This window comes from Mustela erminea, chromosome 5, assembly GCF_009829155.1.
Source record: "Mustela erminea isolate mMusErm1 chromosome 5, mMusErm1.Pri, whole genome shotgun sequence".
Lineage (NCBI taxonomy): Eukaryota > Metazoa > Chordata > Mammalia > Carnivora > Mustelidae > Mustela > Mustela erminea.
Genome location: NC_045618.1, coordinates 124,847,732 through 124,919,820, shown reverse-complemented (window position 1 = coordinate 124,919,820; position 72,089 = coordinate 124,847,732). Strand labels below are relative to the sequence as shown.

General features: G+C 37.6%; 1 long non-coding RNA gene across 1 annotated transcript; it reads right to left on the bottom strand.

The window, feature by feature from the left end:
• Window positions 1-30,758: 30,758 nt before the first annotated feature.
• Window positions 30,759-53,699, bottom strand: LOC116590031. Its single transcript, XR_004285500.1, has 3 exons — window positions 53,634-53,699; window positions 47,320-47,433; window positions 30,759-31,121 (listed from the first exon to the last, which is right to left on the bottom strand). It is a non-coding gene; the product is annotated as an uncharacterized LOC116590031 (long non-coding RNA).
• Window positions 53,700-72,089: the final 18,390 nt, after the last annotated feature.

Genomic DNA, 72,089 nt, shown 5'->3' with positions numbered 1-72,089 from the left:
CTTCCAGCCAAAGTGGGGGGAGCAATTCCTAAGTCCTTGTCCAAGAGCTCTTCTTTCATCAGCAAACCCTCTTCATGCTGGCCTTGAAAGGTCACCATTAGTCACTTTGGATATGGAAAGGGTTGGAAAGGGAGAGATGGGTAATTATTATCTCCATTGTTAAAATTTAGCCTCACGCCCAATTAAGGACTCTAGTCACTGCTCATGAGTCTCATACTTTCCAAGATGAGGCCAAGGGAAATGCTAGAAGCACAAAGTAGATCTACCAAACCCATTCCATTGCATTTTGATGCCATCATTAATAGTAAGTAGCATGTCATTACAAAATGAAATTTTTGCAATGCATGCTAAGTAAGGGGGAACATTAAGACAACATTTTCACAGACCTGTACCCCTGGGGATAGAGTATTATGCCTCCATCAGAAAGGATGAATACCCAACTTTTGTAGCAACATGGACGGGACTGGAAGAGATTATGCTGAGTGAAATAAGTCAAGCAGAGAGAGTCAATTATCATATGGTTTCACTTATTTGTGGAGCATAACAAATAGCATGGAGGACATGGGAACTTAGAGTGGAGAAGGGAGTTGGGGGAAATTGGAAGGGGAGGTGAACCATGAGAGACTATGGACTCTGAAAAACAATCTGAGGGTTTTGAAGGGACGGGGGGTGGGAGGTTGGGGTACCAGGTGGTGGGTATTATAGAGGGCACGGATTACATGGAGCACGGGGTGTGGTGCAAAAATAATGAATACTGTTATGCTGGAAATAAAAAAAAAAAAAAAGACAACATTTTCTTGGAAAAAACAAATCCGTTCCCTTGTCCTAACATGCCTTCTGACTGTTCATTTTATAACTTTCTTTTTTTTTTTTTTAAAGATTTTATTTATTTATTTAATTGACAGAGATCACAAGGAGGCAGAGAGGCAGTCAGAGAGAGGAGGAAGCAGGGTCCCTGCTGAGCAGAGAGCCCGATGTGGGGCTCAATCCCAGGACCCTGGGATCATGACCTGAGCCAAAGGCAGATGCTTAACCCACTGAGCCACCCAGGCGCCCCATTTTATAACTTTCTTGAAGAAATTACTTCAAATGCAAGGCCTGCCTTGACTGCCTCATGTATAATTGTGCCCCTGTCTCTACACACCAAACACACCTGCAATTCTTCATGCCCCATTCCATTCTAGTTTCTTTAACAGCAGTGTGTCCTCCCCACATACATAATTTACTAATTTATTATGTTTTTGTTTGTCTAGCTTTCCAAAATTGAATGTGAATTTCTCAAAATCAGGGACTTTTTGATGTTTTGTTCCTTAATGTGTTCAAAATATTTAGAATATGCCTGATTTATATAATAAGCCCTAATAAATTTTTGGTTAACAACTAAATAGTACTAATAATCAATTATATATATATATATATATATATATATATATATATATATATATAAAACATTTTTTTAATTTATTTGACAGACAGAGATCACAAGTAGGCAGAGAGGCAGGCAGAGAGAGGAGGAAGCAGGATCAGGACCTGAGCCAAAGGCAGATCCTTAACCCACTGAGCCACCCAGGCACCCCTGTCAATTATATTTTTTGAGGAGAGGTTCATATCACTGTCTCAAGAACTTTTAATAAATTCACTTTTCAGTTCTTATCATAACTCTTCAGAAGTAGAAACTCTTATTATCTTTAGTTTACCAATTAGGAAACCCAAATACAGTGAGGTTCAATAAATTGTCACATTGCTAGTAAGTGGCAGAGTAGGATTTCCACCTCACAATCTCACTCCAGGGCATGTGTTCTCAACTTTATGGCATCCTTTAAGTTAAATAAAAATTTTAGTTGACAATTTTTCAAATTAGAAGTTTAAAGGAAAAGTTATAAAACAATTCAGAAAGAAAAACAAAATTAAGAGACATAAAATACGAGTCAAAGCAAGATATAAAAGATAAAGGTAGGGTCCAATAACTATAACATTTCTTAAAATAACATCAAAGGGCATGTGGGTGTCTCACTCCATTGAGCATCCGACTCTTGTTTTCAGCTCAGGTTGTAATCTCAGGATTGTAAATTCAAGCCCCACATCAGGCTCTGTACTCAGCCCAGAATCTGCTTGGGTCTCTCTCCATCTGTGCCTCTCTCACTCGTGTGCTCTCTCTCTAAAATGTACAAATAAATAAAATCTTTAAAAGAACATCAAAAAATCATAACAAAGAAAACAAGGAAAGGGATCATGGAATAAAGTCTGAAGAGCAGACGGCCTTAATCTTCAGGAAAAAACAGATTTTTGAATTTCTAACAAATGAATGAAAAGATTCCATACTTAAACATATCACTGAACTATTTCATCAAATGAAAAGATGAGACAAGTTTTTGAGAAAGGAAATATATCTAAAGGCCCAGGAGTCCACCTAGCATTGGACTGAGCAATTGAAAATTTCTCCATTGCTTTAAGCATCTGAAGCTTGAAGAAACATATTTCCCATTTGGAATATTGCATCAAGCAAAATTGTAAACCCCAGTGTGACACAATAAAGACATCTTCAGAATAATAAGGATTCAGTATATTTACTTCTCATCTAAATCTTTAAAGGAAGTTACTTAATTATACACTCTAGGCAAAAGAAGTTTAGTTGGGACAGATAAAGATTGGGTTAGGAAAACAGTAGATCCAACCTAGGGTAGAAATTAAGGGAAGGTTTCAAGTGTCTGTTTGGAATAGGGCTAAAAGACAGTGCAGGAATGAAAGTGGAAGGAATAAAAATTAAGGAGCTAAAGATATGCTATTTATGAATAAAGCCAGACAATTAGGATTTGAGAAGTAGAGCCATGGAAGAAATCCATAGATGAAAGAAAATGTTATCATCAGTGATGAATATTTACATAGTTAAGATCCCTTTGTGGTTTTTTGGCTAAGATCAAGTGTACATAGTAAGGTAGGGTTATTGATTTCAAGATTAATTATAGTCACAGAAGAGCCTGTAAATGTTACCAGCTTTGAAAATAGAAAAAATACAGATGACACAATTTGGAAAATGAAAATTGTCAGGGAGTGGAGTGGAACTTGGAGACAAGGATAAGAACTGCTCATAGCCCTATTTTTCAAATGGAGAATCAAGAAATACTGTCTTTAGTTACTGAAGGAAGAAAGAAAGATGTATTTTTAAACTTCTTTTTTAAAGTACGATTATAAGGGGCACCTGGGTAGCTCAGTGGGTTGAAGCTTCTGCCTTCAGCTCAGGTCATGATCTTAGGGTCCTGGGATCCAGCCCCACATAGGGTTCTCTGCTCAGCAGGGAGCCTACTTCCTTCTCTTTCTGCCTGCCTCTCTGCCTACTTGTGATCTCTGTCTGTCAAATAAATAAATAAAATCTTTTAAAAAAATAAAAATATGATTATAAAAGGTGTATCAAGAAATTATCTAACAGGGGAAAGGCAGTGGGAACAGAAAAAGTACACTAAACTTCATCTAATGCAGCAATAAGTCAAGGGTTAATAGTCTAAAATTGTTACATTCTGCAGTAATGGCTTAAGAATGTCACTTAGTAAGAAAGTGTTGAAGTGAGAAAGAAAAAGTTAAGGATGAGTTTTCCTGGAGTTGGGGATTCGTAACAATGTCAGTAGCAATGTCCTATTTGATACATTTCAAAATAGTAGAAAAATATTAAAACAATTTTAATAACAAGAAAAAAGATGTTAGGTAATGAAATCAAAACAAAGGAAGTTAGTCGAGTCATATGTTTAATTATATTATATTTGTCTCTGTCACTATGGGGATGATTATTACCTTTAGGGTCCCTACTATTGGGTCCCTATCTATGCCTTGTTATTGATCCCTTCCTTCACCCACGCCTGCTCACTTGCCTCCTTGAGCTCCTTGAGCTCAGCTGGCCGAGTCTCACCCCAGATCCTTTCTACACAACGTATTCTCAGTCTGCATGTTCTTCCTCCAGATATTTGCAGGGCTCATTCACTGACCTTCCTCAGCCCTTGCACAAATTTCCCATTCTCCATGAATACCTCCCTGATTAGGATAAAACTGATTCTTCCTGTAGTTTATCCATTCCTTTCCCCTGCTTGATTTTCCTCCATAGCACTCATCACCATCTGACATGTTATATACATATTATATGCACTTCATTGTTTGACTACCTCCATCAGAAGAAAAATACCATGAACACAGAAAATGCTGCCCAGGGTGTTCACTGCTGTATCTCTAAAATCACGAATGGTAGGTGACACATAGTAAATGTACAGCAAATATTTATTGAATAAATATAATTCCAGATGCCTTTGTGAAGGGGACAGGATTACTAGTAGTCACTTGGCAAACACTTCTCTCTGTTGGCCAGTATCTGAAGGAGCCTTGCCCCTGTTTGCCGTGATTTTGCTTTCATGGACAACCAAGCCCAAATTCTTCCCTTATTGCTACCATAATTTACCAAGTATTTTAGATAGTTTCTGATCACTCACATATTTTATCTAATAATTCTAGCAGTTCTGGAAAAGATATATTATAATACCCATTCTACAGAAGAAAACCCTCAGACAATGAGATTATAAGTCACTCACTTAAAGCTACTTGGCTAATAAGTGACAGAATACATATATTCTTTTTTTTTTTTTTTAGATTTTATTTATTTATTTGACAGAGTTGACAGAGATCACAAGTAGTCAGAGAGGCAGGCAGAGAGAGAGGAGGAAACAAGCTCCCTGCTGAGCAGAGAGCCCGATGCGGGGCTCCATCCCAGGATCCTGAGATCATGACCTGAGCCTAAGGCAGAGGCTTTAACCCACTGAGCCACCCAGGCATCCCAGATTCCATATATTCTGTCAAACCATAGTGAGGCTTTATAGGCCTAGGGGACATTTAAAAATTTTCAAATGACTTTGCATGGAGAGTGTATCAGTTAAACGTTTTTATATGCAGATTTCACAAACTAAACTCCAACTGGCTTAAATCAAAAAGCTACATATTGTTCCACATAATTAAAAAATATGGCAAAACTCCAGAGAAGGGTTTATTCCTGCAGTTTATGACATCTTCAGGACTATAGCTGTATTTCTCTACAGTTCCTTTAGCTCTATCTTATTCTCTGTGTCTGCTTTTTCTTAGGATCAAAAAATGGGCACCACCAAACCCTCAGCTTCGTTTCTTCTTTACAGGTTTTTTCCCCTTTACTACTCCACTAAATTTTAAGTTTCCCTCTGATTCAAATGCTTGAGAACCAATATTTGGGTTGCCTAAAAAAATTGAGACCCCCCTATCAATGGGTTTATGGAAGATGGGTTGATTCATTCAGACTACCCAGTGGCGGCCTGTGTGGTGCAGATTGTGTAGGCAACCCCAATGTCCAATACTGAGTATAGTTTTCCCCCAAATTTCCTATTTCATTTAAAAATCTTACCTGGAAGTCCCATGTATCATGACAACATGATATAAAATGGAAGACCCATTGTTCATAAGCATTGCTATGTTAATTAATAATATCCCGAGGAAATGGAAGAAAGAAGACAGCAAAGGACATAAAAGGGAAAACAGTAGAGAAAGAAGAAAAGAAAGTTTCTTTAGAGGAAAGGCTACAGAAAGGGGAAACCAACTTCCGCAGAAGATATAAAAATATTCAAGACAAACCTTGCTTTGGTAATTTTATGTAGATGCCCGTCTTAAGGTGATTTTATCCTTTATTTGGTGGTGAAACACAGTGTAAAATGTTTAACACAAAGGAAACAGAGCATTCTAGTTTTTGTCAAATGTAACCAAAGCAGAAATCTGTAGCTACCTAGCATTAACAGTGACACTACAACTGAGGTAGCATCCACAATCTGAATGGCGTCCATTGAGCATAACGTTCCCATTTATTCAGACAAAGAATCCATGCCTTGGAAACAGACTGTTTTTCAGATGAATTCAGCAGGAGTGAAAGGCAATTGACAGCTCCAGAGATAGAATCCCTCCATTAGTTCACAGAACAGGTATCTCATATGCGTTAGTCTGCTTACAATATTGTCTCAAGCAGTTGATGCAACAGTGAGCTTAGCAATTTACATTAAATGACAGAAAATACTTTTCTTATTCTGGCTCTTTAGAATCCAGGAGGGCTTCCAGATGCACACATACACATTCTCATTCATACCCTGCCGCAGCAAGTGAGGAAACTTGGTGTGCGTGTGTGTGTGTATGTGTGTGTGTTGTGTGTACAATGTTTACTAATTTAGCAATTATAGTGTTTGACTATTTATCATTTTTTAAAGAGATTTTATTTATTTATTTGACAGACAGAGATCACAAGCAGGCAGAGAGGCAGGCAGAGAGAGAGGAAGGAAGCAGGCTCCCCACTGAGCAGATGCCCCATGCAGGGCTCCATCCCAGGATCCTGAGATCATGACCTGAGCCGAAGCAGAGGCTTTAACCCACTGAGCCACCCAGGTGCCCTGACTATTTATCATTTTAAAAGTATGGCAAACATACTTAAAAATTTTTGATTTCTGATTTTGCTTGAAAAAATGAGAAGATTTGAGAACACTGAGTGAACGCACACACGTGATAACAGACAGGCAGCCTGTCTCTTTCAGTGAGCATCTTCTCCCGTTCTCCATTTACACTAGGAATGGAATAACATGCACCTTCCTTATAAGCTTTACTCATTCACTGCTCCCTATGAAGCCAATATGCCCTATTGAAATAGCAGAGAGAAACATGGTTAAACATAGTGAGACGGATTTCACTCGGACTGTGGCAGAAGGAGAGGGAGACTCCAGTTAAACTGAGCCCAACGGCAACTAAGGTAGAAGTAACTGAGGTTTTTAAAGGGAGAAGAGAGAGGGGACAAAAAAGGGCCAGAGGGAAGTGAAAAAGCTGGAACAAAAAGGGGCTCAGGAAGCTGTGGGGAAAATGGAAAGTCGTGGAAAGGGAGCGGGAGTGGGTGGAGAATGTTTCAGCACTGTGAGTTTGGGCAAGGTGTGTTTGGTGGTTTGTCACCAGTGTGTTTGCTTTCGCAAAGACTCAGCCACCTGTAGGGGTACTCAAGGGACTTCAGACACCTTTGAGTCACAGCCTAGGACAGGCAGAAGATAGGTTAAAATTTGGCCAAGTGCCCTAGTACGTAGTTTCTGGTGCGATGGCTAATTTTACATGTCAACTTGACTGAGTTAAGGGATGCCCACATAGCTAACAAAACATTATTCCTGGGTGTGTCTGTAGAGTGTTTCAGGAAGAGATGAGCATTTGTTTGGTGAACCGAGTAAAGCAGATGGCCTTCCCCAGTGTGGGTGAGTACCATCTAATCTACTAAGGGACCAAATATAACAAAAATGTAACAAAAAGAAGAATTGCAAATTCACCCTCTCTGCTTGAGCTGGGAACATTCATCTTCTGCCTTTAGTCATTGGTACTCCAGATTCTTGGGCTTTGAGACTCAGATCAGTATTTACACTGCCAGACCTCTAATTCCTGGGCCCTTTGACTCAGAGTCGAACTGCACCCCTAGCTTTCCTGTTCTCCACTGTGCGGACAGCAATTTCTGAGACTTCTCAACCTCCATAAGGGCATGAGCCAAGTCCTATAACACATCGCCTCTTATATATATCTGTATATGTCCTGTTGATTCTGTTTCTTTATAGAACCCTAACTAATACATCTGGCAAGTCTTTTTCATCACATGGGAGTTCACAGTTCACACCTACAACTCCTGCTTTAACATTAAGACACAGAGGAGTTGAGCATCGGGGAGGCAAGCAGAGGAGAAGGGAAGTGAGGAGGGGTGACAAGGATCTGTGACCCAGTTTGTAAATCTTCTGCATGAAATTGCTCTTCTGAGTGCCCACATCCACTGCGGGGAGGGGTAGACAGGGAGGTGTTGCCAAGAGGTGCTGGAAACCACAGGATAAACAAGGCCAGTGAGTGGCCCTTGAGTCATACTTTTACTGAGTAAGCAGATTGTTTCTGAACATTTTTTTTTTTTAAGATTTTATTTATTTATTTGACAGACAAAGAGCACAAGCAGGCAGAGAGAGGAGGAAGCAGGCTCCTTGCTGAGCAGAGAGCCTGATGCGGGGCTCGATCCCAGGACCCTGGGATCATGACCTGAGCCAAAGGCAGAGGCTTGAACCCACTGAGCCACCCAGGCACCCCCTGAACATATTTTAAATACCTGCTGGTCTGTTTGCTCCATGATAGCACGGGATCTGTCTGTCTTGCTCACTGTTATATACACTAGATTGTCCTGTCCTGTTGAATTGTTTCTCCTCCTCCTCTTCCTCCTCCTATCTCTCTTCCTCCTTTATTTCTTCTTTTTCTCTTTTTTCTTCTTTGACTGTTACAGTAGTTTATATCAAAAGACATTCAAGGGGAGCCTGGGTGGCTCAATTAAGCATCTGCCTTCCGCTCAGGCTGTGATCCCGGGGTCCCAGAATTGAGCCCCCACATCAGGCTCCCTGCTTGGTGGGGAGCTAGCTTCTCCCTCTCCCACTCCTCCTGTGTGTGCTTTCTCTCTTTTTCTCTGTAAAAAAAAAAAAAAAAAAAAAAGACATCCAGGATGTTGGAAGTAAAGATATGGTCTATATTTCCGGACTACTAAGAATGTAAATTCTTTCAAGTCCTTATTTTCAGCAATAGATTACCTACATACATATACATAGATACATATATAGGGGTGTGTGTGTCTCTGTGTGTGTGTGTGTGTGTGTGTGTGTGTGTGTGTGAAGTCTCAGGTATGTATATGTGGTTTTATACATGTTTGTGTGTGTATGTATTTCTGTGTGTGTACACGGTGAAGTAGAGTGTGAAAGAGAAGTTATCCTGAAGTCAAAATAGTTTAAGCGATTATAATTCCTGTGTGTAAATTACCCATTTTGAGATTTCTCATGTGGGCTCAATCTTTTGGTCTGTTTCTTTTCTTTTTGAAAAAAGTATTAATGATCTAATTTTAATGTAGCAAAATTCAGTAATTAAAAAGAACAGTGCTGAATGTTGTTAACACACAAAAGTCAAGATATCGGGACGCCTGGGTGGCTCAGTTGGTTGGACGACTGCCTTCGGCTCTGGTCATGATCCCGGAGTCCCAGAATTGAGTCCCGCATCGGGCTCCCAGCTCCACGGGGAGTCTGCTTCTCTCTCTGACCTTCTCCTCGCTCATGCTCTCTCTCACTGTCTCTCTCTCAAATAAATAAATAAAATCTTTAAAAAAAAGTCAAGATATCAAATAGTCATTTGGGAACATTAAAAGAAATTGGGGAGAAAAAAAAAAAAGAAATTGGGTTCAGCTTAAATCACCAAGGTGTTTGGTGTAGACTTCATAATTTATTCAGATTTTTCCAGTCTCCCAAATTTAGCTTGAAAACATGCTGGAAGGGATATAATTTTCCCCCCTAACTTTCCATTCCCATTTGGAATGCAAATGATTCCAGAGCAGTATCTTACACAAAACTGTAATTCCTTCACTTCTGCCTGCTGAACTGCAGAGAATAGGACACCCTGTCACTAATATTTGTTACCTTTTCCCAGTGTTTGGGATGAAGTGGATTTTGAGAGGACCAGTGCAAAACTGAACCACAAGAATGGCTGTCTGGGTTTCTGTTTCTTGAGATTGCTTCCTGATCCCAGAATTGTTATTACTTGTCTTTCTTCTTGACGGAGGGACTGCGTGACTGACAGGCTTGCATCAGATGGATGTCTCATAATTTACAAGCTGTCATTTCTTTTTTTTCTGAGTAGCACCTTTTGTTAGGGATGATAAAACAAATCCCTCTGAGATTTTTTTTTTTTTTTTAATTCAACACTGGGGGAGTGAAGGGTTCCCATAGTTACAGCTATTGTTATCATTTTTTTTTTTTAATGCCAGTCTTGATATGGTAAAGTCTTTATTCCCTCGGAGGATAGTTTAGAGGTCAGTAACACAATCTGTTACTGTGCAGCAACCCCAGCCTGTTCTTTATGAAAAATCAAAAAGGCTTTTCTTTCCTGCCTGTCGAATTGCTTTAAGAGAGCCCTGCATATTTTTCAGCTCATTCTGGTAGGATAACCTCTTTACTCTTCAACTAACTATCCAGTGTTCAGAGACCCTAAGAAGGAGAGATCCTCACTGGTGATAAGAACCACATTTATTGAGACTGTTGGTTTTGATGATATAGATGAAAAGATCGTGATTACCTAAAGGGGTGAATTTACTTTCACTTCACATTTATGAAAAGGAAAGCTAAAGCACACTGTTATTCCCGATAAATCCTTACTGAGCACCACCTATAACCATTATCTATGCTAAGGGTGGAGGACAAGTAAATATATCTCATCTTCCATCTTCAGTGAGTTGCAACTTGGGTTGGGAAGTACAAGAGGAAAACATGCAAATACTAAGTCTAAAAAAAAGAATTGCATGCAATTAAAAATGTATAGGTAAAGATGAATGGGGATGCAGATGAGGGTGAATCTAATTCTTCCTGGGCTTTGTGTTGAGAAAAATCTGGAGCCAGAAAAGTAAATAAATGGGTTGGGGCTTGAAGGGTATGTAAAAGTTCCTCCAGACCCACAAGAGACAAAGAGCATAATGAGGAAGGGAGGGAGATAGTGAATGCTGGGTAGTGGTCCTAATAGCACAGCCTAAGGCACAGGGGAGCCTAACACAGCGCCTTGTTAAAGAAGCCTGCGTTCCCCATACCAGGATGGATAAGCAGACATGGTGAGACAGAAGATTGGTCAGGAAACTTTTCCAAAGGGGTGTGTCCTAAAAGGGCCCAGCAGAGCATAAGCTGATTTTTGAAAAAGGTGTGACATGGAGAAGAGGCAAGAAGGCTTTCCGCAACTCTGTAAGAACAAGACATTTGTGTCTTTTCAGAAAAAGAAAAACCCACCAGGCTGCATTTGAACGGAGGCCTTCTCAAAACAGCAGGGAAAATAAAGATCAGTATGTGTCGAATGTTATGATTAAGGACTATGAACTTTATCTTGCAGGGGGCAACACAGCGGTAGTTGTAAGGCATTAACACAGAGGGAGGACTCATGCAAAGCTCTCTTGTAGGGAGATTAATCTGGCAGAGTATGAGGGTGTGGACAGAAAAGTGGGAAGAGGCCAGTGGCTTGGATCAAGTCATCAGTTCAAAGCTGAAGCGATAAGGGCGTCCGATGCGGGTGGTGGGAGGGACGATGGGACCAGGGGCCATCTCGCATGCCCTGACCGATGGGCTGTGGTTTCCTTCTCTTCATCTCCTTCACTAACCCGAGTAATTCCCGCCAGTTCCGTGAGAACCAGGCCAGGATGGATCTCTGACACCGTGGGCAGTCACTCTGTAGATGAGTACCACCCTATCTGTAGGTCCTCTTTCCAGTACAGATTTCCACCCATCTTCCGTTCCTGGAGAATAAACTAGAAGAGACCAGGAGAAGCAGCATATTCAACCTACAGTAGTCACGCAGGAGATGGTGAACATTTTCGTGTTCCTGTACTTCGGCAGTGGGGATTCTTCCTCCTGTTCCTTTGCTCCACGAGAGAGCACTAAAGACAAGGCATTAAAGACATGTCGGCCCTCCTGTCCTGACACTCTGCCCCAGAAAAATGGAGTCCTCTTCCTGCGCGGCCTCCGCTTTCTCTGCTCTGTTCAGATGTAGTACTGAGAAGGGGGAAAACACCAGGGGGTGGAGGGGAAGAGCAAGGCTGATATTCAGAGCACCGTGGGGGAGAATACTGCTGAATAATTCACTGATAATGCAAACAGGCTCCAACTGGCAAACGATTCCCTTTCATCCAAATGATTTATCTGAAAATTAAAGAGTCTAACTGAAATCAAAATAGTAGTATTAATTTACAGAACTCAGAGTGTGAATTAGAGGAAAACATTTAATATGTATACCAGGAGAGCATGATGGGAATGGAACTAAAATAGTACAATTTAAACTTTTTTTTAAAAATCATGGGCAACTGTCATTTACATTCAATTCAACCTGGAAATTAGATTGCAGTGATAAATAGAGGTTATTAAGGTATAGATAGTAGGGCTATATTCTGATCCCCAAGAGCTGCTAATTGAGTTGTTTCTATGATAATGGATAAATGTTGAATGACTTTGCACAGAAAGAAAGAAAAAATGTATTTCCTGTGATCCATTTTATACTCAACCCGAAGTATTGGACAAAGCCAACTAAAAGACATTTTAGCATTTATTCAGTCTCTTTAAGTCCCTGTCCTAAAGGTAACATTTCAGCCGCTTTTCTAAATGATGATAAATACACAAAGCCAGAGTATCCAAAAGATGCAATTATTTTATCAAAGATTTTCCTCACAGAATCACCACCTTAAAGTTTTCTGTCAAAAGTGAATGGACAAGGCAGAATTGAATTATGTTACCTAGACAAGAGAAGGAGGAGAGAAGATAATGTGTAGAAGATTTGATGCTGTCTCTAATAGGTGCTTCCTTTCCATCACAGCTGGTTTATCTGTTTTCTAGAAATCAGTCAGAGAAGTGTGTGTGAAGGAGAAGGAAACCTCATGCATATATGCTGCGTGCATAAAGTGCCCTAAAATCGCTTAAGATCTTTTAATTTGGATAATTAGAATTTCTATGAAGTCTAGTTGCATTCTTGGTTCAGCATGGGACTGAGAGAAATAAGTAAATATGTATTATAAGAGAGCGCAAATTCATAGGATATGTGTGTAGCAATAAAATAAATTCAAATAAATGGCTTCAAGGTTTCATTTGAGCACCCATATGAAAATTCAATAGCTTTCCTGAAACCTTTCCCATGCATTTCTGAATGCAAAATTGGATCTAGAATTCTCATGCGAAACAAACTCCCAAGTGATATTCTTGGCACTTACACGTTTAGCACCTAATGGTATCCAAAAGTGAGATAGCATATGAAAATGAGAACGTATGGTAAAATGGGTTCAAGTAATGGCCACATAAATGAAAATCGCAAAAGCTGAGAATTATCCTGAGAATAAGGATTGGGAGAAATACTTGTCTGTTTTATGGAAAAGATTATGATTTTTTTTGACTGAAATAATTTTCCTTTTCTCTTCCCTTCATATCTCTCATCATCAGACTATTCCAACAAATTATGTCCTTCTTGGGGTTATCTATGGACCCTGGTGTCATGACCTTCGTTTATATGCATGGTAAGGTCAGAGCAGCATTGAAAAAGTCTGTTGTGTTATCCCCAATTGTCTAAGTAACTCTGATTCATTCCTCCTTTTCTTCTTTACTCAAATGTCACTTTTACAGTCTTTGAGCAACAAATTGTCATTCCCACCCATTGGCCAGAACCCATAGACTGGTCTATTTTCCACTAGCATTATCTAATAATATATTTTTTAGTCATTATTTTATATTTATTCTCTGATTCCTCCCATCCCAACTGTAATCTTTATTTTTATTTTTAATTTTTTAAAGATGTTATTTATTTATTTGAGAGAGAGAGAGGAGTCAGATAGCATAAGCATGAGGAGTGACAGAGGGAGAAGGAGAAGCAGGCTCCCCGCAGAGCAGGGATCCCAATGTGGGGCTCATCCCAGGACTCTGGGATCATGACCTGAGCTGAAGGCAGTGGCTTAACCAACTGAGCCACCCAGGTTCCCCCAACTATATTCTTTATAAGAGATAGTATTTAGAATTGCTTCTTGCACATAGTAGGTACTAAATAAACACTTATTATGTGAACTAGTTTTCTTAGAGCTGACTTCAGGAAGTCTTCATAATCGTTGTTCATGACTGGCAAAAACATCAGTTCTAGCTGCTAAAGATTCTGAGAATTATGTACAACAAATAAGTTAGAAGGGAGGAATAAAAAGTTGAATTTTCTCCCTATCTAAAGTCTCTGGTTCTATAGTAAAAAAAAAAAAAAAAGGCAAAGCACATAGTTCACTATAATTTAAATTTTGAGGGACCTTACAGACTTCTGTGGCATCAGTTAGGAATCTGTTGTCTTCATTTTGATGGGGACTATATTATAGATATATTTCAAGGCCCGCCTAAGAAACTGAAAGAAATGAAGGAATGTGTAATGTTTTTAATATTGCTCTTATTTAAACCTATGACTTTGCAAGAAAGAAGAATATTTGTAATCACTCTGTGGATGGTGTCCTCATCTGTGAGTTATAGACCATGATTTTGGTACACTAGGACAAAGTACTCCTAACTAGATGAAAGTGATTATACCATCTTAAAGTTGTTCATGGCCGAGGAATACTGGCAGTAATATGGTAAGGCACAGGCATATTTTCTCTTTCTCAAGACACATACATACATGTACTCACACATACAGAGCCTTAAATAAGCCCATAGATGAGCAATCAGGATGGTACAATATAGGAGTAAAACTTGAGAGGTGAGATGTGAATTAAAGGATTTTTAACTGTTCTGAAACATTTTCAAGACTATTGAGCTGCTACAAGGAGGGTTACTTCCTGTTTCACTTGTTCAATAAACATGTGTGTTTGTTCTGTCCACTCCTAGGACAGGTACCAGATGATGTAGCTGAAAAATGCACAAGACAGACACAGCCTCTGCCCACATGAAACCTACATTTTTATGGGAAGCAGTAGGAGCAAATGGATTGAAATAGAGCTAGTGTATAAAATTATGGGGAAGAATGATTTAGCTTAATGGAGGAATGTGATCTTCAGAGCTGAAATATATTTCTTGGGAAGTATGGAGTTGTTGATTGATAGAAATAGTTGAGTAGAAGCTCATCAGTGACTTTAAAGGCATTCTGTGGAAAAGCTTCCTATATCAGAGGGAGGACATATTTGACAACTCCTAAGGTACATTCCAAATCATAAATTCTGTGATTCAGCCTTCAGGGGGCTCACTGTCTATGGTAGGAGTATTCGGCTTATTAAGTATGTGATGTAGCAGTGGGAGAAATTTACAATCAAATTAATTGCCTAAGTACTACCTAGAAACTCTGCCACCCAGTCTCTCTCCCATCATTACCACAGAATTTATAATATAATCTGCAAATTGGCAGGTCTGATTTTGATTGGCTTTGTAGCAATTTAATCAGCAATTTACATCTCATCACAATTGTTCACACAATTGTAAATGCCCCTAACTCTGTGATTGTTCACCCCTCAAAAAAAAAAAAAAAGAAAATCAAGAAAGTTTTCCATTGGGTTCTTAAAAATATTAGAATTAAGTGGTTTGTGGCAGGCATCCAGGACTGTGGCTTTGGAGTATTTTTTGTAGTACAGAATTTTAATTGGAGCCTATTGGAGATCTCTGATTTACATTGTGCTTGTACATCCAGTTACTTGAGGCCCCTGACAAATGACACCCAGCTTTATTTGTGACAATAGCCAGAGGGATCGCCTGCGTGATGCAGTTTGATAACTCTTAATAAGTGATAAATGTGTTGTTGCGTTGAGTTTACATAGCACACCTGCTACAGCAAACCCACACAGCTGTTAACAGGTGTGAACACTTGTTTACCAGCATCACTGGCGTTTGCTCATTGCAGTCAACCTCCTAGGTTTACTGCGGCTGCTAAATGAGTGAAACTTATCTTAATAGCAGTATTGCCAGTGTCTGTGCTTCCCAGCTCTGCTTACAGCGGAATTGGAAAGTGACTTTCTTGCAGCCCATCTCGACTGACCTTCCCAGCACTGGGAACTTGGTTTCCCCGGGCACAGGATCTGTTTACTTTGGGGTTTCTGCCAAAGAAGAGTCTGCCATCCTGGCAACACATTTACAATGATCAGCCCTAGCTGGAGGGAAGTATTCATGAATTGGAAAACTGCCTGAATTTATCCAGGAAGACAGTTCAGAAAGTGGAAACAAAGGGGACTCTTCCCTGGAGCATTTTAGAGCATGTTACGTGTTAGATTGATCCGGCAAGGTTCGAAATCGATCCTCTCTCCTGGGTGAGTCTTGTCTTCGCAACATTACTCTCCCACTTCACCTTGGAGGATCAGGGTTTCATGTTGGTTATAGGAGTTAAACTTTACGAAAGCTTTTAGGGAAAAAATATACTCAAAGTGCCTTTGATACCAATTCCTGGAACCATGTTATAAAGGTTGTAGGCACTGAGACGATTTGACAGGATTTGGGTTTTCTTGGACAACTGACACAGCCAGTACACGCTTCGCTTCTATTACCGAGGAGCGTTTCCCGGACTTGAATGTGAACTGCAGCTGGGCCGGGTATCGGTGGAGTGGAATGCTGATGCTAAATCAATTGTCCTCATTCAGGAGGAGGGTACACAGCAGGCTCGAGTGGAATTGGGTCCATGATGTTGTAAGGGAAGAAAGGATGAGGAAATAGGGGACAGGGTCCCTAGGAAGGCATAATTGAGGAGCAAAGAGTCGTGTAGAGTGAGAACACGTGGCTAAGAAAAAGCCCTCTCTGCTTGTGACAATCTTCAGTGTAAGACATTCAATCACGTAGGTTTCACCAAGAGCAAAAGAACTCTTCCGCCTGCCAAGCAAATAAATAAATAAATAAATAAACATTAAAAAATTGTATCCATACTATTAAAGATAATTGTTATGAATAATTAAGCCAGGCAATGATTTGGCAAACCGGAGCTGTCTTCTACTGCAAAAAGCACAAAAAGGTTGAATATATGAGGAGGGAGGCCCTAAGAGGGAACCAGGTTTCTTAACCAGATGTAATTTTATTATCTCTGGGCCAGTTCTTTCTTAGCAATGTTTACTAATCCTTTATGCAGTGTTATTTTTCCAGTGTTATTACAATCACCATAGATGATTAAGAAGATCAAATGTTAGAACTGATTTTTAAAAGAACAGTCATTTGCTTTTGTTCTCCAGCCAAATTTAGCATCCTTTTATTTTCTTTATAATTAGTATCTTGGCTCAGATTATAGCCTCGCCTCCCCTGAATGTGTCAGATGCTGGTGTCACTGTGAAAGAGACAGGCAGGCCTTAGCTTGAACAAAGTATACTTGGCAATGGCAAGGTTCTAGTAAGAAGTGACATCATATGTTGACTCTTAATTGCAAAATTCCTTACTGAAGTTATTTCTCCTTTGTCTTTCAGTTAATGTTGGAGTGTATAAACAAAGCTCACCTATTATATTGGCAGCAGATTACCCTTTCTCCTTCTGGAAATGACTGTAGTCTCAGCAAGTAGTTGAGCAATTTACCAACACCTCAGCAAGGCTTTTCCAGGTACTAATTAATCCCTTCTGGAAGGTAACAGGCAGAAAGATCCCATGGGAGTAGGTTGAGATTCTGTTGAGCTGAGCAAGTGAAAATCAGATTGGCTTGTAGAAATAAGGAAATTTTAAGCCATAGAACATCTGTAGATTGCACAATATGGGTGTTTGTTGTTAATTTGCCAATACAATCTTTCTGACTTTTGCACTGGAATGTTTCTTCCTTTCATATTATTAAAGGAAGGAAAAATAATGGTAAAGTGTAAGCGTATTTCTCTTGCTTTACTTAGAATTTGGGGGCCACAAATAGACGGTATATTTAAATACACAAAATATACAAAAGAAAAGCTTTTCATGTTAAGGAAAATAATAAATATATATACATATGTTTTCTCTGATTTCATAAAGAGAGATTATTTGTATTAAAGTAAAATGCAGAGTTAGATAACGTCTTTCTACCAAGAAATGAGAAGGGACTGTCACTATGACACTTACCTTTCCGTACGAGTTCTTCTCCCTTTCAATCATGCTTGGTTCTCCTTACTTCTGTTTAAACACCAACCCAATTATCTTTACCTATTATCTTTGCTTTAATCATCTGAGAAAGGCCAACATTTTAGCAGAGTCCTCATTTGTTGTCACTTCATGAGGTTTCCCATCCTTAGGCTTCCTATTTATTATGCTTTTGCTTCCTGGTAACAGACCACTAACCATTCTAGTTACAGTGACAAACAGTGCAAGGAAACCTTTTCCAGTTTTAGTGTGCATTTGGTCCCCCCAGTTCTGGATCAGTTTCCAGCTGAGGATTAAGACTCGTCTATGTCATATTAAGAATAGTGAAAATGAATAAATCTCTTGAGCGGACATAAGTGGCCCCTAAAAATAGGAAAGTTACTTTATTAAAGAACTCTTTCATTGATGCACTACTTCAACTAAAAAAATAATCATAAAGAAATTATGTAAATGTCCCAAAATAGTATCATGCATGCAACATTCAACCAGTCCCAACTCACTTTGAAGAGAACAGGAAATCAGACTCTGTGGGAAAACAAACACGAGCAAAGACATTTAGAATTAACATACAAGAACTTGACCGATTTACACAATTTATGAGTGCAGTAAGTAAACCCAATCTTAGTCGGCTTCAAATTAGATCGTTTCTTAGGGGAAGACTTGGCTGAATTGTCTGTGTCAGGGTGAATAATTTGCCAGTACAAAATATGTTTCTGGCATGTGACTTATTTTAGGCTGATTATTTTTATGAAACAGAAGGCTCTCTCTAACTGCCCAAAATAATTTAGATAGAGGACCTACTCCAGGAAGGGAGCTATCACCATAGATAAATATACATAATCTGAACTAGATGTAACAGGGAAGAGACTGGTGAAGTCTGTTTGTGAAAACTTCTTTCTATGTCCCATTGTTTCTGTACGGTCCGCCAAACATTTGTTTACCAAACATTTATTCTTTTCCTTTTTCCTATGAATTGTCTTCCTTCTCTCTTAAGTCCCACACCTCTAACCCCCTTCTTCTCAGCTGTGGAAGGCATATTAACCTTAATTGCTTGACTGCCTAGGCCTCATAATTTTTTATGGAACCACAATACATACATAACTAAATTTGATTTTCTTCTGTTAATCTGTCTCATGTCAATTTAATTCTTAAACCAGCCAAAAAAAAGGGAAAGGGTCAGAGAAAAATGTAGCCTCCCCAACACCTCGTAGAGCATGAACAATTTTGAGAATATATATTCTTTTACCTACAAAAAAGTCATTCTTATTTATTAAAAAATTTCTCATTTATTTGCATTATCTTAATTTTACTTACACAATAACCTTATGAGACAGATCTATTATTATTTTAATTTTGACAGATCAAGAAACTTAATTACAAGAAGGTAAGGTAATGTGTCAGGTTATGAACCTGTTCAGAGCATATGTTTAAACTACTATGCTATACAAGTTAGATTTTCATATTAAGTTAGATTTTCATATTAAGACGAAGAGATGTTTCAGGCATTAATTTGCCATATTACACAAATTTCTACAAATTACACAAAGCTGAACCTGGCATGTTAATACCTTGCCTATGATTGTATAAATAGCAATGCCAGGTACCACCTGGGTGGCTCAGTCAGTTTAGCGTCTGCCTTTGGCTCAGGTGATGATCCCAGGGCCCTGGGATTGAGTCCTGCATCAGGCTCCCTGCTCAGCAGGCAGTTTGCCTTTCTCTCTCCCTCTGTCCCTCCCCCGTGCTCATGATTATCCTCTCTTTCTTTCTCTATCTTTAACAAACAAAACAAATCAAAAACAACAACATCTATGCCTCCTGGCTCCTAGCCCAAAGTAACAGCTTTAGCTACATGATCTCACTCAGTTACTCTGTACTGAGACATATATACTCTCTCTGCTCCCAAAGTAAAGTTTCTAATGGTATTTTCTGTGCACATTTTTAGAAAAGATAATTCTGTGACTAACCATCTTTTTTTTTTTTTCTAATTTGAACACATTGAACCTCATTATGTGAGTGAGTCATATTTTGCAGAGACTAACACTATTTGAAACTCTGTCTCCTGTTTGTCTTGAAATCTTTGTGTAGAGGAGTAAGACCTTATCTACAGCTTATATTAAGCAGGCCCTTCTCCTCATTTTACCCTGATAAATCCCGTAGCACTTGAACCTTTTTCTTCCCAATTTCTGTAGGTTTCAGATAGGCCTGACTTAGAAGTGGCTTATAATCAGATAGAATAGGAAATGTCATTAACTGAAGAATAAAAAGTTCCATAATATCATGTCACCCTTTCCACCTCTAAAGTTAAAAGTTAATAGTATTTATCCTCTTGGGTTAAAAAGAAGAAAACAAATGCTTGAGCAAATACTCTCAAAAAATTAATATTGATATGATTCAATGGCATCTGTATATTTTATTCTGTTCTTCCACTAAGAAATCTCAGAGCCTCCAATAAATTTTTATGTGAGACGTGTGATATCATCTGTTGACAATTATGAGAATTATGTGTCCTTCTTATTATAACATAGACTCACCAATGAAATTAATCATATACCCATTTAGTCACTAAATAATTCTTTTTTTTTTTTTCTTTTTCTTTCTCATGGGACTCTCTATTAGTCAGGAAAGGTTGGATTTTGCCAAAGTAACAAATTACCCTCCAAATCTCAGTATATTCTTACCACAAATCTAAAGCACATTTTGGAAGTGTAGGGTGGCTTTGTTCCTCGTTAGACACCCAGAAAGTGGGCATTTGGAGGTTCTGCCACCTTAGAATACTGCCAACATGTGCTTTCCAGATTGGCTGCCGCAGGAGGAAAAAAAAATGAGAAAAATACATGCCCACCCCACCCTCAATTACCTTAGACTGAAAATAGCATGCAACAGTTCTGCTCACATCCCGTCGCTAGATGACTCACGAGGCCCTGACTAACAGCAAGGAGAACTGAAGACTAGTGGGAAATTCATGACCTACTTGGCACCCAGTAGCATTGTTTCCATTGGCATTTGACTCATGGCTAAAGCATAGACTTTAGAGCCTAACAAATTTAGTGACATTGATCTCGGGATCTGCTGTTTACTTACTTGGGTAAACATCATAATCTCTGTTTAATCTTCTAGAAATGGAGATCATGATTTTATGTACTTCACAGAGTTTTTGTGATCTTTAATGGAATGATGCACATAAAAGTGCATAGCTTAATATCTGTTATAGAATAAGAACTCAGTAATATTCTCCAATTTAAAAAAATCATCTAACAAATATTTATGATCACCCACTTGAGAGGTAAGGACTAGAGGAAGGAGACAGAAGAGATGTAGGAGACAAAGCCAAGTCACCTGCCTTCTTGGAAATCTTGGTAAATCAGAGAAGAAAGACATTCTTACAGATTTAAAACTTGTTTCTGAAGGCTTATTTTGCTCCAATAGATTTGGAAGGTTTCCTATCCAAGGAGTAAAAAGAAATGTTAACTTGCTTCAAAAGGAGAAAGTAACAAAAACAAAAATCTCCTTAAGCGTGTTTAAGAAGAACAACAGGCTCTGAAACAAGACTTGTCGTGCTCAAAAAAAAAAAACCCAGAAGTTCATAAAAGTGAAGAGATGAAAGGGGCTCCTTTTCTGTAAATGACTCCCTCACCCGGGAATGTGAGGAGTAGGTGGCATTTATTGGCGTGCTGGAAAAATATGAGTGATTTCATTTGCAAAAGTGTCAGGTAAGTTTGTCTCACATGCTGATGAATTGTATAGTTATTAATAATAAAATTTAGTGTTGTCAGAGATCTGCTTGTGATGATGGGGATTTTTTTGAATCTCATCGTAATTCACAACTGGATTGTTGACCCTAAACTTAGTTCTCCCATTCTAAAAAGAAAACCCAAACCAAAAATAATAATAAGTAAAACTAGAGTGGGACAAGAATGACAGATCTAGAACTGTGATGTTTTCTAGGGCTATAGATTGAGTCACACAAACTTGATAATTAGCCTGTAGAAGAAAATCCAGGTCAAAATGTAGTCCAGTTAACCTCTCAAGCGTCTTGTTAATCAAAACCTGCTTAAGGTGATTTCCTTATTCTAAGAACCTTGTGATGTGAAATACTCAATATTTATAAACCCCACTGTTCACTTTAACAGTGTCATAGCAGTAGGTTTGTGTTTGTTTCTGTCTTTGTTTCATTTTATTTGGTTGATTTTGGCTTTGCGTATCTCTTTGCTATATCTTTCAGGATGTTTATGAAGAGAGAATTACCTACCCATTTCATGGTGTATACCTTTCTGCTTACTAGCCCACTGCTTTAGGAAATATGAGATACATACAAAAAGGGAAGTTAGTTTAAATTTAAAATGTGTAAGTCATGGTAGACAAGCAGCTCAGAGATTGTATCAATGCTATTACAGTCACTGACAGATTTGGAGAAAGAAAAAAAGAAAAAGAATCAGATCAGGACAGTTGAAATCTCCTGCCTCCATTCTGCCCTAACATATATTCAGTTAGATATGACAGAAACAGTAATTGCAGAAGTTTCTCAATCTGTCCATCACTTTCCTCAACAGTAGCCACAGAGATAAAAATGACTCATCTATAGGTCATGATAATTTTGAAGGAAAATGTGTTATGGTGCATTGTGGGTAAAATATGCAAATTATCAAGACAGCAGAGATAATTAAATTTTCTCAAATCAGAACAAAATGACCTTCTTTGATTAAACCCCTTTTTCGAGGGAGACACCAACTCACTGCATTCATTGTTATAAGAGCTTGCCTTGTAATAAAGTCAAGCTTGACAGATGAGGAGATTAGGAAGCCTAAGGATTTATAATAGGAAAAAAAAAAAAGAACAAATAAATTGAGGCAGAGAAGATGCTAGGTTCATGATGTATGCCACTTTTCCTGTATATTATTTCAGTTGTTTTGATAATTCACAGATGCTGTTAATTAAATCTAGCAGAGAACAGTATAAAAGTAAGCAAAGTTAGGTCAGAAGAAGTGATAATGCTTATTGACCAGATGCAGACTGTGATAATATTTACACTTTTAATGAAAATAGGTGTGCTTTTTTTTTTAAATTTTAATTTACGTTTTCACTCTGACCTGACATGTACTAAAATATTTAGAAATTGAGAAGGATTTTGTGAGTATTTGTTGGAACAGTGACTAAATAAAAGGATAAAATAAGACATTATAGTAAATTGTTTTAATTTCCCATTCCAGACACAATGTAAAATGCCTGTGCAATGTTAGTTAACCCAATGCCACCCAACTTGTTATTTTTGTTTAAACTAGATAGATTTGTCAGTAATGTATAGGGCTTGGATGAATTAAAATAAAGATATGAAATCTTATTTGACTTCATTTTTTATCCTAAATATTTTAAAATCAGTCATCTGCCTGTGTTGTCTACTGCGCTGCTTCTCTCTGTTTTAAGTTATAATTGGAGGTGATATGTTTGCACATGTGCGAGTGTGCGGGTACATGGATATACTTGTGGGCCTGCATGTGTGTGTGCGTGGTTTCCCTGACAGGATGTCTTTTTGCTGCCGGGCAATCCTACATGCACTGTAATCAGGAGATTAATTTGGCTTTTAATGTCAGCCATATGACTGTGAAATGAGCTTTGGGTGATAAATCAGTGTTCATATTCAAAACCACCAATTAGAAGATCTGTGACTTTGAGATGGTAATTTTATTTCTTTGGGTCTTGCTTTTCTTATAAAAAATAAGGACATAATCTTTACTTACTCCAGTACTATCCACAGCTAATCTGAAGTACAAAGAAAATTGAGGCTCTAAAGAGGTATAAGATATGTGAAAATTTCTCCAAATGGGTCACTAAGATTTCATTCAGCTTATTTGAAGAACAGTTCTACTGGCTCTAAGAAAACAGTCCTATACATGGTGTTTGCAAATGAAGATACGGGGTTGGGGGCACAAGACTCTAGTGGCTCTGTGCAAAGCAGGGGGTCTTCCTCCTTCGCTCTGTTTGGTGATAGCCACAACCTCCCAAATCTCGCTTTCCACCTCTTTCCAAAAATATATAGTGTAGGAAACCCTTCCTAACTGAAAACAACAGCAACAACACCACTACCAACAACAAATCCAGTCAAAAAACAACTTCAGAATCTGATCATGAAAATTAAGTGTCAAGACAATGAAGAAAGGGTCTACAGAAGGTTCTACTTAACATGGACATTTCAATGTCTTTTTTGCATGCAAGTTCCTTTCCTTTCCTGCAGATGTCATGACTTGGACACCATGGTCATGGTAGTTCACCTCTAGGTCCACTGTGCTCTACCAATTTATTTTAGCTACCAATTTATTTTAGCCTCCAATAGCTCACTTTTCTCAGTGCAAATTCAGTTCTTTAGCCAGGAATAACTACTACACTTTATAGAATACCATTTAGCTGGAACATCCTGACATGATGCACAGAGATCCTCAGAGCTAGTTTTCCTAGTTTCCAGAACATAATAACCTGCTCAGTTCCTCCTACCTGTGTCATTCCTTCTATCCACTGCTAGATATTTCATATATTCTTAGTCTCCATCTTTAAAGGGCATGCCTTTCTTTTATGCTGATTTCCTTTTTTTTTTTCTGCAGTCTCAGTCACATTACACTTTGTTACCCTTTCTTATTGAAATTGTGTTTCATATTTATTTTGCTCTTTTTAATTCAGTCCATTATGCCCACTTTGCCCCAGTCACATTTATCCCATTTCCTAATCCCTCACCACTGAACTGTGCTACAGATTCCTGTGTTCAGCCTGAGTCCAATCTGAATTAAGTCATTTCTGCCTGATTTGATTTTTTAATTTAAATATATTCTTTTAAAAAAAATGTATTTGGGGAACCTGGGTGGCTTAGTCAGTTAAGCGTCTACCTTCAGCTCAGGTCATGATACCGGGGTTCTGGGATCAAGTCCCACATCAGGCTCCGTACCCAGCAGGGAGTCTGCTTCTCCCTCTCCTTCTGCCCCTTTCTCTGCTTGTTCTCTCTCTCTCCTTCTCTCTCTCAAATAAATAAACAAAATCTTAAAATAAAAAAAGATGTACTTATCTATTTTTGGAGGGTGGAGAGGTGGAAAGAGAGACTCTCAAAGCAGACTCCCCACTGAGCATAGTGCCCCACCAATGTACCTTGTCTAGTTGAATACTTCTTTTCTTAGTTGGGTCATGATGACTTTACAAATTTACCAATCTTGATTCAATAATGGATCCTACCTAATAAATTTCATTATTGAGCTCTTATGCCAAATGTCTTTCTAAGCTATTGTAGAAAACAGTTTACCATTTTCCTGTTCCTTTTGCCTCTACAGTTCCCACCTAACCTTGTTACTATGTGACTAAATTATAGCACTTAGAATGTTGTTGAAAATGGTGTAGATAGCTCCGCTGCCCTCAGAAGTCTCCAGTGCATTTCTCCATATATTCTCTCTTCTCTTCTTTGTCAGTGAGGTGCAGAAAATAAAGGGTGGACCTTGAAGACCTGAAGGGTGGCAGAGCCTCTAGATGGCAGAGCCACTGACTGGGTCCCATAATGTTTGGAGCAGATCTACCCCACTCCCAAACACGTATTATTCAATAATGTAAACGAAAAACAAAAACGAAAACAAAAATAACAGTGTTGTGTTAAGCTACTGAGAGGACTCATTGATTTGTGAGGGCAGTTGGCCTTCTCTAAAACACAGCACTTTCAAACATTAAGTCATTTAACTGACACAGCAAGACTAGGAGGCAGGGTTAGATTTAGGGAAAGCTGAGGAATTTCTGGAGGGACGTGAATATGCTAATGGTAAGCAGAAGCAAATGAAGCATTTCCCTTGTAGAAAGACTAATATCTACAGTTGAACCTTGAAGAATTTGGGGGTTGGTGCACTGGCTCCCCATGCAGTCAAACATCCCCGTATAACTTTACTCCCCAAAGACTTAACTACTAATAATACTAATAATAAACCAAACTACTCTAAAGACTGAGAAATAGAAGTATCATATATATATATATATATATATATATATATATATATATATATATAAAATATCTCAAGGCAATTAGGAAACAGTTAATTGCTAACAGAGCAAGCCATCTTTTATCCTTTCTAACCCCAATGGAAAGACGTCCTTCACATTAATTAAAATGATGTTATTTGTTGGATTGATTTTTTTTTTCTCAGCCACCTCTGGAAAGAAAAAGACTTTTGCTTATTGTATTTATTCAACAAATTCCATCTTATTTTTGGGTATATATTACTGAATATATAGTACCAAGCAGCTGTGTAGATCCCAAAGTAATAAATAATATGAATTACTCTCTGAAGTGTTGATCTGACTCTTCAACTCTCAAAATTATCTTATATTTTTGAGGAAAAGTGTCAAGTGTGTTTAGATTCTCCAGAGAAATAGAATCAATAAGATGTGTATTTGGATATATATATATATATATAGAGAGAGAGAGAGAGAGAGAAAGAGAGAGAGAGAGAGAGAGAGAGGTTGAGAAAGAGACTTAGTTTAAGGAATTGGTTCACATGACTTTAGAGACTGGCAAGTACATATCTACCTTGTGGGCAGGTAAGCTGAAGACCCAGGAGAGCCAGGGATCCATATGAGGTCTGAAGTCAGTTTGCTGGAAAGTTCACTCTTGCTCAGATGTAGATTTTTTTGTCGATTATGGTCTTGAACTGATTGGATGAGGCCTACTTACATTATGGAGGGCAGTCTACTTACCAAAAGTTCACTGATTTAAATGTTAATCTCAAACAAACAAACAAACAAACAACAACAAAAAAAACAACCCTCAAGTTGACACATGAAAGTAACTATCAAAAAGTGCCACAGGATTTTAATCTTAAAACAGTCAGTGCCAGCCTAATTCTAAACTTCTCTGTTCTTTCCCCTTACCTCTGTCTTTGCCTCAGCATTGGGACTTTTATATCCCTATCGATATGCCAGGACCTAATAGGAGTGGCTTACACCCATTTGAAAGAACCCCATCGTTTCCACTGACCTGGCCTGGAGGAGACACCCCAATCCTCATACTTATACTCCACACTATTTTTATTTCTGTTGCAAAAAGTCCCTCTTGTGACTGGCCATGGAGTCCAGCTCTCACTTCCATCCTTGTTGCCACCTCCTGTGTTTTGACACTTGATGAATGCCTCAGTCTCCTCTTGAGGATCAAGGTTTTAGCAGGTGTTCTTCCATAGACTCAATGCCATAGTTTTTGACTTAGCTCAATGACAGCGTCCCATCCACCCAGTGTTGGGCATGCCATCAGAAAACTTTCTAAATGTCATCGATGCTTTTCTCTGTCTACATGCTGGGGGTTAAAAAGTTCTCATTTTTGGTAAAACGTTATAAAATCTTTACCTAAATTTCCTCAGTGAGCTCCTCAAACTCATCTGGACCTAAGAATCATACACAAAACTCAATGGATAGACCAGTCAGTTCCCAGCCTGTCCATCTTCCCACCCGCTCCCGCCAAAAATCACATATTTCTGAGTTCTTCCCTTCTTTATCCAGCCTACCACCACATATATTTCCCCCAATGTAATCCCCCGTATCTTTATAGTCTAACCCATTCTTGTGTCATTTAGCATCCCCTGCCTTGTGTGACTTAACTGACATGCCCATGTCTTATACATGCACTTGACTACGCATTTCCTGGGGGAAGTAGTTTTGCTACCACTCTGTGAGATTCCAGCTCTTCCCAGGTGGACCTGAACACAGCCTCATAGTCCTTTTCAGAGCTATCAGGGTTGTACTTATCACACGATTAAAGATGAGAACACTTTTTGAAAGCAATCATTAAACTAGTTTGTGAACTCTGAGTAATATACTAAATTAACACTGGGAATGCTGTTCCTTATTGACCTGGCTTTAAGAATGTTGTAATTTCACCTATTAGTTCATGGAATCTCTCTGAACAAGCTTAAACATGTAGGAACTCCTAGAAAGATAAAGGCTTCTACCGTTAACTAGTTAATGTTCAAAACAATCAAGTTGGTGAAAAGTAACCCAGGCTTCACCGGTAATATATGGAGCAAGACAGGGCAAAAAGAAGGTTTTGTCATTGATTTTAAATGGGTTGGGTGTGGGGGAGAAGTGAGGGTTAGTCCAAAGGGTGGGGCTACTCTATTTGTGCCTGCTCATTTTACTAATCATAAATTGAGAACCATGCATATTATATGGCCGTTTGTAGAAGAATCTCCTTTGATAAGGAGCTATTGCAGTCAAGATAGGATCTAAGAAGTTTGACTGACATCACATCATCGAACATGATAACCTTTTGAAGCAAGAATGCTCAGCTGTGAGGATTTCCTGCCTTGGGACCAAGGGTGGAGATAAAGCGATAGAGAATATAAAGATTCCTACATCTTTCTTTTCTCCCATCTTTATCAAGCTTGCTATTATGAGGCCCCATTTAATTAGGCCATGTACGTGGGATAAGGAGAATGTAAAGCCACTTAGTGCCCAGTGTTTTGTAGAAAATTTTGTTGACATACAGGACAACGCCTGAATCATAAATGTACAACTGAACAAATGTCCGAAAACAGAAGTTGTCTGTGAAAACTACATCAGAAATAGAACATGGCTAGTATTCTGAAAGTTTTCTTTCTGACCCCTTCTAATTGCTGCCCCACCCAAAATAACGAGTATCCTGACTTCTGACAAAACAGATTTATTTTGCCTGTTTTTGTACTTTATGTGTACATTACAAACACACTACTTTATATAAATATACGTTATGTTAATAGTTTACAGATCTTTAGTGCTTTTAGTCTTTGGTTCAACCATGAAGTTTATAAGAGCCATTTATACTGTTGCATGTGTTTGTACCTTGCTCATTCCTGTTGCTGTATGACATTTCTCAGTGTGAGTATATCATCATTTATTGATCCATTCTGCTGATGGGTATTTGGGTAGCTTCCAGCTTGGAGTTAGTACAAATAATGTTGCTATAAACATTTTAGCCCATTATTTGGCGGAACATATATAAACATTTCTGAAGACAGGTTGGGTTTCCCCTGATATTAATTCTAAATAATTCAAAGGAATTTCAAAACATTAAGAACAAAACCGATCTTGACTACATATCTCCTCTATACTTGCCTCATTCTTCTAGTCCCATTAAGAGCAAGGATCCTGGGGAGTTAAACTCTTTCATTATTTTCTTGAATCCTCTTCAAGCTAAAACAAAGGCTCAGATTGCCACACTGGACTCCCAGAGATCTTTCACTAATAATTCCAAGGATACGAGTAATCTCATGGCACAGATGAAGCAGAGTGTCTCCTGATGTCCTTCCCAGCACTGTCAGACGCACTCTCTTGCCTGGGTCCAAAGAACTGATCTCTAATCAAAATGGACAGTTTCTCACACAGCAGGGAAGATTGAGGTAATGAAATCTCTCCATTCTATACTCAGATAGCTCCGTAGTTTATGTGATATGTTTTCCAGGAACCTGGGCTTCAGAAATCTATAAATCAGTGATATTCTATTAAAATAATTTCATGAATAAGAACTCTCCTCCAATACCATTAGTTTATTTACTGTGAGGTGAAAACTGGGGTCCCCTGTGTTCATTCTTTCCTGGAAACATCACCCAGGTAAAGGAAGACAAATAAACCACAAGCCAGCTACTTAATCCCTCTCTTAATCTGCAAAGAGATGTTTATCCACATCTAGTTGTCAGGACCATCAATGAAACCTATATATTTTTCAAAAGATTTTATTTATTTATTTGAGAGAAAGAGAGCATGAATGGGGGGCGGGGGTGGGGAAGGGCAGAGGAAGAGGGAGAAACCAACTCTCTGCTGATCAGGGAGCCCAGCATGGGGCTCCATCCCAGGACCCTGAGGCAGTGTTCTATCCCATGACCTTGGAAATCACAACCTGAGCCAAAGGCAGATGCTTGACTCGCTGAGCCACACAGGCACCCTGAAACCTACATAGTTTTTTTGTTTGTTTTTGTTTTTTGAAATCTACATGTTTTTTAATTTGGTGATCAGTTCTAGGTCCTCATCCTATTTGATCTATCAGCAGCACTTGGCAAGCTGATTACTTGGGTACTTTCCTAGCTTGGTTTCCAGGAAGGATTTCTCTTTCCCTGTGTCTCTCTTTTTCTTGTTGCCTCATTAATCACTCCTTTTTTCTCTTCCTTTATGGTTTCTTCTTATCTTTCAGATCCTTTAAAATGGGAGTATGGAAGGCCTAGATGGCTTAATCAGTTAAGTGTCTGACTCTTGATTTTGGCTCAGGTCATGATCTCTGGGTCCTGGGATGGAGGCCGGTTCAGGTTCTGTGATCAGCTCATTGTCAGCCTGTCCCTCTCTGTCTGCTCCTTCCCCTGCTTATGCACGTACTGTCTTTCACATAAATAGATAAATAAATAAAATCTTTTAAAAATGAAAAAAAAAAGAAAGAAAATAGGAGTGCAACATAGAGCATAGTCCTTGGAAATCTCTCCAATTTCCTTTTAATTTTACAGAGTCTCATTACTTTATATCCCATCTACATGGTGAAGACTCCCAAATTTGTATCTTCCTTTTGGTCCTTCCTCACCCTGCTTTTTGTTCCCCCAGCTTTCCTGAGGTATAATTTACAAAGAACATTGCATATATTTAAAGTATATAACAGGATGATTCAATGTTACATATGTACACTAGATTATTTGCTGCTTTCTCTTGATTGCCCTTCTCATATCCAGCTGTCTTTTTAAGCATCTCTATTTGTACATCAGTGACTGTTAGAAATTGAACATGTCTAAAACTGAATTTCTATTCATATTCTCCAGTATTCTCCTCCCATTTCCTTCTCCATCTGAAAAAATGACAACTCCATCCTTCTAGGAACTTGGGCTAAAATCAGTGCTTTTCTCGCCTTCTTCCCTTTCTTTACACACACATTCAATCCATCATTAAGTCCTCTTGGTTCTTTTACCACATTTATAAAGAATCAGACTTCTTCCATCTCCACTTCGAAAAGTAGATTTAACTTAGAAGTAATGAAACTTAAAAATTATGGCCTCTCACTTGCATGGAGCCTTTCTAGCTCTCTAGGGATCAGGAGAAAGGAATCTAGACACGTGGTAGAGGCACAAATACATTCCAGCGGTGGATCTGAGGCTGACAGTAGGGGGCTCTGTGCTAGCAGCACTCCTGTCTAGAACCACAAAGTCCACAGCAACACACTGCCCCTGGTGGACTTGACCAATATCGGGGTCCTACTGTTCACACCAAGGAGAAGGATCTGAAGGCATCATGGTTTTTCTGTCTGCTAGATAAACATTATAACCAAGGTTTATCCAGGCCCCACCTTTCCCCACCCCATTCCCTTTCCCCGCCAGACTGACCCTGTGGTAGCAATGGTGAATAGAGGGGAGGAGCCCCCAGAGATAAAGATTAGGCCAAGCTGGACCAGTGTTTAACACAGTGGCTTTCTCCAGGGGTCAGAGAAGGGAAATTCAAGGACTAGAGCTTCGGAGGTCTTCCATCCATCATCAGGCACAGCATGGGCAAGAACTGCAGAGGAAATTATGAAACTAAAAGTTATTTTTCTACACTGTCAACAATAAAAGATTTTTATGTAGGTTGGCTTCCATAAAAGAACAAGTTTTGATTTTTTCAATGAGATAATTACCTTTCTATTCTCTCTCCTTTAGAAGTATTATATGAGGAGGTATTCAAAAAATGCTTCTACAATGTAGGGCAAAAGTAACATAGAAGTATATCATACAGCTAATAGTAATAATAGTAATAAGTTGTATATTCTAAGATTTTTATGATACCTGAGTTGTCAGTTTTAACACTGGTAATATCGTTACCTTGTTTTTTTTTTAAATCTTATCTTTTCTGAATAAATACATACTTTTTGGCGATAATTTTCTATTTTTTTTAGAGGGCCCCACAAAACCCTTATCTGTTCCTGTGCGTTGCTTTCACTTTATTGCAGGTGTCCACCGATCTGTAACCCGGATTAACTCAGGAACCTCCAGGTCTCCCTGATTTGCCCCAGCCCGTTTCCACTTAATTCTCAAAAGAGAAGAGTGATCATTTTATTTTTTTTATGTATGTATGTATTTATTTTAAGAGTGATCATTTTAAACTGTAATCCAGACCATGCCCTTCTTTTGCTCGAAATCTGCCTATCCCTTCCTGCCTCGCTCAGAGTCAGGGCCAAAGTCCTTACACCGGCCTAGCTCCTAGCCCCCTTAACTCTCTGACAGTTTCTGCCTTCCTTCCCTTACTCAGTTCCAGTCAGGTTGCTCTCTTCCTTGCTCTGGGAATGTGACAGGCAGGTTCCATGAGCCCCCTTTCCTGGAGAATGCTTCCTAAGATACGAATACATTCTTTTCCCTAACCTCCTTAGACTGCTTGTAAACAGCAGTAAGAACTCCGTCATCATCCCGTTTAGAGCTGACTCCTCACCCCTAATAGGGACACCTTCTCTGCTTCATTTTTCCATACTTTACCGTCTTCCAAGATGCTATAATGACAACCTGCTTATTTGTTCATTGCATTTCTCCCTTCATTGCTCCATATAGGCAGGGATTTTTATCTGGTGTATTCACTTAACTATTCTCTCTTCCAATATCTAAACAATACCTGGCACATAGTTGGCCCTCGATAAATGTTTTATGCATTCATAAATGAATAAATGATTGAATGAATAATTTATGCTTCCTGCATTCTTGCAGCACAAAATTTTTGCAGTCACAGAAATATCAGTCCTCAATTATTGTTTTGGTCCTAAGTATAATAAAGAGTTGTTAAAGATTTGTGACTGGTTAAGTAAAATCATGGGATCTTTGTTTGTGGAAGATGGTTATTGAAGCATTTATGGAAGATGGCATGTTTGGGGTAAGAGTAGAGTCAAGAAGGCCAATAATTTAGAAGTAATGTGATAATTGTCTACATTAAGATAATAGAAAAATGTATTACAGTGTTTGGCATGTTAATCCTAAAACCTTCATGGATGATTTTCTAGGGTTGTTTTTTCTTTCTTTCTTTCTTTTTCTTTTTTTTTTTTTTTTTTTGCTTTTTGTCCAAATATTTGGCCTTATGTAGGCAAATCCCAAATTAAAGTTGAATAACCAAAGGGTATCCAGTGATACTGAAAGAATTCAAATCTAGCATTGGTGCGGTAACATGCCTTCAGGAAATGTTCTTCCAAAAATTAAAAGTTTAATACATACATACCCGTTAATTACCAACATTTTTATCTTGAGGAATACCTGTGAGGAATACCACCTTAGCATTCATCATAAAAGCACATCCATCTACCTATAAAACAGCAGAGCACCTTATTACAGGAAATAGGAAAGAGTGGTAGTGGGAACAGGAGGTGTTTCTGCACCCTTGACTCCCATTGTTCATGGGCATCTCCTTCCCATAAACTGAAGTCAGCAAATTGCTCTTCACAGATTAAAACACAGGAGAGGCTGGAGAAAAAGGGGAAAGAAAAAAAAAAAAAAAACAGATGGAAAGGGAGGAGGAGGGAGTAAAAAGAAATGGAAGGGAAGCAAGCTGCCACCTGTTTTCCAGCACAATAATCATTAAAGTTATCACATGTTACACCAGAAGCTTTATTTTAAATACCCTGTCTGCTACCTTCTGGGTTAAGTAAATAGTTTTGAATATGCATTTCATTCAGTTTGCTTTCCATCACAGTCAGTGACTGTGGTTAAAATGACTGAGTAGCTCAGAGTCCTTCCAGAAAAACAAAGAAGTATAAGGGATGCTATCCCAGTCTTGTTCATTCAGGAACACTTCCTTATTTCTGGATAAAAAGTAGATGTATTTAGTACCTCCCATTAGTATGGCCACCATTAGTATTCTAATAATCCTAACAACAACAACAATAATGATTACATAGGGAATGAAGAAAAGATTAGGGTAGGCAATGATTTAAAGGATTAGCACTGGACCTCAGAGAATTTCTAACACCACGAGGCTAGGGATTAGTCTTCAAGTGGAAATTTCCGGATGTTTAAGCCATACTTATATCAACGTAGTTTCTTATAAACATAAAGTTTAGCGTGTTGTGCTGACTCAACTATCTCTGGAAATATGTCTCAGTTCTAATAGCTACAAGGTCCATCTATGGTACACTAAACATTATTTTGAAATTAGTCTTTATTGATTAGTAACTATTCATATGCTTCACTGTTATTATAACTATTATATGAATGTAATAACTGCTGCTGAGCACAACAGCTGAATTCTATTCTCTCTTGATATTTATGTTTGTTGCAATGAACATATTGGTGATCTGGAAATGTTCTTACTGTACACTTGTTTTCTAAAGTAAATATAATCAAGAACTATAGAATTTACTACAGGTTCTTAGTGTAACTGCCTATTTTCAGGATATTGATAAGTATACATTTAATTTAAAGTGTATATTCCCAGATGAAAATGAGCAATGCTGAAAGAATATATTACCATGATATTAAGGGGTAGCATCGGCTCCATTGCTATTTCTTGTTAACTATGTAAATTTACTTAATTGACTTGACACCAGTGTTCTCACATATAAAATGGAAATAACGTTTTGGTAATTACATAAGTGGTTGTTATTTGACCACCCCTCCCCCACTAAAGGAAACAATGATAAAATCTGGACATAATACCAAAAACAGCTACACCGGACAGCCATCAGCCACAGACAGACTCTAGTAGGAGTCCATGCACTGAGAAGGGGAAGCATATAAACAGGGTTCTCAATCCTGTGATTTTAGCCTGGGGCCAAGGATAGGTATCATGGTATTAGCAGAATGCATACTGCTGGTAGTAGAACAGCTGTAATACTTTGACTTGGGAAATCAGAAATATGAGGCTACCAGGGATCTATGGCTCCTGAAGGGAACAGGGAGTTTCTAGAAGGAACAGAGAGATGATCCCATATTCTCTCATGGAGCCCTGGGGTGTGTGTACATGGTACAGACTCAAAGAGACAAAAGACTGAGATAGGCTTCCACCTAAGGAACAGAGTTTCCATTTCCAGTCTATCTAAGACAATTGCCTGCTGAGGTAGGGGAAGCAACCAAATCAAAGAAAATGACAGATTCTGTACCAAATGCAAGTAAAAATTACCCCATATCTAAGAGGAATTGGGAAAATGGAGCCCATTTTTAAGAGAAAGGAAAACAGATTCTGAAATGGCCTAGCTATTGGAACTAACAGACTACAGTTTTGGAATGGCTATTACAGTTTTTCTGAAAGAAGAAAAAGCAAAATATTTTCATATGAATGAAAATATGGGAAATGACAACAGAGAAATATTGACCATATAATATAAAGAACTAAGTAGAAATTCCAGAACTATAAAAGTCATAGGTGAAATTAAGATTTTACTGGATGGATTTAACAGCTGAATGGAAATGATAAATGAAGGATTCAATGAACCCGAAGATAAAATAAAGTAATTTATCTAATATGAAGAACACAGAAAATAAAGATTATATATAAAAAAAAATGACAGTAACAACAAAAAACCTAACAAACCCTCAGGACCTTTTAGATAATATCAAATAGTTGAACATGTATGTTTTTAGAGTCCTAGAAGGAAAGGAGAGATAGAATGAACCAAAGGAAAAATAAAGAAATAATAGTTTAGGGTTTCAATTTAATTAAAGACAGAAATTCCACATCTACTATTCTCAAAAAGAAGGTGGAAAAACACAAAAAAGTTTGTGCCTCAGCACAATATACAATCCATACAACAAATTGTTGAAACTTTCTCTCCCCACAAAGAAAAGAGCACATCTTGAAATCAGCAAGAGAAAAATGACCCATTAAATAAAGTACAAAATGGAATCAGTGATTTGATGACTGATTGACTTCTCATTAGAAATACATACGACCACTGCAAAAATGGCAACCTACATGTAAGGATTGGCCATATGGTATTCTATAACAAATTCTTAATAAATTTAAGTGGGTAGGAGAAGAATAAATAAAACAAGATGGGATTGGGAGGGAGACAAACCATAAGTGACTCTTAATCTCACAAAACAAACTGAGGGTTGCTGGGGGGAGGGGGTTTGGGAGAAGGGGGTGGGATTATGGACATTGGGGAGGGTATATGCTTTGGTGAGTGCTGTGAAGTGTGTAAACCTGGTGATTCACAGACCTGTACCCCTGGGGATAGAGTATTATGCCTCCATCAGAAAGGATGAATACCCAACTTTTGTAGCAACATGGACGGGACTGGAAGAGATTATGCTGAGTGAAATAAGTCAAGCAGAGAGAGTCAATTATCATATGGTTTCACTTATTTGTGGAGCATAACAAATAGCATGGAGGACATGGGGACTTAGAGTGGAGAAGGGAGTTGGGGGAAATTGGAAGGGGAGGTGAACCATGAGAGACTATGGACTCTGAAAAACAATCTGAGGGTTTTGAAGGGACGGGGGGTGGGAGGTTGGGGTACCAGGTGGTGGGTATTATAGAGGGCACGGATTGCATGGAGCACGGGGTGTGGTGCAAAAATAATGAATACTGTTATGCTGGAAATAAAAAAATAAATAAAATAAAATAAAAAAATAAAAATAATAATAAAAAAAAATAAAAATAAAAATAAAAATATTGAAATCATAAAGAAAATGTTTTCCAGCCGAAATCAATTTGATTAGAAATCAGTAACAAAATGACACTAGGAAGACCTACATATTTGGAAAATAAATAATAAACTTCTAAATATTCCATATATCGAAGAAGAGATCCCTAAGAAACTTTGAATTATATGACAATGAAAAACTCAACAGATAAATAGGTGACCATACTGTAATCTAAATCAAAATCATAGTGTGCTTTTTTTCTCCCCCGCCCCAAAATTCACAAGTTGACTCTAAAATTTCTATGTAAAGGTGTACACAATTTTAAAACAATTTAAGAAAAGGAACAATTGGAAAACACACTACCTGCTTGCAAGGTTTACTATGAAAGCCCAGTAATTAAGATAGTGTGGTATTAGTATAAAGTAATTAAGATAGTGTGGTATTAGTATGAAGACAAACGTACAGATCCATGGGAGTATATAGTTTTATGTCTTCTCAGAGGAAGACAATGGATTTTCAATTCAATGCCAAAGTAATTCAGTGAGACGACAGTCTTTTCAACAAATGGTGCTAGAGCCATTGAAAATCTTTAAGAATAAGATGAAAGGATGAGGCAAAGAAGTTGTACCCCTTTTCCTAACATCATACGTAATTTGACACTGCAGAAGTGTAATTACTGAAGTATGTCAATGGTTGCCCAAGACTGGGAGTCATAAGAGAAGACTAACTGCAGACGGACTCAAGGAAAGTTTTTAGGGTGATATTCTATATTTTGATAATGGTGGTATTACTCAACTGCATCATATTACCAAATTACATCCAATTCTACACTTAAAATGGGTAAATAGTATCTGTGAATGATACCTCAATAAAGGTCGGTAAAAATAATCATGTCCTACAATCCTGAAATTTACAAATTAATGCACGTACAAATGTTTAAGTTATGCATTATTTTACAAATTCAAGACACTATTAATATATAATTGAAGTATTGGCTCCTTAGGAAGAATGTATCTTTCACATAATTGAATGCATCATGTCTCATGTAATTTACCTACATTATCACATTTACTTCAAATGTTTGTTATAGCATTTTTAACAAACAAACTCAGAGAGTGTAAATGAAATGAAAAAACAAATGGGCAGTCAACTACAGAACTAGGATTGAAACAAGTCTTCACTCTGAAGCTAAATATTTCTACTTAATCATTTCTTTTGTATTGAAAGTGTATCAGTTAGTCTTGAATGCTAGACATTTACAGAAGTACAAATTTTTATAGAAATCTTTCCATAAAAGGTTTTTTTTTCTTTTTTATGCTTAAGTTTACACCATAGTAATTGAAAGATAAATCGACTTGATGATCAGAAAAATACATGTGTTTAATTTTAATTTAGGAAATAAATAATGTTTATGGTGAATATTTTGCCATTTAAAAGCATCTATGTAGATATGTGCCTTCAATATATTTTAAATGGTATAGTTATCATTTTTTTTAAGATTTTTTAAATTTATTTATTTGACAGAGAGAGATCACAAGTAGGCAGAGAAGCAGGCAGAGAGAGAGGAAGGGAAGCAGGCCCCCTGCTGAGCAGAGAGCCTGATGCGGGACTCGATCCCAGGACCCTGAGATCACGACCTGAGCCGAAGGCAGCGGCTTAACCCACTGAGCCACCCAGGCGCCCCTATAGTTATCATTTTATCTCATGTGTTCTTTTAATTTTTAACTTAGCTGCCATGAAGTTTAAAACAAAACGAACCTTCAGTTTTGATGACTATTTAGTTCTAATTTAATGGCATACAATCCTTCCACATTACGTAATTCTATAGACATTTCATATTTGTCTTAAGTGTGACTATTTGTGCTGATGATACTTTTGAGACACGTAAACTCTAAACAGTAGTAAAAAATGAATATAGTTTGTAAAAAGAGGTTTGTTTTTAATTATTAAGTTTTGTTCTTAAATATTAGCATTCATTTTTTTAGGTCAGTATCCTAAATCAGGCATCTGGCAGGGCTGCTTATCATAAGTTTTCATACATTATAAAGGCTATTAGAAATAACATCAGGAAGCTACAATGATATTACATACCAAGAACATATGTGTCAACACATACATACAGTCTTCTCCACACACACTTGTACAAACAATTGATTTTAGCCAACTGAGTCTTTGAAAGTGAAAACATACTTTAAATTTGGATAACACACACATATCTGAGTACTTATTTCAATTACTTGACATACATATGTTATATAAGTAACACATAAACCAAATCTCTTTCATGAATTGTAAAAGGAAGAGAAAAACAACTACTTGCTATGGTCACGCTGTATCTTAATGGCATTAGTTTCTGAGTGAAATATTCAGGGAAATGCAGGAGATTCTTCTCTATTTGATAAAGTTCGGACATGAAGGTATACATATCAAATATTATGCTACAGAAAAATTTCCTGGAGCAGAGAATTAATATCCCTATCGTATAATATGGAGATATTCATGGAAATTAATTCAAATTCAATTCATCCAAATGGGTTATTTCCCCAGGAGTTAGCCAGTACATGTTCATTTGCATGGCATTGGTAAATTCATAGAATAGATACACTGATTAAAAGAGAATACATAACAAATAAAATAAAAAATAAGTTCACCTGGGTGGCTCAGTTGCTAAGCGTCTGCCTTTGGCTCAGGTCATCATCCCAGGGTCCTGGGACTGATGCGGGATTGAGCCCGCATCACGCTCCTTGCTCTGCGGGGAGCCTGCTTCTCCCTCTCCCACTCCCCAGCTTGTGTTCCCTCTCTCGCTGTGTCCCTCTCTGTCAAATAAATAAATAAAATAAAAAATAAAAGAGAACACATATACACATACACAGATGGTTTGGATTATGTACTTACTATCCAAAAGGGTAAAATGAATGAATTTTTGACTATCCTTTATACGTTACATCCATTGTTTAGCTATTTAATTCAAATGTTTTCATATTCTAATCATGCGATGAGCTAAGATTTAAATCATAATTTTTCAAATTTCAAAGCAAATACTTTAAGGACAAATGAAATACTTTTTCTCTAAAATTACACTGAATCGAATTTGATATTTTGCTGATTATACAGAATTACAAGCATAAGCCATAGACATTAACATTTGTCATTTCACTGATGAGCAAGAAGTGGTGAAAAATAGAATGTTCCCAGCGAAAAAGGGCCAACCAAATCCGCTCTTACCTCCACTCTGACAAAAAGTATGTATTGGTACTAACCATCATTTATTGTTCAGGCCAAGTTCATATATTTCTTGAGTGTCTAGTACCATGAAATTGTAGCAGGTGCACTCTGTGCGTGTGCCTTCACGACATTCATGAACCTATCTGGAGAGTTACACGGTGCTGAGATATTTGGTCTCCTCTTGTGTGGCTTGTCATAGTATATTCTTGATCCAATCAAGGAAATCTGTGGTCACTGTAGAAGGTAATAATTCCTTCTATCATGCATATCCTGTTGTTGAGAAAATACTACTTGGTATGAAGATGACTTGCTTGATAGAGTTTCCAGGTTGGTCATTTGGTTGGTGAATCTTTACTTTCTGAGTTCCCCTATCAGATACACAGCTTTAAATTTGGAATGTTGTTGCTGTGGTCTGAATGTGTCCCTGTAAAATTCATATGCTGTTATTCCAACCCCCAAAAGTGAAGGTATTAGGAATTGGGGCCTTTGAGGTGTTTAAGTCATGAGGGAAAAACCCTCATGAAAGGGATTAGTGCCTTTATAAAAAGAGACCCCAGAGAAATCCCTACCCCTTCCACCATATGAAGACACAACTAGAATTCTGTGACCTGGAAGAAGGCCTTCATGCCAGCACCTTGATCTTGGACTTCCAGCCCTCAGAACTGTGAGCTATAAACATCTGTTGTTTATAATCTACCCAGTCTGTGGCATTTTGCTATAGCAGCCTCAAAGAACAAAGACTGTTACCTTGATCCATTTGAAGCATTTCGAGTTGAAAGATGATACTAGCTCTCTGTGCTGGAACCTTGGTAGCCCATGAAGATCTGAATATTTGAAAAATGACTGTGTTATCTCTAGATTCAGGGCCCAAGGGTCAACAGGAGAATAAAAATGTCTTCTTTAAAACTCAGGAACAAATTTTCTTCCTTTCAAAATCAGAAGGTGTGAGACTGAGAAAAGCCAGGTCTCTTGGACAAATATCCTAATCCTACCCCTGTTCTGGAGTCATTACAAGAAGTCTGTTGTTGGAGTTCTAGTGAGGCTGGGGAGGAAAGCTGTTGCCAGGCGCTGCTCTCTAGGAAGCCCAACTAAGACCATGGGAAAACAAAACCATTTCCAAAGATCACAGGCTTTGAATTAAGGGAACCAAAGCAAAACATAGAGTGGTGTGAAAGTTATGAACTGAGGTGGCTCCGCAGGCTTCATGTGGGTGGTGTGAGCTGGTCTGATCCGTGCATTCCCCACACGCAGGCCAAACACCTTATTCTCCTCTAACGAGTACCGTCATTTTGGTTTCCAACACAGTTGGCTTTTTCAGTTGTGTTAACCACTCTTTAACTTACAAGGAGGAGGGCAGAGGGAAACTCCGAGGGTGAGAAATTCTTAGAAGATGTTAACTTTTAAAACACAATTAATGACACTAATTTTAAGTCAAACTGGTTTTTAATTACTGATGTTGCCGTGGTCCTGACCTTACAGATTTCAGTCGTTCTGTAAACACATTCCTCTAGATTTGGCCTCAGAATCCCCATGGACTCAAAACTGCTAGATGGAATTTCTAATTAAAAAAAAATAGAAAGGGCTCCTGGCAATTTAACCCCACGTTCCCTCGTCATACATTTACCCTCGCAGTCCCTCTTATAAGTGCCCCTAAAGTCTCTTATTCATATTGACAACTTGTACTTGACAGCACCCATGAAAGACCTGACAGCTTTCCTCCAAAAGCAACACCCTCCATACTGACGTTGCTTCAACACCTTGAAATTTACCTTTCAGACTGAAAGGTTTCATACATGGTGATTAATACAATTCACAAAGGATCTATTTTTAAGAGGATTGTGCACTTGGGTGATAGTCACTAAAGTAATATTCTTTTGCTTTGGGTCAAAGCTAAAGAGCATTTTGAGTTCATGGAACCCTTATGTATTTACACAGGTGTGGAGCCTTTACATAGTCTATACACATTCCTTTGCCTTTCTAGTTTCTCTTTGTCGCTTCTTCTCTCTTCTGGTCTGCTTTTGTCTGTGTCCTTCTCTTATATTCTGGCTCTCTTCTTATTAAGGAAATAAGGCATTTTAACATCGGTGAAAGTCCTGGGTAGTACACACTGGAAACTACATTACAATTGACAGTACATTTTCAGATTCCAAGTTCCTCTTGCCAAGGTGACTGACATTAAAATGGCCCTATTATGTCTGTTGACGAGTTAGTCCATCAAGACTTTTTATGACTTGTCTAAAATGTCTCACAGGTAGCCCATAAAAGGGAGATTTAAAAAATATATCTTTCAATAACACAACTACAATTTGGTTTTGGTCCTTGCATAGAGCCAGAGGAATATTTAATATCTAAATCACAACTCTCTCGATTACAGGATTCTCTCTTTTCTCTCTTTCTCATTTTCAGTAGTAAATATATTCATTACATACTTATGAGAAGAACTGTAGAACACTTGAACTGCTTAATAAGTGGAATATTATTATTTACTTTGACTTTGACTTCATCTAGGAGAGTATGTCCTGATCATTTTGTTGTAGACAATCTAGTACACTTTAATTTCCATTTTTGTTAATTTATAAAATAAAACTATTTCAACTAATCAAAACTTAAAAAAGAACAACTCCCTTTGTTCTTTATCAACATACTTCCTTCAAATCTAAAGCCAAGGAAAGTATCCTCTCTGTGGTGTGCTTATTAACTGATGCAGAAGAGATGGGATTTAAGAAAATATGTCATATCATAGTATGTGTAGGCTTTAAAATTAAGTTAAAATCTCTGTAATCATTCCTGAGGGGTAGTGAAAGTTTAAGAAGAGATATTACTGTCATAAAACTAAGGAAGCCCTAATTTTATATGAATAGTTCACTCTTTAGATGGGTCTGAATTTTCTTTAGTTCTTTGTACTGCTGTTAAAATGATTCCTGTTACCACCTGTTCTTTCTGCTGTAGGCCTTTTAGACATTGAACACGTAAAGAAAACCGTGCCAATTAGGAGCTACTGTGCACAGACTGTTTTATTAATAGAGATCCCCAATTAAAATGTGTGTTATTTATTCTGTTTAGCTCTTACTGCAAATTACATTAATGAGGATTGACCCTTTGTAAATTTCAGGTATGTTCTAAGCATTGATTTTCCTCAATAAGCTCATAAATTGGTGTTCTTGACTTGGCCTAAAAAGAGATTCTAAAGTTCAGCCATAATTCAAGAAGTGACTTATGCTTGAATGGTGTTTCATAGTTAAAGCATTCTTAAATAGGTTACGATAATATGTTTGTTTGCTTTTTTTTCATTATCTTTGGATAGAGGTCTAAATATTTGAGACTGTTGACTACTAATGATAAAATGACCTAAATTAAAAAAAAAAAAAAAAAAGATTGCAAGTGAATCGTCCTTGATAGTTGAATGCACAAAGCAAAGTTGAAGTGTTTTATTTCCTCAGTGGATACAGCCTTATAAAAGCACCAAAGCTTTAAGGGAAACCTAATTTATAAATTAACCAGCTATGTATATTCTAGAAATTGAAACTCTTAACATTTTACGTTTGGCATTTTGTATATTTCTGGATTAACTTGAACATGTTTGGCTTTATGCCTCTCCCACACTAATCTTCCTTCCCAGAATAACCAAAACAGGAAAAAATCCCCTTGGTACCTTATATGACCCTAGCTTTCTCCAGGGGAAATTTGCCTGCTGTAGCTTAGAGATGGAAAATGATAGACTACTGCTGAACTTGAATTATTCTTTGGATATCTTGAAATGCAATCAATATGCCTAGGAAATTGTTTAAAGAGTAATAAAGAAAGGGAGAGAGATCCTGAGATTATTCTTTTAATTGATAGGTACCAATGTATCCACCCTTCGCAACCCACCCGCGTCCCACCAGCTACCACAGTGACTACTGCTGCATACTCTTACTGGTCAGTTCCTTTGGGGGACACTCACCTTTGTGTTATAGACACACTATGATTTGGGGTTATTTCCATGGCATAACTTGGCATACTCTGATTCAAATAGGAGTGACCAAGAAATTGGGATGGTTGCTTTTCCTTTCTGGAGTTAGGCATGGTAGACATTTTGTTGTTGTTGTTTTATTTTGTTTTTAGGGTATACATTTTTTAAAAGTATGAATAAAGAACATTAGCTCCATACGAAATCTTAGAGACAATTTAATGGAACCCCCTTGATTAAGAATGAGCAAATTAAGAAATAGGAAATAAGGGTTTTGCCAGAAAAGACACTGGCAACCATGCCAGAAGGATCTTCCAAAGCAAGAGTACTTCAGTTACAAGTTTAGTTATTTCTTCATTAAGTTGCACTAATTTTGTTTACTATGTTCTGTGTTGATTGCGGTTTATACAAAAATGCTGAGTAAGTAACACAGATAATCATCTGTACCTGCCAGTTAGTTATTTTTGACAAATATCCATTGACCACTCACGCTGTGCCAGACATTTTACATATATTACATCTGTTGAGTTACTAAGAGCCCTGCAAACTATGTCTGATACTGTCTATATTATGCCTGAGGAAACCAAAGGCAGAGATTTAGAGTAAGACTTGTAAGTGTCAGAGGAGATATGATTGAAATCTGAATGATCTGCTTCCAGATCTTAGCACTGTTTAACTACAACAGACACACCAAACAGACAGAAGCTGTTTGTACTTCCTTATTCCTGAAAAAAAGCATTTCATCTATGTTGGAGCACCAGTGGGAAATCTGGAAAGAACAGAATAGTGAGAAAATGAAAATTAAAATATAAAGGTAGAATCTTTCACTTAATGGTCATTGGTGGAAAATTAGACAGTTGTCAATTATTTATCAACCACTATGTTCCTGGTGCTCTTTTCCAAAATGTCGCTATCTGTGTTTCTATTTCAGACAACTTAATGCAGATGATTAAGACCTAGTTCAGTATCCTGCTTCACTATGAAATCTTGTGCTTTCGACAAATTACCAATGAAAAAAAAGAAGGAAATCTTCCCCTTTGTGACAGCATGGACAGACCTAGAGGGCCTTATGCTGAGTGAAATAAGTCAAAGAAAGAAAAACAGATATGATTTTGCTTATATGTGGAATTTAAAAACAAAACAAATGAGCAAATAGAAAAAACAGAAACAGAGTCATAAACAGAGATAACAAACTGATGGTTGCCAGAGCAGACGGGGTGAGGGAGATGGGAAAAATTGGTGAAGAGGATTAAAAGGTACAGACTTCCAGTTATAAGGTAAATAAGTCATAAGGATGAAAAATAGAGCATAGAGAATATAATATAATAAAAACTTTGTATGGTGACAGACGGTGATGAAAGTTGTGGCATAGAATTGTTGAATCCCTATGTTTTACATCTGAAACTAATATTGTACGTCAACTAGACTTCCATTAAAGATAAAAATTTAAAAAGAAAAAAAGAACTGTTTGAACTTCAAAAGGCAATGGTGGAGAAAAGCTATCCATATTTCAGGTAGAAGGTATAAGACAACAAAGACAGAAACTGTAAGTTGAATCTTTGTGATGAAAAGCTTCCAGGGGTAGGCTGTGGGGTTTATTTTTAAATTCATTAGGCATGAGCAAGGCACGGAGGACTTTAGAATGCTGTAAAAATTAGGCATAAAGAAGATTAGTCTAGCGGGTGGTAGGTAGGTTTTGGGTCAAGGAGAAACTGGACATAAGGGGATGAATCAGATAGTTATCAACATTTTAAGTGGTCGCAGTAGGAATACCCAGATGCAGCCCTGACTGTGAAGATACAAAGACACATATTTGCTATACAGGGATTTGATCACCTGAGACATAATTTTAATACCACAGTAGAGCTGTTCTGTGCTATCACTATGTGCATTTTAGTGTTTTTCTGTATCCAAAGGTTGGATATGATCGTTCTGAAAATAGGAAGGAAAGTACTCACTTGTTTCATATAATCACAAAGCTGCCACATGTAATAGGATGACAGACCCATGGGTAGTTAATTTATGCTTTGCCAGAACCTGCCAACCACATGGAAAAAGTTGCAAAACACATTTGAAAGTGTCATGGGGATGCTTTTGCAGTTCCACATACATTGATTACAAAGACAGCAGCTGCTGTGACATGGAAGTCAGACCAATGTGTGTACAAAAGTTTGGTCACTTTACTCTGGACTCCCTTTCACATGACATGCTTTTTAATGAAGAACAAGCTGTGCCTCACTGTTTCTTTTCTGTGTCTCTACGTGACAACTAGCATCCATTACTGGCCTGCTTTCTTGTCACGGGTGATGCCTATACTATTTGAGATTTAGGAAATTTGGGGGTGGCCGGGGGAGGGGGTGGTGGAGGTGGAGAGAACTCCAATATTTATGAGTGTCTGAAGGTGCCCAGACACTAATTTTCTACAGTTATGCTTCAAACCTTCCTTTTCTCTCCTAACATGTGACTGCCTCTTCAATAGAGATTAAATGAACAAGTATCTTTCCCGTATCTCTTTGCATTTAACTTACTCCGTTAACATTGCTGATTTTGGGTGCGCCTGGGTGGCTCAGTGGCTTAAAGCCTCAGCTTTCGACTCAGGTCATGATCTCAGGGTCCTGGAATCGAGCCCCACATCGGGCTCTCAGCTCAGTGGGGAGCCTGCTTCCTCCTCTCTCTCTCTGCCTGCCTCTCTGCCTTCTTGTGATCTGTGTGTCAAATAAATATATATTAAAAAAATCTTAAAAACAAACAAAGAAACAACAACAAAATACTGCTGATTTTCTCTGCTTTGGAGCCATACCTTGCCAGAACCCTCTGTACCTCATCAGAACTCATTGTTCTGTACACATACACTTTGGGCACTCCTCTGCACTATAATTGGATTCCCTTTTAATCACAGAATTGGAAGTCAAGAGACAAAAGTTGAGGTTTTATTATGTGGATTCCAGGATATTGTAACAACAGACCACATGGAAAACGGGTGCCGGCCGAAAAGAGGCATGTGGAGAGGGCGGCACACATATTTCTTGACTTCAAAGCCAAGGGAAAGGATAAACAGGTCACTCTGTAGTCATCAACTACATATATTTATGACCTTTAAAAAAGAGCCAGAGGTACTGAAATATAAATGGAAAAGTCTATTTGGAAGTCTGATGCTTTTCCTTCCCCCCCGAACTATCTAAAATCATACTTACTCCAAGAACACAATGTACACTTTTCTTTTAATCTTTTTGTTTTAGTTAAATTAAACAAGAAAAACATGCTGGCCTTAACAAGTTCAAATAATATTGTAAGTGTGTATAGTAAAAAGGGTACGCCCTCCTCTGCTTTCTTTCCCTTAATAGTTCTGTGTTTATTATCCTTTGAGAATTTTTCTGTGCATATAAGTATGCATCTTTTATGTTCGACTACAATTTCGTTTGGGTCTTTAAACAAATTGGGATCAGATCCTTCATTGTGTTCTGAGGCTTGCTATTTCATCTAACAATATGCAGTGGATATTTTTCTAAGTCAGAATCTAATTCAGTTATTGTAATGGCTGCACAGTTTTCCATCTGTGGATATTGTATAATTCTTCTCTCTCAATTACTTTTTTTTTTTTTCCCTCTACCACTAGCAGTGTTGCTCTGAGCATACTTGTAATATTTGTATCTATGTGCTCAAGTATTTTGTAGAAAATAGATTCCTATGTATTGTTCAACACTTTAAGCATTCTGTTCTTTTCAATATAATGAAGGTTAGAGTCATTTATACACACACACACACACATTTACACACATATTTTGCTTGTATCTCCCTAATATTGTAGACCAGAGAGGATAGTTTGGGCAAATATTTGAGCATTTTATAACCAGAAGGCTAAACAGCATTGACTGTGATTTTCCCTGATGACACATTTCTGTACATTTCATTTCCACATGGTCTTCACTTTGAATACTCACTAAAACACTCAAATATTCTCTTCCCATTTTGTATCTGCACCTACAGTCATCTTTGCTACGTGGTCCAGCCTCTTCCGCTACTTGACATTCATCCACATGCTGGTGATGCTATTTCATTCTTCTCTTTTCTTCCAGGAGTTTTTAGTCTCGGCCTCTCTCTGCAGTGAAGAACAAAGCAACCGTGGAAATGACAGCTTCCCTAGAACCATCTAAGTACCTTCCTACGCTCCGGGGTTTGTTTGTTCTTTTAGAAGATCAGAGAGCACAAAACATGGGCTACATCTGACAAGACGCTGGGTGGAAGGCATTTTTAGCAGGTGTCATGCTGTGCCTGACAGCCTTGCAGTCAGGAGAGTTATTTGGGACAATGGAAGAGAGAATGGGGCAGCATAACAGCATTTAACTTTTTCTTTGCAACTTCATTGACTTTTTTAAGGAAATATCTTGTGATGGAGATTATCGTGAGAATTTTGAGTGGGGGAAAAAAGCCAGAATTGAGGTGACATTAGTTTTATGAAAAGATAACTAATTAATTTAGTAATAAAGGGTAGAACAAATTGGTTACCTGTGCCTGTAATTATGGAAAGATCTAGAGATATAAAAATTGGAAAAATAAAGGAAACTGTATCTTTATTGAGTAATTAGAAAAGAACTTCTGAAGCCAGTGTAGCTGAATAGAAAGGAACTTAATTTTTAGAGCTCTTACACGAATTAGGAAAACCAGATTCTACACAACCACCTTTTTTTAAAGAAACACTTCTTTCTAAAGATAATAATACTGGGATTTATATTGATTGTTTACTTTGAGCATTTCTTTAAGTAGACAAAACCCCCTACATCCTTACCTGTAACAGCCCAGAAACTGTAATGGGTAATATGTAGGTTACACACAGAGGCCAAGGCTATTTGTTCATCACGAAATAGAAATGGTAAGTCTATTTATACTAGAGAGCAGACACAGAGAGAAAAATCACCGATTGCATCAAATCAATTGTCTCAATATGCAAGAGGTAAACTATTCCAGACTAAAAAGCACATTCATTTCAGTTGATTGGCACCAGTTGAAAATCAATTCGGTGGGATCATTTGGTACTCCATGCTGTTCTGCATTATCTCTATTAGGTTTATCCCCTGCAGCACCCACCAAGGCAGGCCAGGGAGAGGTGGGAAGGTGTGATTTCTGCAGCCTACCTAAATGCCTTTGAGGCTATAATCATTTTAAACTACTTAAGCTTTATTAGTCTGGGAATTCTGAAATTTGGAAGTGAAATAGTACATTGTGTATAGTTTGACATTTAATAGCAACAAAGAGGGTTGTAAAAAGGCCAAAATATTCTCTTTCTTTCCTTGTATTTGCATAATATCTCTGCATCCCCAGTGCCGTGGGGTAAGATTGATTGTGCTCTTCTCTGATTGATGCAGAGGCACGATAAACTATATGGTTGAGTGTTGCTTTCAGTATTGAAATTATGTCCATCTAAATACAATACTGCCTTTAACTTTTAACCACTTGAATTACTGAATTTAACCACTTGAATTATTGAAGAGACAGTTTACCTAAAATAGCATCTGAAGAAAGTCTTTTATTTAGAATTTGCCTACCAGGCTGGTCACTAAGAATTTCCAAAGAACACGAGTTATATTTCCAAGATAGGAAGTCCAAACCAAGCAGTGATTAAGAAAAGCCATTTGGCTAAAGTGACAATTTATCTAATTAAATCCACACCATAAATATATTGGCAAATTATTTAGACTGCTCAATAGTTTTGGGAATGTTGCCAACAAAACTACGATGGAAGGAAATCCTACTTTTTAAAAGTGACTGCTGCTTCCAGCACAGAACTTTGACATCATGATCTTGAAATGCCTTATTGTGCTCTAGTTCCAGGGCTAATGGAACATCTTTTTTGTTTGGTTTGGTTTGGTTTTTTAAGATTTATTTATTTATTTTAGAGAGAGACAGAGAGAGAGAGAGAGCAAGTGCAAGGGGCAGAGGGAGAGAGAGAGAAAGGAAATCAAGCAGACTCTGTGCTGAGCATGAAGTCAGACCCAGGGCTCGATCTCATGATCCTGAAATCAGGACCTGAGCCAAAACCAAGAGTCTGTCCTTTAACTAACTGTGCTGCTCAGGTCTCCCCTGCCACCACTGGCTCATGGAACATAAGGGATGTCCTCTTTAAATTTTTGGTGAGTTTTTAATACAAAGCCACTTACTTCTTTTAAGTCAAGTACTCTAAGTTCGCTTAAAAGTATAGGTGTTTAATAAAACCTGAACATTAATTTCATTTTAGATATTCTTCAGGGCTACTGTTGGCCCATTTAGAATCTCTGTGTGAGTTAAAGAAAGGCCCTCCTTGGAGTGGACACAGGCTGAGGCAGCACCTCCTGCTCCCACTTGGCTTTTCATCTGGGCACCATTTTACAGCCACAACGTGCTCAACTGTACATGATAGCCTTGCCTCTCCAAATGATCTCTAATACGATATTTGCCACATTGTTTCCTGTACATTCTTTGAAGCTCCTCTTGATCTCAAGCCTTAAACTGTATCCAGACCACTCTGATCCCTTGCCAAAGATGTTGCTTCATAGTTTAGGAAAATAAATTATTTAAAGTTATCTGAATTCTCTTTTTTCAACATCCATTTACTTCAAATATTTATCCATCCTCTTCTTGTCTTAGATAAAGAAGTTTCCCTCCTCCCATCTGGGATTAGCCTGTAGATCACTGCCTCATCTACACAGACGATTGGCTACTCCAGTTTTCCCCCCTCGATTTTGCATGTTCAGGTTTTCTCTTGGGAGTTAAATCCTTGATTTTGGTTAGCATGTGTTCTTAAACCTCCACTATCTAAACCACATGCCTTTACTTTTACAGTTCATTCCACCAGGAAAGACCTTCAGTATTTGTATATATCCCTTCTTTCAAAGACTAGTGATAATGCCACCTGCCTCAAAGAACTTTCCCTGAGAGAAGGAAGTACTCCTTTTGAAGTCCCATGGAGTTATTTAAATCTTCCTTATGGTGGTCACCATTACATGGCCTGCAAAGGTAAAGGTTGTTCTGTGTGTATGTATTTTATCTGGCCAAAGAGAATGTGAGCCTCTTCTAGATAAAACTCATCTGTGTTTCAACTTGAGTCCCTAACACAAAAACCAGAATGCCATGTATATATTTAACACTAAATATATTGGTGTTGTTAAGATTTTATTTATTTATTAGAGAGAGAGAATGTGTGTGTGCATAAGCAGGAGGAGGGACAGAAGGAGAGGGAGAAGGAGAAGCAATCATCATGCTCAGTGGGGAGCCTGAAGTGAGGCTTGATCCCAGGACCCTGAGATCATGATCTGACTCGAAGTCAGACATTTAACTGCCTGAGCCACCCAAGTGCCCAAACAATAACTGTTTTATTAAAAATTTGTGGAAGGAAATTTCTGTGTATTTATATAAAGTTTCTCTCTTCTTAACATTTTAATTTCTTTAATGATTTTTTAATAGACTTAATTTTTTAGAGCAGTTTTGGATTCACTACCAAATTGAGCATAAGTTACAGATGTATCCCAGATATCCCCTGCCTTCACACATGCACAGCCTCCCCCATTATCACCATCCCCTACTGGAGTGATACATTTGTTAAAATTGACAAAGCTACACGGACACTCAAAGTCCATAGTTTATGTTAAGTTTCACTCTAAGTATTGTACATTCTATGGGTTTGTACAAATATATATTAATGTACTGTAATATCCACAACTGTAGTAATCCACTGTGATAGGGGACAGAAGAGTTTCACTACTCCGAAATTCATCTGTTCTCTGCCAATTCATCCTTCTCTCCCTCCTAACCCATGTTTCCATAGCTCTTCCTTCTCTAGAGTGTCATATAATGTTTTAGACTTTTTCAGATTCACTTCTTCCATTTGGCAGTATTCATTTAAGGTTCCTCCCTGTCTTTTCGTGACTTGATAGCTCATTTCGTCTTAGCACTGAATCCTATTCCATTGTCGTGATGGAGCACAGTTTATGCAGCCACTCACCTGCTAGAGGACATCATAGTTGCTTACAGGTTTTGGCCATTGTGAAAAAAAAGCTGTAAACTTCCATGTGAAGGGTTTTGTATGGACATGTCTTCAACTCATTTGTGTAAATATGAAGGGGCACAATTGGGGAATTGTATGATAAGATATTGTTTAGTTTTGTAAGAATGGCCGTACTGTCTCCCAAAGTGGATGTCCCATGTTGCATCCCTACCAACAATGAAGGACAGTTCTTGTTGCTCCATATTGCCACCAGCATTTGGTGTGGCCATTATCGTGGGTGGCAGCCATTCTTATAGATCTATAGTGGTATTTCATTGTTGTTTTGATTTATAATTCCCTAGTGAGATAAGATGTTGGACATTTTTTCATGTGCTTATTTGCCATCTGTACATCTTTGGTGAAGTGTCTATTCATAACTTAGGCCTATTTTATTTTATTTTATTTTGGAGAGGGGGAAAGGGGCAGAGGGGAGAGAGAGAGAATCCTAAGTAGACTCCATACCCAGTGCAGAGCCTAATGCAGGGCTTGATCCCACAAACCTGAGATATGACCTGAGCCAAAACCGAATCTGCTTAACCAACTGATCCATACAGACACCCCTGGCCCATTTTAAAATCAAGGTGTTAATTTTCTCATTTTTGAGCTTTATGTATTTTCTGCATATTTTGGATAACAGTCCTTCAATAGATACACTTTTGCAAATATTTTTCCCAGTGGTCGCATGTCTTCTTGTTCTCTTGAGATTGTCTCGCACAGAGAAAATCTTTAATTCTAATGAAATCTAGCTTATCACTTATTTATTTCAGGGAGCAAGACTTTTATGTTGTATTTAAAAAGTTACTGCCAGACCCACAGTAATCTAGAAATTCTCCTGTGTTATTTTTTAGGAGCTTCATATCTTTGCATTTTTACATTTGGGCCTATCATCCATTTTAATTAATTGGTTTGACTTTTTTTTCTTTTTTTAGGGTGAGGGAGCACAAGGGTGCTGGGGGGTTGGAGTAGGGGCAGAGGAAGAATGGGGGAGAGAGAGAGAAAGGAAGAGAGGAGAGAATGAGAGAATCTTAAGCAGGTTCCACACTCAGTGCAGAGCCTGAGATCATGACCAAAATCATGACCCTGAGATCGTGACCTGAGCGGAAAACAAGAGTCGGTCACTTAACCTACTGAGCCACTCAGGTACCCCTTCATCGTATATTTTTGAAAATATTTTTTTTTATGCAGATGACTAGACTCTATCATATGTATCTTAACTTTGCCTTCCTTTTTGAAAGACAACATTCTTAGATATAAGATTCTTGGTAGGTCTTTTTTTTTTTTTTAATCACTTTGAATATGTTATCTTCCCATTTGACCCTTGATTTTCTTACCAAATTTTCATAGATTTTTCTTGAATAGATATTTATTCATGTATTGTTTTTCCTTAGGATCACTTCCAGAGGCCTTAATTTTTGTTGTTCTTATTTTTTTTAAGTACTTTCACCGGTTTTATGTAGGACCAGGTTGAAAGAACTTCTTATACTATCATCCTAATCAGTGTGGTTTTGTGCTTCTCTTCTTTGCATACACAGCCTGTGTTGTTAAGTGCTTTCAATTTTTATATGAAGTGGTTGCTCTTAGAGGTTTTAGCAGAAGATACAGTAATCACTTGGAAAGTCCAGTGGAATTGTCTGGAACTGGCAAATAAGAATATGCCTCTTTGAGAGTATGATAATCATTATTTCAGCTTTCCTCAACTATTTGAAATCCCTTCAACAGAAAGATAGTTATAAAGAAAAAGTGCTACTGAACATGCTCAAAGGTAAGAAAGTATATATGTATATTTACATACATAATCTATGTGAATTAACTGAAAAAAATATATATATAGGGGGTGCAGAGAGAGAGAGAGAGAGTTCAGAAAAGAGAGAGTAGAAGAATTTCTTTAGATGTCTGTCAAATTTCTGTTCTCTTTGCTAAGCTGTGTATTTGGATGCCAGAAACGAGCAAATCATATTTTCACAAAGGTAGGTGAGTTTGTAGTTATTTCCTTTGGTAAGAGAGAGTTTTCGCTGAATTGAAAATAAGAACCCATTAGCTTTATTGCCAGCTCTGCTACTCTCTGGCCCCGTTAATTTGGACAGGTCTCTTAATAGTTATCTACTACCTTAAGTGTAAAATTACATGAATTAAGTCTGAATTGCGTACCATACAGAGCAATTACAGGACTAAAAGCAAAATGTAAACATGCCATCTAAGTACAAACTGTCACACAGGCCTTGCATTTAAATAGAATTCATAAACAGAGAAATTTAATCTTCATGGATTCCACTTGTACTTACCGAACAGCCACTATTCAAGGTAGACCGGTTTCAGCTGTGAAAAATCAGTCTTGAGGACTTTATCCTCCATTGATGGAGACAGGAAAGACATAAGTAAATGTATAAATGCAATATAATTATACATTTACATAAGAAGATATACATTTTAACTCTATCTTGAGTTTTAAGTTAAAATGAGAGTGAAAATTCAAATTAACAAAGTTCTATAATAATGATTTCTTCATCTTGGAGAAATGCTTTCTTAGAAATGTATAGCTGAATATTACACTATTTTTGTTCACAGTTTAAATATTTTATTCATTTATTTGAGAGAGAGAGAGAATAGGAAAGAGAGCATATGAGGGGAGAGGTCAGAGGGAGAAGCAGACTCTCTGCCAAGCAGGGAGCCCAATGTGGGACTTGATCCCACGACTCCAGGACCATGACCTGAGCCGAAGGCTGTCACTTAACCAACTGAGCCACCCAGGCACCCTGAGGTTCACAGTTTAATTGGACTACTTTTATTTATGTTTTTCTGAAGAAAATTTTTTTTTGTACATACTTCCAGTGTATCTATAATTCATAAATATTAAGGGACAACCATGCTAAGAGCCTGTATGGCACAAGTGAAGTGACTTCACATTTGGCCTGGAGGAAGCCCTGCCCCACATGACTGATGAGACATTATGCACCTCTTAGAGCAGAGACTCTGATAGAGTTTTCTACTCATGCAAAATGACCGGTGGCAATTGTGTAAGAACCTTTTGGTAAAAGAGAAGATGGAGGGAATCTCAAAGATGGTGCACCACAGGACAAATACAACTGAGGAGAAATACAGCAATGGTAATCTCTGTGAATGCTTATACACAGTATCCTAGGCGTAAATATTTATTTACTAAAAATTTTGAGCTCTTACTATATGTCCATCATTGCACTTGGACTCATGCTTTGGGATAAACTGGGCATAGTTTGTGCCTGCAAGTTGCCTACAGTCAATCAGGGAGAGGCAACCATGGAAATATGTAAGTATTTCTTACCATTCTACCGCTCAAGAGTACTGTAGTGTCTTAAGAGGGACCAATCCCAAAGAAGAAGCTAACTTCTTACAGGAGGAGGGGAGAGGCTGTAAAAAATACTCTACATTGAGGTGCCTGGCTTACTCAGTTGGTAGAATAGGAGACTCTCAGTGTCACGGTCATGAGTTCAAGCCCCACGTTAGGCACGGGGCCTGCCTAATAGAAATATTCAATGTTGAGCCGACTTTGGAAATAAGAGATGTTCATCTGAGCAATTTGATGAGATGTGGGGTGGTGACGGTGGTGGAGGTTGTGCAGATAGTTTTCCAGACAAACGACTAATTCCAGAATTAAAACTTTGAGCAAATGTGCACAAATACTTTCATGAAGGTAAGATTTAGGAAACACTTTTACGTGCATGAAGTTCCATGAGAATATGTATTATTATGCTGCTCTATAAAATCTTGCCATTAGTATTCTAAAATACCTGACTGTTTTTCCTCAATCTACAAATACAGAAGAGAGGACTATAATCCTATATCTAGGTATGGCAAATAAGCTTTACTGAATATCTTTTAAAATGTTTATAAAATTCAAAGTGAAAATTTATGCACCTTTTGGCACTATTCATATTATCCAAAGAATTATGGGAAAATAATTCAACCCTATCTAGCCAAGATATTGGAAGTTATTTGAAATTGCAGTTTTCCCTCATCTCAGAATGTTTTGTATTATACAATGCTAAAATATTATTGAAAGCTATTCTAGGTTAGCATTGGAGAAAAGATGCACAGAATATAAATTCTAACTCAAGGGATCTGTTTTGTGTCCCACAAGGTGGAAAAACACAAAAGAAGATGTAAAAAGTTATACATCTGGAGAATATTTTATCGATATTCTCCGGGTCACTATCAAACAAACTCCAACATACGCTCCAGAAAATCTCAGCTCTGTATGTTTCTGAAATACATTTAAACTTTAACAGGATTGTTTGCTCACTATTAAAAATAGAGAAACTACACTTGCCCACTTAAACTCAACCTGCTTTTTTTCATAGCCAGCTTGTTTAGCAAAGACCAAAGAGTCCTACATGCGCCATGGATCTTGCAGTTAGTAAACAGTTCCGAATTAGCAAAATAAAGCTCACCAAGCTTGCAAAACAACCTGTATGAAAGTATAGGGGAATAGTTGTGAAACTTTAGACTATTTCTTTTCCTAAATTTATTTTTTGAGAAGTAATGTTCCATATGTAAGAAACTGGATCAAAATAAAATTTATTCTCCATTCACAATTTGCTCATGCTTTTCTCCATTCAGAAAAATTCAACCATGCAAATTAAGCACAGTCCACTTTCTAGTTCCAGAGTGTGGTGTGGGATAGGAGAAAGGCAGGAAGGAACTATAGAAAATAAAGGGGACTCTGGAGGCTTATGCCCCAAGAAGTTTTCAATCACACTTTAAATTTAAGTGTCTCAAATCAGGATTTAATTTACAATTTAAGATTTAATAACACAGTCATTGCATGTTAATTAAACAGCAATGGATCATTTACCAACCTGTTTAATGAGGTGTAACAACTATTGCATATAAAACACACCGACATTATTATTACATTGCCATTAAACTTCAATAAATCTGTTTGAATAATTATTGATATTTAAGTACTGTAAGATCTCTAACATAATGAGGCATACCTATATATATTCAATGAAACAGGAATTCTGTTGTAGGAATAATTAAATTGCCAGGACCACATTCCTACCTTTGTATGGCAAAAATTCCTTTTGGCCACAGTGAAAGTTGGAGCTCCAGTAAATGAAGAATTCAAGAGAAAAGAATTCAGCCCACACTGAAGGAACTCTCCTCATCATGAGTTTTAGAATCTCACGTTTCTGTAGGGGCAAAGCTCACCTTTAATTTAATTAATAAATGTAATTGGAAGAGCAGTCCCTCCATTATTCTTTCGCCTAGAGGATCATAAATCCTTACTCTACCTCCCTTTGCTCACAGAGGATAAATTGGAGAGGCCCTGTCTAAGAACGTGACCTGACCTAAGGTGCAGCAAAGCCATAATTTTTATGTTGGGAGGATTTGGTGAAGTAGCAGGGGCCAGAGGGCTCTGCTGGATGAAATAAACACAGGTAAGAGACCTTGTTTGGTATATGTCGCTGGGCTGCGCACAAGATGAGGAGGGTGGGGTGCCAGGAAGAACTGATGTACTCTGAATAATAAGGTACTAGATCTGTGCTGCCAGGTGCTGTTTCAAAAGGCCTGTGGATGGAGAGAGCCAAAAAGGGATTTAGAAAGACAGGAGGAATGTGGAACTCCAAGTGGGATAATCTGTAGTAGCAATGACTTGAAAAATTTCTGTCACTAGTATCTAATTTGGGGATAATAATTTATAAATGTAGTATCTTCTCCATCTATCTGGAATTAAAAACAAAACAACAGAGGGGTGCCTGGGTGGCTCAGTTGATCAAGCATCTATCTTTGGCTCAGGTCATGATCCTAGGGTCCTGGGATGGAGGGTGCATCACGCTCCCTGCTCTGCGGAGAGCCTGCTTCTCCCTCTCCCTCTGCTGCTCCCCCTGCTTGTGCTCTCTTACTCTTTCTCTGTGTCAAATAAATAAATAAAAATCTTCAAAACAACAATAGCAAAAACTTGCTGTGGTAATCCAGAAAATAAATAGATTAGTGTGGTATCCAGTTTGAGGGTTTCATTTTATGGAAAGCAGACAATCTGTACTAAAGATAGAGACAGGATTAGTAATTCAGTTAAAACTGAGTATTGGAACTAAATGCCGTAAGGGTAAATATCAACACCCAAATTACACCGTCAATTGTGGATTGGGAGTTTCAGAGCCTTTTATGTACATTTTAAGGGCAAAATGGCTTTGTGAAGCCTGAAGTCTTCTGGAACCCTTAATCTGACATGGGAGTAACATATATATTTATTGATTTGAGCAAAGATCAACAAGGGTAAGGCATAAATTCTGTCATCAAGTTAGAAAGGCATATATACACATATATTTTTTAAAGATTTAAATTATTTATTTGAGAGAGAGAGAGAGACAGCACAGGTGGGGAGGAGAGGGAAAAGCACAGGTAGAGCTCTACCCCAGGACCCTGAGAACATGACCTAAGCTGAAGGTAGACGCTTAACTGACTGAGCCATCCAGGCGCCCCAGAGAGGCATATATTATACAAATAAAATTTAACAAAGAAAGAAAAGAAAAGGCCAGAGTCCATAGAAAGATCAGTGATTGCCAGTTCGGGGGAGGATAGGATGGATGAGTAGAACACAGAGGATTTTCAGCGCAGTAAAATTACTCTGTATGATACATGGTAGATAAATAGCATTATACATTTGTCCAGACCCACACAATGTTCAACACTGAAAATGAATCCTAATGTAAACTCTGGACTTTGGGTAATAATGATAAGTTAATGGAGGTTTGTCAGTTGTTGTAAGCGTACCGCTCCGGTGGGGCATGCCGATGGTGAGGGAGGCTGTGCGCCTGTGGGGGAGGGGGTATATGGGCTCTGTCTGTACCTGCTGTTCAGTTTTGCTGAGAATCTAAAACTGCTTTAAAAATAAAATAAAATCTATTTAAGTTCTAATTATATCCAATAGAAATTTCAGGGAAGGAAAATTTTAAAAATGGCAAAATCAATAAAGACGGAGAAGGCTTCAGAAAGTAGAAATTTGAATTATTCCCTAAGGAACAATTGAATAAGAAGAGGTGAGCAGACTCGGTACTAGACAGAGAAAGCTTGAGAGGCTGTAGGATGATGTGAGGAAACATGTCTTCATGAAACAGAAAATGACACCAATTAGAAAATGAGATATTGGGGCGCCTGGGTGGCTCAGTGGGTTAAAGCCTCTGCCTTCAGCTCAGGTCCTGGTCCCAGGGTCCTGGGATCGAGCCCCGCATCCGGCTCTCTGCTCAGCAGGGAGCCTGCTTCCTCCTCTCTCTCTCTGCCTGCCTCTCTGCCTGCTTGTGATCTCTGTCTGTCAAATAAATAAATAAAATCTTTAAAAAAAAAACCAAAATGAGATATTGTTTTAAACAGATAAAAATTCTAAATGTTCTGATTTGGGCTAATACAATGAGGTTATTATTAAATATCTTGACTTTTTTTTTTTTTTTTAACAAAATAGGGCTTAGAATTGCTATTAAAAGAAATACTAGGCCACTAATGGATTTTGAGACAAGAAATGCCATGTCAATAAATGACCTCCTATCTACATCATCCTTCTTTATCAAAGTGTGGGTTATGATTCATGAAGGCTCCAACAGCAATGTGAGTAAATTATTATATCATCTTCACTTCCTCTATATGGCTCATTAGTTTCCACAAACAGGTCAAGATATGTCTTACCTCTGACTTGCTTATGCAGATTCCCTGTCATAGAATGTCCTTGCTACTTTGCAAACTTCATAATGACTTGCTTGTCATTCAAAAGCCACTGTGTGTGGTCTTCTTTGAGAAACTTCTGATGCTTTACCAGCTCCTTGGTAGAATGGACCACTTCTCTCTCAAGCTCCCTAGAATCCAGCACTTAATACTCCCATCACACCTGCACATGCTTTTACATGCCGCTATTTACATTCTCTTTCTCTGCTTAGGCTAAAGACCTTTGGGAATACATCCATATTTTACTAATCTACTATTATTTTTATTAATTCTTTCCAGCTTTATTGAGATGTAACTGACATATAATGTTTTATAAGTTTAAGTTATACAACTGTGTTAATTTGATGGATATTGCAAAATGATTACCACCGTAGCATTAACTAACAGTTGTATCATGTTACATAATCATCGTTCCTTTTTTGTGTTGAGAACATTTAACATCTACCCTCTTAACAACTTTCAAGTATATAATACATATTATTAACTATAGTCCCCATGCTGTACATAAGACCCTTAAGACTTACTTATCTTATAACTGGCAGTTTGTACTCTCTGATTACCTTCTCCCTATTTCCACAGCACCCCAGCTCCTGGTAACCACTGTTCTAGTCTCTGTTTCTGTGAGTCTGGCTTCTTTATACTCCACTTATAAGTGATATCATGCAAAACTTGTCTTTCTGTCCATTTTACTTAGCATAAAGCTCTCAAGGTCCATTCACATTGTTGCAAATGACAGGAAGTCCTTCCTTATGGCTAAATAATATTCCATTTTATACACATATCAAATCTTTATGTCCATTCATCCATTGACAGACACTTAGGTTGTTCCATATCTTGATTGTTGTGAATAACGCTGCAGTTAATATAATGCAGCTATCACCTCACACCTTATACCTGTTTGGATGACTATCATCAGAAAAAACAAGAGGTGATCAGTGTTAGCATAGATGTGGAAAAAAAGGACCATTTTGCATGTGGAAAAAAGGAGTACAAGTTGGTGTTGCCACTATGGAAAATAGTATGGAGTTTCCTCAAAAAATTAAAAACAAATCTGTCCCTTGATCCGCCAATCTCACTTTGGGGCATATATCCAAAGAAAATGAAAACAAGATCTACTATTTTTTAAATCTTTTTTTAAAGAGGAGGAGAAGAGGGGGAGAGAGAATCTCCAGCAGGCTCCAAGCCCAGCATGAATGAAGCTCCAGGTGGTGCTTGATCTCATCACCCTAAGATCATGACCTAAACTGAAATCAAGAGTCAGATGCCCAGCCAACTGAGCCACCCAGGCACCCCTATTTTATTTGTTAATCATAATCCTTTGTGACACACTTTCATCAGCTCATTCATCTTCTAATCCTGAGTCTTTAAACGTGAGAACTGGAATATAATACAGAAAGGGTATATTCAATGAATTTACGCTTTCAGAACGAATGCATACTGTGTAAGGTAGAATTTTAAGATGGCTTTTATGACCTTTGCTCCCCAGTGTTAATCCCATGAAGTTCTTATTTTTTTTTTTTACGCCAAAGAGAATTACCTTGGTGGACCTAATATAATCACCTGAGCCATTTAAAGGCAGAACTTCCTTCTGCTGCTCGCAGGAGAGGAAGTCAAGAAGATTCCAAGAATGAGAAGGACTGGGATACTCTGTTTCTGGTTTGAAGATGAAGGAAGGCACATAAGAAGGAATATGTATGGTCACCAGGAGAAGAAAGAGGCCCACAGTTGGTAGCCAGCAAGGCAATGGGGACCTCAGACATATACTACAAAGATGTGAATTTTGTCAAAAACCTGACTGAGCTTGGACATGAATTATTCTCCAAAGCCTCAGTATCGGAGCCCAACTTGGAGGACATCTTAATTTCAGCCATGTAAGAACACAGCAGAGAAGCCAGCCAATCGCACATAGCATTCTGAGCTATCAAACTCTGAGAGAATGACTGAGTATTTTTTTGAAGCTCTTACATTTGTGGTAATTTGTTATACAGCAATAGAAAACTAATACACGTAATCACCTTTTCCTTTTATTTTTATAACAATGTCATAAGTAATGTATTATGACCCTACTAATAATAAATTTGATATAAATATACAGGGAAGCTATTAATCTGGCCTATGAAGAGCTGGGTTTTCTATGACTGTATGTATTAATTTCTAATTTCTGGAAAGTGTGCTAAATGTCAAATTAGTTATATTCTTGCTCCAAGCACAGTATTAGCAGAGAACAATTTCATCCTGGTTCAAGCTGGACTATTTCTGTCCTTCTGAAATAGAAGACCCTTCTTTCCTAACAGGGAATGGAATTTTCAGCACCGACTCGTGCCAAGCTAGAGGGACAAGTCAGGACAGAAGGTCTTCCGCAGCAGGCATCAGAAGTCAGATCACATGTAGGTCACCAGAAGTAAGGTTTTTAAGAAAATGCGTTGATCTCTTTTTCCCAGATATCCCCAAAAGGCAAGCACTGAGCTTGTATTAAGCCTAATTAGAACAGGCAATTGAAATAATACCTGTTAAGAGTTTGGGAATATAGGAGTCACAGCTGTGTCTCACTAAATGAATGGGGAAGAAGAAACATTAGAGGAATTTTAAAGATAGGACTTATTACAGAGCAGAACGATGGGAGAGATGGATAGTCACATTGTGCGCAGTAGTTTTCTTAACTGTTTTGAATAGATACAAACCACATGGACAGAGGGCAATAGGCCTGGAGTCATCAGATATCCTAAATACTATAAGGGTTGTTTGGGGAGCATGCATGCCATCTGCCTCAAAGAGGTCAGCCCAAGACACTCTTAGATGATATAGGGCCTAGACATAAAAGCAAACCCTGAAGGAGGGAAATACTCCCTTGGCCACAATAATACCAATATTGTTTACACACACACACACACACACACACACACACACTATGCAGGGTGGCATAAGGGAAGAGAGAGAAACTAGGAATGTTAATTAGAGTCAGTGACTTTCCCCATGTAAGAAATTAGTGTTTTCATAAATAATTTTTAAAAAGAAGTTTGCATTTTCTTTGGAAGAAAATGCTCACTTACACTGCATGGAGATGTTGGTCTAGATAACTTAGGAGAAAAGGTTATGCTTGGTGGATAAAACTAACCGGATAAAATTAACTGGATTTTGGACTGTCATTCCTTATTTCCCAAGGCCAGAATTCAGCCCTTTCCCGGGCAAAACTAGTAGTCACCTTGGTTTAGAAAAAGCCCTATTAAAATCCGGCTGAAGCAAAGATAGCTAAAGGTACAAAAAAAAAAAAAAAAAAAAAAAAAAACAACAACAACAAAAAAAACAAAACAAAAACACAAGAATGTCAAGGCTCCTTTCTCATGTGCGTTGAATTGATGTTTCACAAGGGAGGGTGAGGACATTGAATCAGAGAGAAGGTGGGGGTATTGCTTTTAGGAGGAATTATGAAATAATTCAAGTATCATTCATTATGATTGTGCAAATATACGGTTTGAAGAACTACTCTGCTCTAAACACATCTGAATGGCAGGTAGCCTTCACAAAGAGAAAACTTAACAACCAAAGCCAGGCTTAAAAAGATTTATATTTCCAAGGACAAGAAATCCAAAGAGATGAATGGTGCTGCAGAGAGTGGCAGCTAGGAGTTGAGCTCTTGAGGGGTAACAGGAGTGAAAATTGCTAAATGGAAGTGGAAACGAGTTTCCATTAACTATATAGGTACTTTGTGCAAATTAGAAAAAGTTTCTCTCCTTAGATGTAAGTTTGGTTGGGGGTGGGATAGGGTATTTTATAAGTGAAAAAAAGTCCTTTTCTCTGAGTAGTTACAAAGCTTGAGGTATTTGTTCCAAATGCAAAACATAGGAGCATGCAGAGTATAAGCAGGGTCCCTGACAGGGAAATGCACATAGCATTCATCTTGAAATTGAGGCTCATGTGGGAACACAGGCTTCATGAGTGGGAGGACAAAGACACAACATGGTCATTGGGACCTGAGCAAAGCTGCCCGCTGCCTCTGGACCAGTACTTCAATATTTCTACTATCAGCATGGAGGCACAAAGCACAACCTGTGATTATAAGACTTAGTTTTACACGGGAGACCTAGAGGCAACATCCAAACAGCCACAGAGTCATTAGACAAGGAGCAGTAAACCAGAGTAATCAAAAGTGAAAACAATAGACCTTCTATACGAATGAATAAAATATAACGGTAAACTTAATAAATTATTGGCAGTAAAGAAAATATAAAGACCATTGCACGTGGTTAAAAATAAAGGTAAAATTTTAAAAATCAAGCCAGGAATACCACAATTGTGGAAGAAGAGTGATCAGTAGTAACTTAATGCTTGCTCCATTTCTTGTGGGCTGAAAACTTAAGGACAACCATTGGAAAAGTTGTAATCTGAAGCTTCCCAGATAGCAGAGGAAAAGAAAAGGGAAAATAGAAAACCTTATCTGTTTAATCATTGACCAAGTGAAGGATGGGAAGAGAAGATCATTATTTCAGTCAATTTCAAGAGGCTGTACAGTGCTAGAATATGACCCCTAAATCACAGTAGCTTATACATTAATGGTGTGTGTTTTTTGCTCCCACTACATTCTCCTGCAGGTTGACCTTAGCCTGGCTGCGTACATTCTGTGTCAGGCTGAGGGAGGAGCTTCCATCTGGGAATTTCTGGTCATGTGATAGGAAAGGATGAGCTCAGAGCAGATCACAGTCTGGCCCACAGTGCGTTTGTTCAGAGTTGACAGGAGTTACTTTCACTCAAATTTTACTGGGCAAATCAAGTCATTAGTGACATTAGTAGAACTAGAAAGTAAAATTTTGTAGGGAGGGGCACCTGGTGAGCACTGCAGGAAAAGGCAGCAGTGATTTAAAAAGGAATTTTGCTTGTCAAGCAAAAACAAACAATTCGACATTGTAAACAAGACAAAATATATTGACAAGCACAATAAAAATGAAAATAATCTATTGAAAGACAAGGTTTTAAATTTTTGTTAAACTAGTGAAAGAATAGGCTGCTTTAAACATTCCTAAGACAAAGGCAGATAGAAAGTCTAAAAATAAGTTAATTGAAAAATACATGCCAAGAAATTTCCAAATGAAAGCTGCTGTAATAGAAGTAATGACAGATAAAAAATTTAAGTCAATAAAGCTTTAGTAGAAATAGAGTTACTAAAGAAAGTATTCACCCAGAAGATATAAGAATCACCAACTTTTTGCATCTAAGAGACAGCTTCAAAAATATAAATCAAAAAATCAAAGGAATAAGTAGAAACTAACAAAATCTGGAAACCTAGGAGATTTCAATTTATTTCTCTAGGAAGCTGAAGACTACAACAAAATTTGATAAAAGGAGTAAACTTGAGAGTAAAATTTAAAAGATTTTCCTACACATGTAAAGATATGATGAGAGAGAGAGACAGATCTAACAGATCTATATAATCCTGCTCCTAACCAATTAGATCATATGTTCAAATAAAGGATATATTACATTTGCGAGCATCACCCTTAAACTAATGAAAGAGTAAATTCAAATAAATTTCAAAGAATATTGCAACAATATATTATGATCTGACCTCAATGCAACTAAATTTAAGGAAATAAATGTTAAAAGATTGTAAATCTGTCTATATAAATAATAGATAAATTATATATATTTAGAATTTGGTGTAAATAAAATAATTACAAAGCAGAAGGAGAAGGGTGAGTGAAGTCATCCTTTAGGGCAAAATATCGAAAGACAAAATTTATAAAAAATATCAAAGTTTTCGAAAATGGGATTTCTTTTCACATGTATTAGTTAGCCAAAGAGCCCCACAGAGCCAAATGTCCATCACCCACTGGGAAAGGGAGCCCTCATACACAGATAATGAGATTATAATGCAGTGTCATCACTTTGGAGAACAAATGATATCCAGTAAAGCTGAAGGTGTATACACCTGGGAATCTGGATATATTGACCTCAGATGCTCTTCCCACAAGTGCCCAAGACACATCTTTATGAATGTTCATTTTAATATTATTTGAATAGTAAGAAAAATTCACAAAAAACACAATGTCTACTAAGGAATTCATAGGTATTATAAAATGCTCATGAAATTCAACTCCAATCGTTAGTTGAAATTAATGAACTAGAGCTCCATGAATCAAATGTAGAAATTACAAAACAGTGTGCAATGAAAATAAGCAAGTTCCAGAATGATAATCACTATACAGTATGGGAATATTTATAAAAATGTTTAAAACATGCAAGCAAGTCTCGTTGATTGTACATATGCATTCTTGGATTACAACATAACAGATTAAGAATAGCAGTTACATTTTTCAGGACTAGGCTGGGGAATTGCTTAGGGAATTATATTCAGAGGGTTGGAACTATATTTCTTAGACCTTATTTCTCAAAAAAAAAATTTGAAGCAAATATAGAACATTAATATTAACCTGAAAAAGGAAAAAAAAAGATGTATTAACCTGGATAGAGGGTATATAGTTGTAATCTCAGTCTCTTGGATTTTCTGGAGGAGTGAAATATTTCATGATTAAGGTAAAAAGAAATGGCTAGAGAAGTTGATTCTGGAGCACTAGATCCTGTAGTCATAATCGTGTTCAAGGTTGCCTGGCACTTCCTTCCTCTGTGGGGTAGTGGGTAGGAGAAATTATCTGTCAATGGATAATTTAGCAAACAAGAAAGTTCTGACTGCACTCCCTGCTATTATATAGAAATAGCTCCTCTTCCAGAAGAGGAAGAAGGGACCCTGACAGAGCTTAAACATATAAATTCAAATATCTGATTAGATGTTAATTAAAAGCAATTTTATTTGCTTGTCTTTTTCTTTTTATGACTTCACGAGTCTTCATAAGCCTAAGTAGGAGAGAGGTTACTATTTTAGGAGTTTCTCAGATAAGGACACATTTGAGTATAAAGAACACTTAGACAATTAAATATCTGGACAGAAAGTGTTCATTTGTTTCACTAGGTAAATCACTTAGAAGAATAAATGGCAGAATAAATCCTGCCAGCTAGGAAAAAAAAAGAAATCCTAAACAACTAGTGGTCTCTGCTGTGTTTGGAGTTAGCCATAGGGAAAATACCCTGGACAAAGGTAATATGTTATTACCCCCATTTGGTGACTTCTCTTTGTGGATTCTGATTATTAAGGCCTAGACAGGCTTGATCAGAGGAGACTGGCATCTTACTTGGTAGTTTGTGTTTCTAAAATCACCTCAAGAACAGAATAATGCAATAGAATGTATAGACTTAATATCAATGGGTATAGAGAAAGTGTGTGATTACCATAATAATAAGTATGTATAGATTGTAACTCTGTTGATAATTTATTGTTTTTAGCCAGAGTAGTGTCTATTACCTGGTCATTGTTTTTTAATAATCATCTTAAATAAAAACCTATCTCTTCATGATAATCTTTTGTTTTAACAAAACATATGTATGTATATCTCTACTGGAAACTATCAATAAACATGCCAGATAAGAACTTAAACACGGTGCAAAGGTATAATAGATCATGCTGTTTGCTAAAATTAAATCTTCACCTTGAATTTTGTAGCTCATTTATGTATTCATTATAAAGAATAATAATGTAAATGTATTGTGTAATGATTGTGTAATAATAATGTAAATGTAAATTCTCTGACCATGTTAAAAATGTGTATTTGAATATATGAAAATATGTCTTAGTATCAAAAGTGTTTTTGAAATATATATATATATATATTTTAGTTTTGGCCTGCATCTTTCACCTGGAAACTCAGTTTGTTTTATGTATTTCCATAATAAAAGTAATATTTAAGTGAAATTATAAGAAATATTAAACTATATCCTGTCTCTCATGATAATATGCCTACTATATATGTAAACAAATGCAGCAGAAAACTTTAGATTTAAAAAACTATTTTTGTAGAGAATCTCAACACTTACCCTTTGAATTTAAATAAAAAGCCTTTTTTTTAAGACTGTTTCACTTTGTGAACTGTCAGGAAAAAAATTACTTCCAACAATATACGACTGGGTACTTGGGACAATAAAGAGACTAGATGCACATATTCTGTGTGAAAATGTGTGGGACAGTAGGCATTTTTAGTCTCCTCGTTAGGACAAGTAACTGCTTGAAACGTCTGTTCGGACAGTGCTTGCGAGTGCTGTGAACGGAGGGCAGATGGAAGTAGATGCTGGGGATCTTTCTATCCCCCCTTTGCAGAGCGTCCAACCTTGGGATGCTCCTACTTCCTGCATTTTCTTGCAGCTCTGCGATTACCCAGGTGGGAGGTTAGTATTCAACACTTGCTCTGCTGCTGCTGCAATGCTTACACTTAGAAATCCCTGGGTTTATCATCATTTATTAATTGCTTAATCAATAAGCTCTGTAAATGGTGACCATAATTATCCCAGAAGGTCACTGAAATAAGGGAGAGTAAGGTCCCAGGGTGATAAGGCTCAGGCTCAAATCCATTTATCTGAAGCTACATGACAAGATGCTATTTTTTATTTCTGCCTTGAATTTCAAATTAACAGTCAGCTGAAAAGATTCTGTTGAAGAATGAATCCATAATAAAGGGATTTACTTCTTTTCCCTTGGAGTTATTTCTTTGCTGCCATTGTTATTGATTAATGGGGTATGTATACCTTAAAGGAGCACTGCTATTCTTTGACTATCTTCTCTCCAGAGTATGTTAGGATCATGTTAATGCCTTGCATTTCTCAACACTGGAGAGTCAATCAAGTGTTTTAGAAACTATATGCTTTATATAGAGAAAGTCAAGAAAGCAGAATAAGAATGTATACAGCATGTTCACTTTTGGAGAAAGAACTCTGTATTCTGTTTTTTTGCTCTGCTTCTGGCTTTCTGTCTATAGAAAATATAGTTTCTGAAACAATTAGTTTTTGACTGTGGAAAAACGCAGCACAGATTAATAGATGATAGAGCTAGGCATTCAAATATATTGCTTATATTCTAAAAGTATATGGAGGAGTCATGCATTTTCATCATTCTTGCTTGTGCTGTTTTATTTTGTTCATCTTTAGTTTTAAAAGAATTTTTTTTTAAAGAATTAATTATTTATTTAACAGATTGAGAGAGCACAAGAAGGCAGAGAGGCAGGCAGAGAGAGAGGGGAATGCAGGCTCCCTATTGAGCAGAGAGCCTGATGTGGGCTGGATCCCAGGACCCTGAGATCATGACCTGGGCCAAAGGCAGAGGCTTAACCCACTGAGCCACCCAGGCGCCCTTTAGTTAGCTTTTTAATGTATACTTTACACACAATAAAATATATGAATTCAGTGTGCAATTCTGTGAGTTTTCTCAATCTTCTGTAATATGAGTTACCGTGTTATTGAGCTACACTATTCAATATGGTAGCAACCAGACACAGGTGGTGTTTGAGCCCTGGAAACAGGAAAGCAACATAGAAAATAACATTCTGGATAAGCCAGGTTACATAGAATATATGTTTAATTATAGTTAATTATACTTTTTTCTTATTAACTTTTTAAATATGGCTCCCGAAATTTTTAAAATTACATACGTGGCTTGTATTTTATTTCCATGATACAGGAAAGATACAGAATATTTTCATCAACATAAAAAGTTTCCTCACACCCCCTTTCATTGAATTCTCCCAACCCATTCTCATTCCCTGACAACCACAAATCTATGTCTGTCTCTAGTTTTGAATTTTCTGCAGTTTTATGTAAGCAGGTGTGTGTGGGTGTGTGGTCTTATAAGTGTATGTAAGCAGTTCTGTATATGTGGTCCTTGTAAGCATGTTAAGTAGTCTGTGCTTGACCCTTACTTAGTAGAATGCTCAGAATGATAGATTCATATTGCTGTATCAGTAGTTCATTCTGATTAATACTTAGTAGTCCTTGCTAGTATTCATTTTTATTGCTTAGTAGTACTTAGTAGTAGGGATACACCTCCATCTGTTTATCATTCACGTTAATGATCCTTGAGTTTGGGCCATTGTGAACAAACCTGCTCTGACCATTTGAGTAAAAGTCTGTGTGGACATACATCCTCGTTTATTTTGAATGAACACCTAGGAATGAAGCAGTTAAGTCAGATGGAAAGATTAAGGAAGAGTCAAATAGTATTCCAATGGTTCTGTACTGTTTTATCTTCCAACAACAGTGTATGGGAGTTCTAGTGGCTCCCCACCATCGTCTACATACGCTGTTGTCAGTCTTTTCAACTTTAGAAGCTCTAGTGAAAATGTAATAATATCTCAGGGTGAAATTAATTTTCATTTCTGAAATGAGAAACAAGCCTCTTCTCATATGGTTATTTGAAATTTATGTATCTTGTTTCCTGAAATGAATATTTCTGTGTTCATATTTTAAGAACTAGAAAATATTTCCGATCACATGTGGTTCAGTTGGTTAAACATTCAGCTCTGGTTTCAGCTCAGATCATGATTTCAGGGTCCAGAGATCAAGCCCCATGCAGGGCTGCACACTCAGCAGGGGTCTGCTTTCCCTCCCACCTCACGCCACACAGCTCTCTCACACACTCTCTCTCTCTTTCTCTCTTTCTCTCTGTGTGTGTGTGTGTGTGTGTCTCTAAAATAAATAAATAAATCTTAAAAAAAAAAAAAGAACTAGAAATTTTTTTAACTGGAAGAAATCCTCTATCAGCCATAAATTGTAAATGTTTTTCTATCATCTGACTTGCCTGTTTGTTTTCTTAACATTATCTTTTAAAGTGCCAAAGTTTTTATTTTCATGAATTTCAATATATCTTTTTAAAATTATGGCTTATACTTTTATTTTTCTAAGAAAACCAATATTTTCTCCTATGACTTCATCAAAAACTTTTTTTATAAAGATTTTATTTATTTGACAGAGAGAGAGAGAGAGATCACAAGTAGGCAGAGAAGCAGGCAGAGAGAGAGAGAGGGAAGCAGGCTCCCTGCCAAGCAGAGAGCCTGATGAGAGGCTCGATCCCAGGACCCTGAGATCATGACCTCAGTTGAAGACAGAGGCTTAACCCACTGAGCCGCCCAGGCGCCCCTCGTCAAGAACTTTTACGACTCGGACTAAGTATACTTTTGAAAAATCCATCAAACTGTGTTTATGTGGGTCAATTTCTAAATCATCTTTGATTGTTACTTTTAACCACTTTTTTCTAAACAAGTGACTCAGATTTACTTAATAGTTATGAAACGCTCATACCCTAAGAATATTAGCTGTATTATTTACCTGAAAAACCTCGAGTTGATTTTATGTCTTACTTTCAAAAGTTATGTGACATTTTTCTCTGTGGTGAAGGCAATGGAGCAAAAAGTGGACTGGGAATGAGGGATAGCTTAGCCAAGGAAAAGTGGATGCTAAATGTCTTGAAAGCTATGATGACATTGCCAAAGAGGTTATGAACCAAAAATAGAAGTCTGGCTCATCATTCAAGAGAACAAATATAGAAGGCTGAATGAGAGTACTTGAGCAGAAGTCCAGGAAAAATAAATAGAAGGATTAACAGGGATAAATAACCTAATCCAAGAAATCAGTTTAAAATTATTGCTTTTAAATATTATAGAAACTCCAATAGCTTAAACTTTTTGAAATATATCCATTTAAAAAAAGAAAGATGACATGTAACCCTGAAAAAAATGCAAATGACAAGATGAAGTGGTTTTTATATGCCATCTTGATGAAGTTGTGTTTATCTGGACGGAACCTTTAACTATGAACCAGTCAATGCAAATTAGAGCCTAGTGTTACTATAAATATTTAAATGGTATCTGCTTTCCAAGACAGAATGAACAATTTACATCGCAGCGTTATGGGCATTTCTTATTTAGGGAGTGCATGAAATGAAAGGGCACATTTTAGCAGGAAAGCAAAATCACATCCCAGCACGATGTCTGCTGCTGTCCTGCGATGCTTTTTACAGGGACGTTTCCTGTGGTTACTCGTACTCCCCAATGCTGAAGTACGAGCACATTTTGTTGCTTCCCCCTTCCCACGGTGCACTTCATCTCCAGATTTTCAGTATACTTTAATTACTTATTGGAAAAGATTCAATACCATAGAAGCTTATTTCATAATTTTAGGATTATGGAGTACTACAGGAAAGCTATTCTATACACCAAGACATTTGAGGTTCTTAAATTTATGTTTCTTCCAAAATTACACCATTAAATGCAGAAAAATAGCTAAGGTATAAGACTTAATGCTGTTCATTCAAGAGGTGCTTGACAAATACTCGTGGAGTTGAATATTCTGCTAGAGGCAATTCTCAGGGTTTGGAGAAGAGAGCTGGATTTCAAGTGCAGTTGTAAGTGGATAGGGAACTTGAAAAAAGTTAGCTGGTCTGCACCATCGTTTTCTTGTCTCCAGTATGAAGAAGCTGACCGGGTTCAGCTAAAGTTTAAGATTTTTTTTTTTTTTTTTTTTTTTTAACCCCAGTAGGAATCTAAGAGTCTGCACTCTACACGTCTAAACAGTCATATGTGGCCAGAGGTGTCCCTTTAAACAGGACACGTTGCTCTTCCCAACCACACCTACAATGAATGTTCCTCTTAGATATTTTCAGAAGTCATTGAAGGTTATTTTTTTGCACTCCGTGGTTCCCCCCTTGCTTGGAACTACAGCTGTCCATGCTAAAGTACCAGGGCCATTTTGTGTTTGACCTAGAAGACACTGGTGACATTTCTGTTAGTTGACTGAGTGCCCACTTTTGAGCCTCCTGAGCTCACTACTCCCGATGGCCCATGGAGGTTTTTGTGAAGCAGTTATTTTAGTATTTCTCACTTTGCCCATTTATTTTAATATTTTGGAGATAAAATTTCCTTCTTTGTGAGATTCAATAAGTCTTTGTGAAGATGATTGGAAAGCATCCGGATTGACAACACCATTCTCAGAGTCCTCTTCTACGGCACGAGCAGAGTCCTTCAACTCTCAGACCTAAACAACTGCGAAGGGTCTGCACCTCTAGCTTCCCAGATGTGCACGTGTGTCTCTATCCTAGGGCGAGCAGAGCTTACACTCAAGTCAGACACTGTGCTAAATAAAGAGAGACTCAGAGCAAATAGGGCCTTTTTATTTTG